The sequence below is a fragment of the Hyperoodon ampullatus genome (genome assembly GCF_949752795.1).
Source record: "Hyperoodon ampullatus genome assembly, chromosome: 9".
NCBI classification, from domain to species: Eukaryota; Metazoa; Chordata; class Mammalia; order Artiodactyla; family Ziphiidae; genus Hyperoodon; species Hyperoodon ampullatus.
In genome coordinates this window covers 75,761,151-75,833,239 of record NC_136922.1, presented here as the reverse complement: position 1 = coordinate 75,833,239, position 72,089 = coordinate 75,761,151, and the positions used below count along the sequence as shown (strand labels likewise).

The window sequence follows — 72,089 nt, the reverse complement described above, 5'->3', positions numbered from 1 at the left end:
GTTGAGAGCTTAAGAAGAGATCAAGGCAATTCTATGTCTGAGTATTTATCCAAAAGAATTGAAAGCAGGGTTTCGAAGAGATATTTGTATACCCATGTTCATAGTAGCATTATTCACAATAGCCAAAATGGAAGTGATTCAAATGTCCATTGACACATGAATGGATAAACAACATCTGGTATGTACGCACCGTAGACTATTATTCAGCCTTAAAAAGGAAGGAAATCCTGTCATATGCTACAACATGGATGAACCTTGAGGACGTTATACTAAGTGAAATAAGCCAGTCACAAAAAGACAAATACTGTATGATTCCACTTAAATGAAATATTTAGAGTAGTCAAACTCATAGAAACAGAAAGTAGCACGGTGGTTGACAGGGGCTGGGGGAGGGGGAAATGAGGAGTTGTTGCTTAATGGGTACATAATTCCAGTTTTCAAGATGAAAGTTTCTAGAGATTGGTAGCATGGCAATGTGAATATGCTTAACATTACTGAACTGTACACTTAAAACTGGTGAAGAAGGTAATTTTTATATTATGTGTATTTTACCATAATTTTAAGAATGTTAAAAAGAAAAAAAAAAAAGACGATGGTGCAAGGCAGAGTGCTTCAGCCAGCATCTGCATCTTTCTTTTCCTTGGGGTTGAGATAGTTCAGCCTTGTTGAAATCTTAGGGATTTAAGAATTTTAGCACAGTACTCATGCCACCCATTCTCTAGTTGGGTCTTGACCTTATAATATTGCCTTCTTGAATTCCAGTTTTGTTAACTGGGTTCTTGCTTTCCTTAAAAAGCACTGGCTTAACATCTCTAGGGCTGCAGTCTGCCTTGTTCTTACAGTCCCTTCTCTTCTCAAACTTCATCCTTGTCCAGAAGTGGGGCCTAACCTTGAGACCCTCACTTCCTGCTAATTGATTTCCTTAAAGATAACTCTTGCCTGCATTGATTTCCCAGATGCTCCAACTAGGCTGACCAACCATCCAGGGTAGCCCCGGACTGTCTCAGTTTTAGCAATGCAATTCCCATACCCTGGGAAACTCCTCAGTCCTGAGCAAGCTGGGACAGTTGATCATCCTACGTGTAACTGTCCTCAGTCTGTCGGTGTGTTCTTCACTGTTGGACCCTCCAATGCCTGTCCAATAGCCCTTAGTAAAGGCAGGGGTGAGCCTGGCCAGAGTGCCAGCTGCACAGCCTAGAGTTAGAGGCAGTGCCCAGAGCCATACCTAAAGCAACTTGATACAGAAGGACACAGAGGATGAGGAAAAGCTTAAGTATTTGGAAGGTACTGAAGTTCAAAACTGGGAAGCCAATAAGAAGATATTTGGTGCTAACAGCTAACATTTAAGAACTATGCTGAGGTTTAGACATGAATTAACTAATTTAATCCCGACAGCCTTATAATACACATACAGTATATATATAGACACTGTGATTATCACATTTTATAGATGAGAAAACTGAGACTTAGAGAGAAGAGGTAATTGGTTTTGCTGGACTTTTAACTCAGGGCATCTGATTTTTAACCAGTCTCCCAGGGAGCTTTAAAACAGACTGATACCCGGTTTCACACCTAGAAGTCCTCATTTAATTGGTCTGGGATGAGAACTCAGTATTGGGATTTTTACAAACTCCTCAGGTAGCTTTAATATGATTCCAGGGTTTAGAACCACTGCACTAAAGCCTGGTTTTTAAATAGCTACTTGATTCCACCTTCTTAAAGTCAATGTTCAGAAGGTGGGCAGAGCTGGGGAAGTTGGATTGAGAGCAAGGATGGAGTCATGAGAAAAGGTTCTCAGCTGATCACCATGAACACAGTCACATGCTATTGCTTCCTTCTGTTGGCTTCTGGTGATAGGTGAATCAGACAGGCTTAGACATCAGTGATCAGGACAAATGCCATTGGGGTATTTATTGCCTCTTGACCTCTTCCCCTGATGTCATATTTACTTATACACAGGCTGGATGCCCCTGACTCTGTACCTGACCTTCACAACTGGGCTGGATCAAAATCAGGCCCTGGTCTCTTTCATAATTCCTGTCTTATAAAAGTTAGACTGACTTAAAGAGAAAAAAGACCCTCCTCTTTTCTCATCCAACTCCATGCTTTTTGCCCTATGAAAAGAGACAGAACGGAGACCTAGATTTTGAAATTTTACTTGGGATGGTAAGAATTTACCATTTCCTTGGGAAAAATGTATTAGTTATACATGCCTAAATGAGTTATTTATAAGCCTGCATTCTGTTATCAGGTAGGTAATTCCTTTTGTTATTTTCCTAAAGAACTTCAACCAGGTACTATGAAAACAGAAATGGCCACACTTTGGGTAGACCACTCAACCATCTATTAATAATTTTTTAGGCAAGAACTAATTGAGTCTACCATGCTCCCCATTCCACAAATACTGCTCACACACCTCTGGGTGTGAGTGCTTCCTGGAAACCAAATCTTGTATAATGGCCCCAGAACATGGTCCATCTATAATCACAAAAGCTGGGTCTTACAAAGGCCCAACTTCATAGAAGTTGGCTAAGAGTCCAGTTCCTGTTGTGGATGCAAGAGTTGCCAGAAACTTCATTCTGTCTTCAGATTCAAACTTAAAAAATATGCGGTTATTTCAGATTTCCAGTAACTTTCTGTTTCCTACAAAGTTAAAGTTTGAAGTGATATACTGTGGTGCTGGTAGAGACACAGGGATAGGTTCACTTTCTCTTGCTTGGCTTTCTTGGACAGGACAGGGTTTTGGAAACAGCCTGCTGGAGTGCGGGTGGGGGGAACATCCTTGGCCAAAGGACAGGGTGAAGCCCTGGGTAGTATTTGTGAGTGTGGCCTCAACAACACTGGCTCTGACCACTAAGTCAGGGATCAGCAAACTGTGGCCACAGGCCAAATTCAGCCTGCCGCCTATTTTTTCCCCATTAAAATAGAGTTTTATTGGAACACAGCCAATGTGTGGAATGGCAAAGTTGACTAGTTGTGACAAAGACCATATGTCCTGCAAAGCCTAAAAATATTTACTATCTGGCCCAGAAAAGGTTTGCCAACCCCTGCAGTAAGTTATTCACAGATTTAGAAGAGATTGGGTTGAAAAATATTCAGTTTGTCTCTAACCTCTTTTGGGGGTTAAGACCAAACCAAAACAGGCCACCACTTGGCTTGAATGTGGCACTTCTGCAATTTGTAGTCAGGCTCTCAGAGCCTATTGGCAGTGAGACATAATGCTGGTCTGTGGTCAGTACTAACAGTTTTTTGTTTTGCAAATACTCATTATTAAAATAGGCTTATGTTTTTCAGAAATCATTGGAAATTATAAACTAGTGTTTGGTGCAATTTGGGTTTATGCTCTAGTGAAAAAAGAGCTTATTAGAGCCCTCCTGGAAAACTTCTAGGACTGTCATTTTTTTATTCAGCCTATAAGGAATGCTCAACTGTTTCTTTTATTATTTTTTTTTGAATTCTCTTGTCCCCTTGGGTCTTATTGTTCTCATATATTTTTTAAAACTAGTGAGTCAGAGCCTTGCTACAATGAGAAAAACGTTCGGTCTCACAGGCCTTTGCTAGCGTGAGAGATGGCGTTGAGGTGCAAAGATGTCACTGGACAAACTAAATATAGGCCAAGCAAAGCACTCCCAGGCCCATCGTTTCTCTGTAAACGGAGGCCTGCTAGTGTCACGAGCCTCCTCCCCCTTTCTTTGCTCTGTGTCTTTTGCACTGCTCTGAGGAATCTTCCTCCGCAGGGTAAGGCTGATGAAACGTTCCTAAATTCCCTGAGGACACACAAAACTGCGCGAGCTGCATGAATTCTTTTCTGGAGGAAACAAGCTGGTCCTGGTGACCAGGCACAGAGTCCGGAGCCTCAAGACACCCTGTTAGCACATGTTTTCTTTCCAGTTCTTAAACTAATTTGCTGTGCATCTGGATGGCAGCACTTAGCTGCTAAATGTGGTGACACCATAGGGTGGAACTTTTCAATTCGCTTCTTCGTATAAGTGAGTCCGGACTATGTAATTTACAGATTAAACAATGAGAATATGCATTTCTAAAAACATGCAGATACTAATGGGGTAAAGTCACTTGGGAGAGGGAGTGAACAGTGCTATATTTAGACCAAAAAGGGATTGTACAGCTGATTTTAAACTTCCTCACTTGTCTGAGGCTGGTGGGCTTAAAGTCTTCTCAGTGGTCTACGTTAGAAGGTAGAATCCTAATTTCATGACCCTTCCTGTGATTGATTCCCCACATCTCTCAGCACAGAGCCTAGACCCCATCCTGGAGGAAGGGAGATGCCCTGGCAGAGGGAGAATACAAATCCTTGCTTTGCCTCTGACTCACCGCATGACCATGGAAAATTCTGGTTACAAAACATGGAAAAGTGCAAGTTTTTTCCCTTGTGAAACAACTCCTTGACAGTGTCTCCCAGCCATCTTCCACACCCCATATGTCTAAAACTACCTCCTTGGGCAGTAAAGAAAGCTGGGACCTCCACAACTGCAAGGAAGAGGGGAGCAGGCTGCAGACAGCTGGGGTAACCAACTTGGCTGTGAGCCTAGCCTCTGTCATGGGGGGCTGTGTTGTTTAATGTAAGGGCAGCTGCTGTAACAGATAAACCCTGAAATTTTAGTAGCTCAGCTTTAATTCCTGTAAAAGTCCGTTAGTGCTGGAGAGTGGGGTAGGGTAGGGGATGGCGCTTTCCTCCCCACAGTCTTTGGAGGACCCAAGCTGAGAGATGCTCTGTCGTTTCAACACGTGGTTTTCATAGATGCCCTTAGTCTAGACATCCAGCCAAAAGATGGAGGAACATATGGGAGGTTTTTATGGCTCAGACCTGGAAAGAGAGCACATAATTTCTTCCCAGATTTCAGTGCCAGATCTGAGTCACATGGCCACTGCAAGAAAGGCTGGGAAATTTGGTCTAGCTGTGGGTCAAGGAGGAAAGGGAAAAAAGTTTCTTTTACAAACTAGCCAGTCTCATGCACAAACTACGCCACCTGATGGAGAGGGGTCTCTAATGCTTTATCAGAGTCCATGGAATTAACCCTGGAGCTTACTAGGGCAAAGGTGCTGAATTTCTTCAGTTGGTTGGAGATGAGGAATATAGAATTACATACTCCCTTTTTCTCTTTCTTTGAATCTAGTTGACATTGTGGTTGAGTCTCCAAGGTTTACTTCACTACAGATCTAAACCCAACTTGGTAATTACATTTATTTATCTGGCCAGACAACTTGACAGAGCCAGGAACTACCTTGTGAATCTGCAGCTGAATGAGTGATAAGAAAGTATGAGGGCTTCCCTGGTGGCACAGTGGTTGAGAGTCCGCCTGCTGATGCAGGGGACACGGGTTCGTGCCCCGGTCTGGGAGGATCCCACATGCCGCGGAGCGGCTGGGCCTGTGAGCTATGGCCTCTGGGCCTGCGTCCAGAGCCTGTGCTCCACAATGGGAGAGGCCACAACAGTGAGAGGCCCACATACTGCAAAAAAAAAAAAAAAAAGAAAGTATGGAATACCAGTCCCCTTGGTAGTCCTGTGGAATTGTTCCACGCCTATGAGTAACACCTCTCACAGGTGAGACATTCCCCTGCCTAGGATATGGAGATGCCTCGGATCTGTCCATCTTAGCTCAGTGAATCCAAGTGACCATGGAACTTCAGCAAATCCCCCTCCCTTCATGGTGGCAGGGTCCCAGTATCTGCATTTCAAGGTACAAGGGTTTTGTTTTGTTTTTTGTGGTTTTTTTTTTGGTGGGAGGAGTGGAAACTTCTCTGCCTCACTCTGCCCAGCAGCAGGGCAGGCTAGAAGTGCCAAGGAATTAACTAAACCTGCCACTTCCACCCCCTAGCCCCAGCAGCAGGCTTCAGCTGAATTGGAAATTGGATATAAATGCCTGCTGTCTTGCTCCTTGGGTGGGATAATTCTCTGGTGTGTACTGTACCATTTACCTGAGTTTCCCATGTACATAAGCTGACCGTGGTAACTGACTCTTATAGCTGTCTTCATTTTTCTGTATCACTTTCCTAGCTCCCAACTGATGTTCCCTGCTCTTCTCAAATAAACCATTTGCAAGTGAATTCTTTTTTTTTGCGGTACGCGGGCCTCTCACTGTTGTGGCCTCTCCCGTTGCGGAGCACAGGCTCCGGACGCGCAGGCTCAGCGGCCATGGCTCACAGGCCCAGCCGCTCCGCGGCATGTGGGATCTTCCCGGACCGGGGCACAAACCCGTGTCCCCTGCATCGGCAGGCGGACTCTCAACCACTGCGCCACCAGGGAAGCCCTGCAAGTGAATTCTTGTCTCAGTGTCTGCTTCTCGGAGAAAGCAAACTAAAACTCTACTATTCCAGAAAATAGCCTGGGCTGCATGAGGGGGTTATTCTGACACTTTAAAAATGTTTTCCCAGGCAGATATTTTGGGATCATGCTGGTATTTACTCCCAACCTTCCTCTCTAGCTAATTTTAGTAGGTACATGGCAGTTTCCCATTAGAACTATCTTTTATTTTATTTGGGACCAAAAGAAAATTTATCTCCACATAAATTATGATAGTGGCTTAAAAGATTTTTTTGGTGTTATCCTCAGTAAGAAATACGCTCTATATTGCAACTCACTACACACACACACACACACACGCATAAAAGTGAAACAAGTCTTACTGAAGTCATTCTATTACCCTTGCTATCTGTGATCTACTCTGTTATTTCTATTCTACCCTATCTTATCCCATCCCGTGCCATCCCATTCCATCCCATGCCTTCCTATGCCATCCCATCCTGTCCTATTCTATTCTGTTCTATTCTATTTTCATTTAAGAATGAAAGCCATTAACCATTAAATCAGTTTTACAATTCTGTGATAGATCAGCACTCACAGTTTGAGAAACACTAGCTGAAGGAGACACCTTTCAAAACAGATACTGGCATAACAGGATTCTTAAAGAAAGGAAGTTCAAGAAGAGGATTTGCAAAACTGTTATTCATTGTCCCTCAGGATAGCTGTGCAGTGACCTTTGTGGATAGAATCCACCATTTATTAACATCCTCTGTTCCTGGAAGAAAGAAAAAAATCAATATATTGCAGCTACCAGGATTCTCCATGTGGGGATTTTTGCAGGTATCCCCATTCCAGCGAGAACAAGCACTGTGAGGTTAAATGGAACAAATAGATAACTGGAAACTGGGAGGCTCTTGAAGGTTCGGAACAGCACTATGGGGCTTGCACTTGCTTTTCAGAATAGGTCCAGGGGGCTTCCCTGGTGGCGCAGTGGTTGAGAGTCCACCTGCCGATGCAGGGGACACGGGTTGGTGCCCCGGTCCGGGAAGATCCCACATGCCGCGGAGCGGCTGGGCCCGTGAGCCATGGCCGCTGAGCCTGCGCGTCCGGAGCCTGTGCTCCGCAACGGGAGAGGCCACAGCAGTGAAAGGCCTGCGTACCGCAAAAAAAAAAAAAAAAAAAAAAAAAAAAGAATGGGTCCAGTGTTTTGGCTGGGAAAACCAGGAACAGGGCGTACACAAGCTGTGTACTCATCATCATCTCACATATATGTGGTTATCAATAGCCAGCTCTGTGATTCACCAGAGACTTATTTGTATAGGAGACTTAGAGGAAAGACAGTGAAGGGAAACTCTGAACTCTAAGGTTAAGCCCTATGACTGGGAAGAAGCAAGAGTTCAAACCTCTTAGCCATCCAGGAGAGAACTCTTCAGAAGGGAGAGCAGTACTATTGTAGTCTCTGAGTTACTTTATAATTCTCTAGCACTAACAGAGGGATATGTGTGTATATGTTTAGAGTGGATAGTGGTGGATAGTTAACTTCTGAAATACTGGACTAAGGAATTTACATTCCAGGGGTAGTCAACTAGCATTGAAAAACCATAACCTGTAATCCTATTAAAACTTTTATCTCCAGTAAGTACAAGAAGGTTTGCTAGTTTGTGTAAGGGATACTAAAATCCCTTTTTTCATTGGTGAAAGAGTGGTGATCAAGTTATGTGGATTAGCTGGAAATGTTGTACATGCATTGCTGCCTTTGTATGAACATCAGGGAGTAAGAATCTAGAGAGAGCCTCATAGGGGCCTTCTTGGACAGGTCTTCATTCAGGTTTTGTTCAATAGCTTAACACAGGATCCTGTGGCTTGACTTTTTTTTTTTTTTTTTTTTTTTAGCGGTATGCGGGCCTCTCACTGTTGTGGCCTCTCCCGTTGCGGAGCACAGGCTCTGGATGCGCAGGCCCAGCGGCCATGGCTCACGGGCCCAGCCGCTCCGTGGCATGTGGGATCTTCCTGGACCGGGGCACGAACCTGTGTCCCCTGCATCGGCAGGCGGACTCTCAACCACTGTGCCACCAGGGAAGCCCTGGCTTGACTTCTGACCAGAAATTTAGCTGAATTCTTCACTAGGACACTGATACGTCTGCCTTGAGTGACCATTTTATACATACATAGTGTTTCCTGGGACTTCATTGCACATGTCAGGTTATCTAGTTGTTTTGGGGCCTTATTGTAATGAGTATTTGAACAGGTGGCTTCTTTGATCTGAAATGTGTTTTCAGTATAATATATCACTTGGTAATGGATTGTGGGGGAGGATAATTACAATTCTCACCCATAGCTACTGGAGGTGACCGATATCTGCCAGAATAACCTAAAACTCATGAACAACCAAATTTGCTTGTCAGTTCCTTAGGTACACTCTCTTGATCTAAGAAAATTGTTTGAGGGTTGAAGAGAAACAGTGGTTTTTGAACACAGCCTAGTGAGTGTAACTGGGCTTGTTTCCAGTTCAGCCCTCACAGTTCTGTGGAAATAGAGGCTTTGACAAAAGGTGGGTCAAAAAGTCACCTCACTATGGCCTGTATAAAAAATGTGGAGTAGAAGGAAGCCCTGCTTTGAGACACAGTAATAAAGTTGATAGCAGCATGATTTTTCTTCAAAACACAGGATGTGAGTAATACCACATTTCTTTCCTTTTTCTTTTTTTTTTTTTTTTTTTGTGGTACGCGGGCCTCTCACCATTGTGGCCTCTCCCATTGCGGAGCACAGGCTCCAGACGTGCAGGCTCAGCAGCCATGGCTCACGGGCCCAGCCACTCCGTGGCATGTGGGATCTTCCCGGACCACGGCACAAACCCTCGTCCCCTGCATTGGCAGGCGGACTCTCAACCACTGCGCCACCAGGGAAGCCCCTCTTTCCTTTTTCTAAATAAATATAAAATGCTCCAAGCTCCCGTTTAGCCTGACTGGTAGAAACGTCAAACCTTGTCATGATAAGGTCCTTTTTGGTGCCATGCGAATGCCCTGAGGGTCTCTTGTATTTGGCCTCCAAAGATCACAGCTGATGTAGTAGTCAGTGTTCAGATTTGTACCATTCCTTATGGCTGGGGGTTCTCCTGGGGGACTGGGGTCATTGCCAAGGCCAGGAGCTAGGTGCCCAGGGTCCTGCCTCTTTAGGAACTTTAAGATCCCTTCTGAGGTCCTGTCACATGTCGAGGCACTGTAAGGCATCGGGAGAGGGACTCCCAGTGCTTGTGGAGTCTACACATAGCTGCTGTCTCCCTAATCTTGAAGGATACTGTCCAAATTGCCTTCCAGTCTTGCTTTTTCCATTCCTTTCACTTCTGAGAGGAACCCATGTAATCATTCTTTAGGGGGGCCTTTAGAAACACAATGTGAAATCTCCTCCTTGGGGGAGTGGCTGAGAAAATAATATGCCAATACATTTTTTTTCTACAAACACAGATCCTATAACATAACCCTGTCGTGCCAACAGCCACATCCAATAATGTTGAGAGATGGGTGAGAGGAATAGCTGCAGAATTGTCACTTGAAGCCACCCAGTAAACAGGGTGTGACCTTATGAGATAGGAAATGGCGGAGAAAAAACGGAATTCAATTTAAAGTGGAAGAAAGTAATTTGACCTTTTTGGAGGGCACATATATGTTTTTCCTGTGCAAGAAAGTACATATCCAATCATTTGCTAATAGCACAAGCACCATTACTATGATAATCATTATTTTTAGATATTACTTAATTAAAAATAAGTAACTTTTAAAATAATAATATACCTTTGTTTAGCATTATATATTGTCACATTATAGCATTGTATATATAGCATTATGTATTGTCACACATGTGATCTTATTTGCTGTTCACCACATCCTGGGAAGTAGACAAGGCAGATAAGATTCCCTCATTTTGCAGATAAAAAAGTCAAGTGCTTTTTATGCTAACTGAGCTCCAAAGTATATCAGGCAGTAGGCAATTCAGTGGGATTAGAACCCAAGTAGATTGTTTTTCTACTTGACCACTCTGCCCTAAGCTATAAGACTGGGATTGAAAATATGGTTTGTAGATGACTTATTCTTAAGCAAATCAGTTACTTTTAAGTGTATCTTTCAAATTAGCCACAAAAGGCTTTCCTCACAATATCCAGAGAATGATCAAATTCACTCTTCCTTTAGATCAGATATTTAATCCCAACTCAGCCAAGTTAATGATTAGGTATTTAATGCTGCCAGTACTCTGCAGCTGACAGCTGTTTGGAGGGATGTGGTTTTAGGAAGGATTAGGTAGTCATTCATTCATTCAGAAACATTTGAATAGTAACTACTATGTTCCATGCATCACCTTAGACTCCATTGCTGCTCTGCCCAACATAGTAACCATGAACCACAAGTGGTGACTTACATTTAAATTAAATGAAATTAAATACAATTAAAAAATTCAGTTCCTAGTCACACTACCACATTTCAAATGCTCGATAGCTACATATGGCTGGTGGTTTCTATTGGACAGTGCAGATACAGATTTTTAGAGGAAGAAAGTTCCTTCAAGTGCTTTCCATTTATTATCCTGGAAATAGAGTATTTCTATACTTGAAGAAAGTTCTATTGTATAGCACTGCTCCACAGTGACAGAGATGTAAAGGGATCAGATTGGGCCCCTCCATTTTAAAAACATAATTATTGTGTGCCTATAGCACAACAGAATACATCATGGTAAGTTCTATAACAGAGGGTCAGTTCAGTTTAGCAGATATTTATTGTCAGTCCTTATGCTGACCTCTGGCCATACTGATGGCTAAAAATTGGTCTCTGCCCCCCAGTAGCTTACAGTTCAGTGGAGATATGAATAAAATGTCTCAAGGCCTCAAGGGCAGAGCAACTGTCTCTGCCTGGGAAAGTTACAAGAGGAAAACACAGTTATGCCCATTTTTTTTCATCTTCTCTATCCATGAACATGCCTTGTTTCCTGAACAACACAGAAAATACTTTAATAACTATATTATGTAATAAGCAATTATTATAATTTTGCATTGGCATTCTCAAAGCACTGGGCTCCCTTTGCTCTATTTTACAAATGAGCCTGGACCATAGGGTGGGAACCATGACAACTCCCAAATTCACTTGGCGACATTATTCATAGGGCAGGCTATTAGACCTCATCCCAATGATGCTTCTCTTTGCACTCTGCTGCTTAAAGCTGGGAGAACCTTCCTCCCATCTCCTCCCCTACCCACCGTGGGTCAGGTGCAGAAGACATTTATGTTTAACATGGCCCCAGGGTTCTAAGAGTGGCCAGCAGTGATCTTTTATTGACATTTCCGACAGTGGCTGTTTTGTGTCTCTTCTCCTTTTATCATGTGTCATTTAAATTTGTACAAATAAAGAAATAGTTGTCCTTTAGAGTAAGATAAATCCTCATTTAATTTGAGGGTAGTGGCTGAATATTAACTGTGTTTTCTGAGACTTTTATGAAAGAGACTCCTATTCACTGGCTGAATTATGGGGGGAAAAGTTCTCCATTGCCCTCTAGGGTTAGTGCCAAGGATTTAACCCTTAGGTTCTTTCCTGACTGGCATTAATATAACTCTACAGAAGGAAGTTGCCCAGGAGTGAAAGCACAGCATTGTCGAGACACAAATCCATTTCAAGCTGATTTATTCCCTTTAGTGAGCTGGGGTAGTTCCTTCTTCTAGTTGTGCCTGTGTTTCTGTCTTTACAATTGATACTGATTCAGCATTTGTTGCCCTTGCTGTATTTAGAAATCTTTGCAATCTTAATTGTTAAAGAGAGACCAGGCTGCCTAAGCTCTCAGAAAATCTGGATTTATTTCTTGCTCCACCAGTCACTCATTAAGTGACCCTAGGTAAGTCATTAGTCCATGTTGTTTTATTCTTTCCATATGTAAAATGAGGTTATGGGACACCTCCATTCCTCATGGGAATATGGAGGACACAGATGTGGAAGAGTTTGGAAGATTGGAGTTTTATGGAATTTAGATTGTAAGAGACATGTTTGCTGGTTTGCTGGCCATATCCCTATTTCTAATTAGCTTCCCTTCCTTCCATAACCTTTTGAATGGATAACCTTTCAAACCAGGTGACTCTGCTGCCATAGCTGTCACTGATAGGATTAGAATGGACAATAAATGTAGGAGAAGCCAGTCTATGATCTAGTCTGAGCCAGTCAGATGTCCCTCCTTTAGTATGAATATAGAGACAAGAAATGGAAGTCGGACAATGATAGGTCCTTGAAGTAAAACATCGGGTAGATTTTGGACATTTTGACACAGTCCATATTGATAGGCACAAGAAGAAATATGGTTTATGAAGACAGGCAAGAGAATGGCTAGGATGTGTGTTTATATATATATATATATATATATATATATATATATATATATATATATATATATATCTTTATTGGGATATAATTGATTTACAATGTTGTGTTAGTTTCTTCTGTACAACAAAGTGAATCAGCTATATGTATACATATATCCCCATATCTCCTCCCTCTTGAGCATCCCTCCCACCCTCCCTATCCCACCCCTCCAGGTCGTCACAAAGCATCGGGCTGATTTCCCTGTGCTACGCAGCAGCTTCCCACTAGCCATCCATTTTACATTTGGTAGCGTATATATGTCAATGCTACTCTCTTACTTCGTCCCAGCTTCCCCTTCCCCCACCACGTCCTCAAGTCTGTTCTCTACGTCTGCGTCTTTATTCCTGCCCTGCCACTAGGATCATCAGTAGCGTTTTTTTAGATTCCATATATGTGTGTTAGCATACGGTACTTGTTTTTCTCTTTCTAACTTACTTCACTCTATATGACAGACTCCAGGTCCATCCACCTCATTACAAATAACTCAATTTTGTTTCTTTTTATGGCTGAGTAATACTCCATTGTATATATGTGCCACATCTTCTTTATCCATTCATCTGTCGATGGACATTTAGGTTGCTTCTATGTCCTGGCTATTGTAAATAGTGCTGCAATGAACGTTGTCGTACATGTCTCTTTTTGAATTATGGTTTTTCTCAGGGTATATGCCCAGTAGTGGGATTGCTGGGTCATATGGTAGTTCTACTTTTAGTTTTTTAAGGAACCTCTGTACTGTTCTGCATAGTGGATATATCAATTTATATTCCCACCAGCAGTGCAAGAGGGTTCCCTTTTCTCCACATCCTCTCCAGCATTTATTGTTTCTAGATTTTTTGATGATGGCTAATTTGACCGGTGTGAGGTGAAACCTCATTATGGTTTAGATTTGCATTTCTCTGATGATTAGTGATGTTGAGCATCTTTTCATGTGTTTGTTGGCCATCTGTATGTCTACTTTGGAGAAATGTCTATTTAGGTCTTCTGCCCATCTTTGGATTGGGTTGTTTGTTTTTTTGATATTGAGCTGCATGAGCTGCATGTAAATTTTGGAGATTAATCCTTTGTCAGTTGCTTCATTTGCAAATATTTTCTCCCATTCTGAGGGTTGTCTTTTTGTCTTGTTTATGGTTTCCTTTGCTGTGTAAAAGCTTTTAAGTTTCATTAGGTCCCATTTGTTTATTTTTTATTGTATTTCCATTTCTCTAGGAGGTGGGTCCAAAAGGATCTTGCTGTGATTTATGTCATAGAGTGTTCTGCCTATGTTTTCCTCTAAGAGTTTGATAGTGTCTGGCCTTACATTTAGGTCTTTAATCCATTTTGAGTTTATTTTTGTGTATGGTGTTAAGAAGTGTTCTAATTTCATTCTTTTACATGTAACTGTCTGTTTTTCCCAACACCACTTATTGAAGAGGCTGTCTTTTCTCCATTGTATATTCTTGCCTCCTTTGTCAAAGATAAGGTGACCATATGTGTGTGGGTTTATCTCTAGGCTTTCTATCCTATTCCATTGATCTATATTTCTGTTTTTGTGCCAGTACCATACTGTCTTGATTACTGCAGCTTTGTAGTATAGTCTGAAGTCAGGGAGCCTGATTCCTCCAGCTCCATTTTTCTTTCTCAAGATTGCTTTGGCTATTCGGGGTCTTTTGCGTTTCCATACAAATTATAAAATTTTTGGTTCTAGTTCTGTGAAAAATGCCATTGGTAATTTGATAGGGATTGCATTGAAGCTGTAGATTGCTTTAGATAGTATAGTTGTTTTCACAATGTTGATTCTTCCAATTGGATGTGTTAAGAAAAGCAGGTAAGTGACCCTGAGACACTGGAAGGAATGAGATAGGGTGATGGAGTGAAGGGCTGTTTGAAACTTTCTATTTCCCATAAGGTCTGGCTCTGTTTTAGGCATTTTTACTTTTTAATTTGAACCACAGTCTCATGAGATAGGAGGCATTATGACTGCTGATTTAGGAGAACATAGTTATGTGACTTATCCAAGGTCACATAGTTGTTTTTGAAGTTGGTTGAGGATTTGATTACAGTTCCCTGCTTCTAACTTCAAAGTTTTTTCTGCTATGGTATTTCTTATTATTTACATTCATTGTTGTTTAAGATTGAAGGTGAAATAAGAAGAACTAAAAAAGTTGTTTTAGTCCAATGTAGATACTGAAGGCTGATATTTTATTTGTAAGTTGCCTGAGCAATATTTGATGTCATCCCAGATATTTGTCCTAATGCCAAAACCTCACTGTTAAATTTGTTTCCTCCTCAGGAATATAAATGACACTCCTAGTTTTTTCCTATTCATCCCACTCAAATTATTACTCATTTCTGTTAGATCTGGAGTATGAGAGTTTACAAGGCTATTGTATATTTTTTCATGGTTTTGATAAATATTTTCTGAGTTTGGTCATCTCAGTTTAGCTTGGATTTTCAAAAAAATATTATTAGGACATATTTGAGTGATAATCACAAAAGCAAGCACTAACCTTTCATTTAAGATCTAAGTTGCTGTAAAAGATGTATTTATTTCATCAAGGCAGTGGTTTTCAAATTTTCTTAGTGATGGAACTATTTAATCAAATAAAATATTATGCTGAAAATTAATATGAAAAGAAATTAAAATGGACATTGTTTGTTTGAGGGAAAGTGGTAGATACTGTTCCTCTCATCTCTACCCCTAGCCCACCTCTTTTCTCTTAGGGGAGCTATCAGTACTTCTGACTTCTATAGTTCTATATTCCACAGTTTTAAGGCCACTATACTAAACCATAAAATTTATTGTCAGTAATTTTTATTTTACAAAAAAGCTATTTTCTCAGAGAAAAATCACAAAATATTAATTCTAAGAGTCACCTTCATTGGTGCTTCACTGAGCTTCCTTGAAGACAAAGGCCTTTGTCCTACCCATCTTTGTCTTGCTTTTTTTTCTATTTTCTACTGTACCAAATAGTTGCTTCCTGCCAAAGGAAGAAAACGAACAACTATGTGAACAGAACCTTGGACTAGGGAATATATTATCTGCATGGCTTTTAACCATTTACTGTCTTTTTTCCCCTTGATGACACAAAATGCTATTTTAATACTGCCAAATAGTACTTCACTTTTGCAATTTCTCCCAAGAACATAGTGAGTTTCTCCATAAAGAAGAGCTTTGGAGCCAATAGTCATGGGTGTTAAACTTTCTGGGAAACCTTGAGTAATCTATTTAACCCCTCTGAGCTTCTGTTTTCTGATCTCGAAAACAGAGCAGTGGCATCCAGTTGACTTAGATAAGGTCACATAAGCTATATAGAAATATTTGTAAAATGCTTAGCATACTGCTTCTCCTAAGGTATGTGCTCAATAAATGAAACCTATTTTTATTTTGAGGGCAATAGGAAAGGCAATGAAGAAAAGGACAAAATCACAGTGAAAATGCAAAGTCAGTGTCAAGCCAAATTATATCCATCAATGTGAACATTGTGCTGTGTATTTCACAGAGCGCTTACTTGTGTTATACAGTTGACAGAAATTTGTTTTAGAGTTGGTGGGTAACTAAATCTCACCTTTTCCAAGAGTTCGTGCAATGTGATGAAGAGCTTAAAAAATATCCTCTCAAAAAGGACTTTGACTAATGCCTGGGATAGTTATTATCTCATTAACAGTTAGAATGATATTAATACAAATGAAGTAGAGGAGTAGGTTTCTTTGTTGCCCATTCATAGAGTGGCTCAGACTGGCAGCTGTTACCTTTTTTTAATGACTGCCTTCTTCCTGCTGCAAGTACCCGACCCTTTATGCCAGTTTCCACATGTTTTTCACTTGTTCTGTTAAAGTACTAGGTAGATTATAGTTTTTTCCCTTTGACGTATAAATTACTCAACTTTCTATAGCATCAAATCTGTCACTCCAGTTGATTTTATTCATTTCCCCTATCTAACTCTTCCCACTCCTCTCTCATTACAATAATAAAATTCCTCTTTCTTACTTGTAACTTTCTAACTCTGTAGAAGTTTGAGTGACTCATCACATAGTGGAGTTGATGAAGTCAACAGCTGCTGGAAAATCATCTTTTTCCTTAATAACTGTATCAACATGTGTTTGCCATTATTCAAGTAAGAAAAAATGTATATATCAAATATCCATGGTAGTCCTTGCTAAAATTTTCATAGGGGAAACTCATGTTTTAACATATCAGAGTGTTCAAATGGGTACAATAGAGAAAGTTTCAATGGGGGAACAAAATCATGGAGAAAAGAATGAAGTTAGGGAAGAAAAACAAATGGCAAGTATGTTGTTGATAGTGCTATAATTTATTTCACAACGGGTTAGGTGACCTTCTTAATGACACTATTAGCAGTAAGGAGAAACTTGGCACTTCTTGGCTTCATAGTCTCCATCCATCCATCCAGCAATCTATCCATCTAACAAATACTAATTGAATGTCTATTATGGTAAAAATCTCTGCTTCATGGAGTTTGTATCCTAAGGGAGGTAAAGACAAAAAATTATAAACCAACAAATAAAATAATTTCTCAATATTATGTGCAGTGAAGGAAATAGGCAAGAGGCTAAGATAGAGACTAACAAGGGAGGACTTGCTTCAGATAGGGAAGACATGGAAGACCCCTCTGAGGAGTGATATTGAGGCTGAGACTTAAAGGATGAGAAGGAGGTAGCAAAGTAGAGAGGAAGGTATAAGAGCAGTCCAGTCTGATTGAACAGCTGTGCAAAGTCCTGTGACCAGATGGGACTTAAAATGTTCTTGAGAATGAAAGATCAGTGTGTCTGGAGGACAGGTAGTAAGGTGGTGGTGGTTTGAGCTAAGATGGAAGAGACAGGTAGGGTCTGGGTCATGTAAGACTCTGTGGGCCTTGGTAAAGGGATTAGATTTTATAATGAATACAATAAGAAGCTACTGGAGAGTTTTAAGCTGTGTGTGTTTGTACATATGTATGACAGTTTGTGTTGCTGTATAGCAAAATGACCAAGTGAGTTAGATTAGGGGGCAAGAGTGGAAACAGAAAAACTAGCTAGGATAGTTCAGGATTTAAATGATGGTTGCTTACATGGAGGTAGTGACAGGGGAGATGAGGCAAGAGTTTAAAAGCACTGGAGGTGGAACTGACAGAATCCTATGAGTTAATGATAAAAGAGAAACCATCCTAAGAAAAAATTGCTCAATGACATGTAAGTGATATGATATGATATTTGTCTTTCTCTGTCTGACTTCACTTAGTATGATAATCTCTAGGTCCATCCATGTTGCTGCAAATGGCATTATTTCATTCTTTTGTTTTGGACACAGTGATGAATTTATTTATTTAAAAAAATTTTTATTTTATATTGCAATATAGTTGATTAATAATGTGTTAGTTTCAGGTGTACAGCAAAGTGATTCAGTTATACATAGACAAGTATCTATTCGTTTTCAAATTATTTTCCCATTTAAGTTGTTACAGAATATTGAGCAGAGTTCCCTGTGCCATACAGTAGGTCCTTGTTGGTTGTCTGTATATTTTAAGTAGAGCAATGTGTACATGTCAATATGGCAGACTAATATTCCATTGTATATATATATACCACATCTTCTTTATTCATTTATCTTTTGGTGGACATTTAGGTTGCTTCCATATCTTGGTAATTGGAAATAATGCTGCTATGAAGATTGGGATTTGTGTTTCTTTTCGAGTTAGTGTTTTGGGTTTTTTTGGATATATACCCAGGAGTGGAATTGCTGGATCATATGGTAGTTCTATTTTTAGTTTTTTGAGAAAGCTCCATACTGTTTTCTACAGTGGTTGTACCAATTTACATTCCTACCAACAGTGTAGGAGGGTTTCCTTTTCTCCATATCCTCTCCAACATTTGTTAGTTGTGTTCTTTTTGATGATAGCCATTCTGACAAATGTGATGTGATATCTCATTATGGTTTTGATTTGCATTTCCTAATGCTAATGATTGGTGATGTTGAGCACCTTTTCATGTGCCTGTTGGCATCGGCATTTCCTCTTTGGAAAAATGTCTGTTCAGATCTTCTGCCCATTTTTCAATCAAGCTGTTTATTTTTTTGATGTTGAGTTGTATGAGCTGTTTATATATTTTGGATATTAGCCCCTTATCAGTCATATCATTTGCAAATATTTTCTCCCATTCAGTATGCTGTCTTTTTGTTTTGTCAGTGGTTTCCTTTGCTGTATAAAAGCTTTTCTTTAAAGTCACTACACTGATTCTTCTTGAATAACTTTGGCCTAACTTTGGCCAAGATCTGACATGCTGCCACGGTCAAAAGCATGTCTCCACACTGCATACTAGAAATGGATTTACTGGGTAAACACAAATGCCAGCCTGGGTTACTAAATAATCAGCCTCAGTGCTTGCTTGAGAGCCCAGCAAAGGGAGGGACTCTGTTAACAACATGAAAGGAGTTTCAGGGGGAGAGAAATTAGGAGAAGATCCCTTTGCAAAAAGTTTTTTGGAAGCTGTGATGGTTAATTTTATGTGTCAGCTTGACTGGAGTACCCAGATATTTGGTCAAACATTATTCTGGGTGTTGCTATGAGGATGTTCTCGGATGAGATTAACATTTAAATTGGTAGACTGGGAGGGCAGACAGCAGAAGCAAGAAGAACTACAGTCCTGCAGCCTGTGGAACAAAAACCACATTCACAGAAAGACAAGACGGAAAGGCAGAGGGCTATGTACCAGACGAAGGAACAAGATAAAACCCCAGAAAAACAACTAAATGAAATGGAGATAGGCAATCTTCCAGAAAAAGAATTCAGAATAATGATAGTGAAGATGATCCAGGACCTCGGAAAAAGAATGGAGGCAAAGATCGATAAGATGCAAGAAACGTTTAACAAAGACCCAGAAGAATTAAAGAACAAACAAACAGAGATGAACAATACAATAACTAAAATGAAAACTACACTAGAAGGAATCAATAGCAGAATAACTGAGGCAGAAGAACGGGTAAGTGACCTGGAAGACATAATGGTGGAATTCACTGCTGTGGAACAGAATTAAAAAAAAAAGAATGAAAAGAAATGAAGACAGCCTTAGAAACCTCTGGGAAGACATTAAATGCAACAATATTCGCATTATAGGGGCCCCAGAAGGAGAAGAGAGAGAGAAAGGACCCGAGAAAATATTTGAAGAGATTATAGTCGAAAACTTCCCTAACATGGGAAAGGAAATAGCCACCCAAGTCCAGGAAGCACAGAGAGTCCCATACAGGATAAACCCAAGGAGAAACACTCTGAGACACATAGTAATCAACTTGGCAAAAATTAAAGATGAAGGAAAATTATTGAAAGCAGCAAGGGAAAAATGACAAGTAACATACAAGGGAACTCCCATAAGGCTAACAGCTGATTTCTCAGCAGAAACTCTACAAGCCATAAGGGAGTGGCATGATATACTTAAAGTGGTGAAAGGGAAGAACCTACAACCAAGATTACTCTACCCAGCAAGGATCTCATTCAGATTCAACGGATAAATCAAAAGCTTTACAGACAAGCAAAAGCTAAGAGAATTCAGCACCACCAAACCAGCTCTACAACAAATGCTAAAGGAACTACTCTAAGTGGGAAACACAAGAGAAGAAAATGACCTACAAAAACACACCCAAAACAATTAAGAAAATGGTTATAGGAACATACATATCGATAATTACCTTAAACATGAATGGATTAAATGCTCCAACCAAAAGACACAGGCCCGCTGAATGGATACAAAAACAAGACCCATATATATGCTGTCTACAAGAGACCCACTTCAGACCTAGGGACACATACAGACTGAAAATGAGGAGATGGAAAAAGATATACCATGCAAATGGAAATCAAAAGAAAGCTGGAGTAGCAATACTCATAACAGGTGAAATAGACTTTAAAATAATGTTACAAGAGACAAGGAAGGCCACTACATAATGATCAAGGGATCAATCCAAGAAGAAGATATAACAATGATAAATATATATGCACCCAACATAGGAGCACCTCAATACATAAGGCAACTGCTAACAGCTCTAAAAGAGGAAATCGACAGTAAAACAATAATAGTGGGGGACTTTAACACCTCAATTACACCAATGGACAGATCATCCAAACAGAAAATTAATAAGGAAACACAAGCTTTAAATGACACAATAGACCAGATAGATTTAATTGATATTTATAGGGCATTCCATCCAAAAACAGCAGATTACATTTTCTTCTCAAGTGAGCATGGAACATTCTCCAGGATAGATCACATCTTGGGTCACAAATCAAGCCTCAGTAAATTTAAGAAAATTGAAATCATATCAAGCATCTTTTCTGACCACAACACTATGAGATTAGAAATGAATTACAGGGAAAAAAATGTAAAAAACACAAACACATGGAGGCTAAACAATACGTTACTAAATAACCAAGAGATCACTGAAGAAATCAAAGAGGAAATCAAAAAATACCTAGAGGCAAATGACAATGAAAACACGACAATCCAAAACGTATGGGATGCAGCAAAAGCAGTTTTAAGAGGGAAGTTTATAGCTATACAAGCCTACCTCAAGAAACAAGAAAATTCTCAAAAAACAATCTAATGTTACACCTAAATGTACTAGAGAAAGAAGAACAAACAAAACCCAAAGTTAGCAGAAGGAAAGAAATCATAAAGATCAGAGCAGAAACAAATGAAATAGAAACAAAGAAAACAATAGCAAAGATCAATAAAACTAAAAGCTGGTTCTTTGAGAAGATAAACAAAATTGATAAACCATTAGCCAGAATCATCAAGAAAATGAGGGAGAGGACTCAGATAACGAAATTGGTTCATTTGTAGATATGTGGATGGATCTAGAGACTGTCATACAGAGTGAAGTAAGTCAGAAAGAGAAAAACAAATATCGTATATTAACACATATATGTGGAACCTAGAAAATGGTACAGATGAACTGGTTTGCTGAGCAGAAATTGAGACACAGAAGTAGAGAAAAAACATATGGACACCAAGAGGGGAAAGCGGCAAGAGGTGGGGGTTGTGGTGTGATGAATTGGGAGATTGGGATTGACATGTATACACTGATGTGTATAAAATGGCTGACTAATAAGGAAATAAAAACATTAAAAAAAATAAATTGGTAGACTGAGTAAAGCAGATTGCCCTCTCTAATGTGGGTGGGCCTCATCCAATCAGTTGAAGGACTGAATAGAACAAAAAGACTGATCCTTTCCTGAGGAAGAGAGAATTCCTACTGCCTGACTTCTTTTGTACTGGAACATTGGTTTTGTCCTGCCTTTGAACTCAAAGTGAAACATCAGCTTTTCCTGGGTCTCAGCCTGCCAGCTTTTGGACTAGAACTACACCATCAGTTCTCCTGGGTCTCCAGCTTGTTGACTTACCCTGCAGACCTTGAGACTTTTTAGCTTCCTTAACTTGTATGGACCAGTTTCTTACTCCTTAATCTCTCTCTCTCTTTCTCTATATGTAGTTTCCTAATATATTCATATATGTATATTTCATATATATATTTCCTATTGGTTCTGTTTCTGTGGAGCACCCTGACTAATACAGAAGCTCTTAATGTAAACTTAGCCAAGGCCAAAATAATTTCTGAAATGTGCGTCTTAAAAAATTCCAGTTAAGAAATGGCAAAAATTCAAAGCAAAGCCCCCTCCCTGAATGTATCATTTATCAGTGGAGAAAGTTAATATTTATCACATAAAGTTGTTGGGAGCTCAAATTAGATGACATAAAAAAAAACATTGAGTAAACTGCTAAACAAATATTTCTTATTAATTATAACTTTCACCTGAAGTAACTCATGAATGTTGATGGTCTTAGAAGAGCCCAACTAAATGTGGAAAATGTGGTCTTGAAAAGTGGAAGACCACCCCCCCCCAAAAACATACTACAAATATGTACACACACCATGAATATGCTTATTACACACACACACACACACACACACACACACCACAGAAATCAACACATACAGACCTGTTTTGAGGAAAAATAATAAAGCTGACAAACTGTTAAACATTTTTATTGTGCAGACTTATAACTTTACAGGACATGCAGGATAAAAAAGTGTAAAATATCAGTAAGCATATAAAATTTCAGCAATCTTTTGGACCAGCACTTGATTTGTACAAGGGACTAAGCATCTATATAGAACAGACATGTCTTGGGATACACAGTTTACAGATTGAATCACAAAGAAATTTCCCAAGTGATTTTCCTCATATAAAGATAAAAATATCTTTGCACTTAAAAATTATTCAGTATAGTACATTTTCAGTTATGTACACAGTTTAAAAGTAAAACTATGTCCATGCCAGTGTCTGTTTTAAATGCAAAAAACCTAAGTAGGTAACAGGTTGGCAATTAAAGTGTCAGGAAAACTGGAAGAGACCAAAAAACAAACAAAAAATAAGCAGAATTCCAACAGGTGTATGGAAATAAAAATAAAAGCATAACTGAAGGTTAAAAATAAAGTCCCCCTTGGAAGAATCTTAATATGAGCAGGAGGAATAAAAAGCTTTTCGATGTACCAGGCAGCTTTCTGTATGACTCAGGTTTACAGGTAAAATTCCTCAGTTTGAGTTCAGAAGAATTTGAATTTATTCCAGCAAAATTACCTCAATCTTTTATTACTGCCTCCCCCCCCCCCCATCTTCTCTCTGAGCAAAGTGATGCTTGGATTAGGTCCAAAGCTCCTGGCAGGGGGAGGGGCCATGTGTCACAGCATTACAGACAGTTGCAAGTGCTTTACTTTGAAGGGGTCACATTTGCAACAACTCTGACAGTCTCACACAATGGCCTCCATTTTATGAGCCCTTCCCCGGAGGCCCACTGATCAGCTGAAAAGGGAACACAATGTTCAGCCACTAAACCACCCCAGTGATGGATTAGTTTGGAGTCAGGAAAGCCTGATTATTCTTGAAAATAAGCGAAGCTGAATAGACATGCTGACCTCATTCAGCTGGTGAGAGACAGGGAAAGTTGGCTTCTACTCCTGCCAGCCCAGAGAGGGCTTGGCCCCATTTATCCACCTTAATTCGTTTAATGGGGCTGATGTGGGCCATACTCGATATGGGTAAAGATGTTGTGTCATCAGTTGGAGACATGAACTTCATCTGATTCTGTATCTCAGAGTCAGAAACAAGTGTGAAGAACTAGGTAATGGATTTTTCTAATTTTGGCCTTCAGGGAGGCTGCTGACCTAATGAAAGTTGATGAGGTGGACCCTATTTGAAAAGGAAAACCTGAAGAACAGGAAGGCACTTAGGTGTCACCATCTATATAACAAATATTCAGGCATAGAAAGTATCACAGGTTAAAATTTCAGGAGAGTAAGGCATTAGTCGGATCATGTGCAGGTTATATTTTCTAACTTGATAAAGATCACTAGATTCCACTGGATCATTAAAGTGAATGGCAGCAATTCACTAACAGTTCAGAGGGAAGAGTTGGTTGAAAACTGCCCACATACCTGTACACTCAATGGCAGTAGCCTGGAATTCTTCCCTTACCATAAAATGATCAACATTTTAGAATAGGCAGTTGAGGTTGTTAGTTCTTTTTTTTTTTTTCCTCCTCAGTTCTTCATATTTCTCTCAAATTATCTTTCAACAATAGGTTCATATCTCAGCCAATAAAACAATGATCCAAATGTAAGGAAAATATTTTAAATGGGTTTTAAAAATTCATACCACCCCAAAAATAGAAGACATAGCTCAGAAGAGACAAATAATAGTTATGAAAACTGAGTGATTTCTTTGCTCTGAACCAAGAAAATTCATTCATATATTGTTGCTAACAACTTGAAACTTGAAATTGGCACCAAGAAAATTAAAAGGGACAAAAAGAATCGGATATACTTCTATCCTTGAAATGTCATTTAAATTTCTTTCTGCGTGTTGATGTGGATATTGCTGAATATTTTGCCAATAGACTCGAATAGCGGGTCACAGAAGGTGTGGACGTAGATGGAATAGACACGGCTGATGCACTGAATCTCAATCAAGAAACTCTTAATGCACGGTACAACTGCCCAGATGTGCAGAAAAGAGAGAATGGCAAAGTAAATGCCCCAGATGAGTGCCATTGGGATGCCAAAGAGGGCAGACAGCAAACGGTAAAACCAGTACTTCGTCACAGTGAAGGTGGTGAAGCTGGCCTTCCAGATGCCATCGAAACTGTGTGTCCCTTCTGGTTCTGCAATCACATCTTCAAAATCAATCTAAAAGGAAGAAGTGACAGAACATGAGCATGAAATAGAAGAAAAAAAGAAAAAAAAACCCATTTCTGAGTATGCATAAATACATATTAGCTTTTAAGTACAGGTTCTGTGTAAGGTGCTAAAAGGCACCCAGCAGCATAAGCCTTGCTTGGAATTTGTAGGAAATTCAGAGATTTGGGCCCCACAAAATTCCCTAGGAGTGGCATCAAGGAGATTTTCTAACACGTCCTCCAGGTGCTTCTTTGCTGTGTGAAAGGTTGAAAACTGCTGCTCTGAGGGAAACTAAAAGGATATGATAAAATTCCTGCCTTCAAGTAAAACCCAGCAACATGGATAAGTATACATGGCACTCAATAAAATGTAAATGACATGACCTAAGTTAATTGACTCCAAGACAACTACACACACAATGTTAAGGGGTAGTTAGTTCATAACTGATTATCAACTCTTCAAACACTCAACTGGTAGAATATCTTCAGGAAATTAGATCATTGTGAGCTCTGAGGATTCAAGAAGTCTTCATGGGGTGGTGGGACTTGAGCAGGGATTGGAAAATGGGGTATGATTTGGAAAGGAAGGAAGAAGGGATCTTGAAAATGCAGTGAGAAAGGCCCCAGGAACAAGGAAGGATGATACAGAGAGTGTCAGTCACAGGCAGATAGACCTGTGTGGCCACGGCTGGAAAGATGGGTTGAGGCCAGATTCAATTTTATTTTATATACAGTGGGGGTCTATTGAAGATGTTGGAGCAGAGGTGTGCAGCCACAATCAATGCAGTCATTTATCAACATGAATTTGATATCAGTGTCCAGCCCCAGAATAAAGGAAGAGACTCAAGGCAGAGAGATTCTTGCTGTATCCCAAGTTTGAGATGGTAGGGCCAAAACTGGAATAGGCCATGAAAAAGAAAAAAGAAAAGAATAAATAATGAATTTCAGGATGTTAAAGGAAGAATCCACAGGACTTAATTACTTCAAGGATAGGGAGAGAGGGCTTCCCTGGTGGTGCAGTGGTTGAGAGTCCGCCTGCCGATGCAGGGGACACGGGTTCGTGCCCCGGTCTGGGAGGATCCCACGTGCCGCGGAGCGGCTTGGCCCATGAGCCATGGCCATTGAGCCTGCGTGTCCGGAGCCTGTGCTCCGCAACGGGAGAGGCCACAACAGTGAGAGGCCCACATACCGCAAAAAAAAAAAAAAAAAAAAAAAAAAGCCTAAGATGAGCTTTGAGCTTCAGGTTTTCCTGCTAGAGAGAGCAGACGTGACATTAAAAGCAAGAAGAAAATTAGGAAGGCAGTTAAGAAAATGTTAAGAGAGAACTTAATTTTTGAATTGAGCAAACAGTAAGGTTTTGGATAAGGACAGATGCAAACATCAGTGGTCCACACCTGTACTAGTCCCTTTTGGTGGCCACTAGGAAGTAATCAAATGAGTTTGCAGTCACATAGCACTTAACAGTTACCAAGTGCTTCTACATGCATTGTCTCCATGTGATCTGGGGTTTCAAACCAATCTGGGAAGGTAGGTTGTCATTTTACAAAAGAAGATACTTAGGTTTAGAGAGGTGAAGGTGACTTGCTAAAGTCAAACACAAAGCAATGGTGGGGACAGAATGCAAACTTGGCCCCTTTCCCAAATAGCATTCTCTCCCACAGTACGTGTTCACTTAAGCAATTAATTCCCAGGAGCTTTTATCCCTCTGGAAGGATTATATAGACTAAACTGAAGCATAGGGTAAAAAAATTACCACCAAAAGAATAGGACAGAGCCAGCTTAACTGCTTGGTGGTCGCAGCTATATGAAGGGATCTAATGTAGTTTGAAATCCAAACAAGTTGATGACTGCTAGCAGCAAGCCAGCTAATCTCAGGATTAGGGAATTAGGACTTGGGTGACTCCATGGAGCCTCTCAGTGCCAAGGAGCCACTTTTGATTCAACACAATAAAACCTCTTTCGTAAAAAGTACATAATACTTACCAATAGTTAAGGTTTATTTTCTAGAACATTCTGTTTCTTGATCTGTTGTCCAATGTCCTAAGAATATGTAATATATAAAAATGGTATGTCCACAATTATCTAAATGAAGTAAATTTATTGTTGTTCTAATGTTTTCTTTCTTCATTTAGATCTAGACTCAGAAGTAAACATTTACTTGTGTGTTTTCAAAGGCTGTTCTAAATTATGCGGCAAGTCAGATCAGTCCTTTAATGAAGTTTCTGTGCAGTTTACTTGTCTACTGTGGGGTTTTGCTCAGATAATGCATTTTCCTAGAGCTATTAAAAATAAAGCCCTGCTGTTTTCCTTCATTCAACTGAAAGGTACCCAAAGAATTTTATTTTTTAAAGATCACCTTATTTTGTAAGAGGATTTGGTGAAGACAGAATGAATGCACTAGAGCAGGTGTTCTTAATCTGAGTCAAAGGAATGGGCAGTGTTGGTCCATGAATGCCCTGAAGTGGGTGCATACATTTTGAGTATACAGTAGAAAAGGGTCCATTGCTTTTTATTAGAAAATAGGCTATTACCAAAGAAGGCTGGTAAGCACTTTATGGGAACAGAGGGTTCCTATCTCTTTACAGAACAGAATTTAAGCATGTCTGCCTAGAGATTCTTTTCCAAGGGAATGGATAGTTACTAACATTTGTTGATCGGCTATCATGATCAAACACTGTTCTCATTTAACTTACAGCAACTCTGTAATTTATTATTCCCATTTCACAGAAAAATGTAAGGTTTAATAAGTTGTCCAGGTAAATAAGAGGTGGATTTGAATTTCTAATCTGGTTTGAAAGATACCGACTCTTCTTTCAATACCACATTGCTTAAAAAAATATTTTTCAAATTTTCTCTAAGACAATTATAGTAGTTCATAATTAAAAGGAACATTAACAAAAAAGAGTTAACTGAATTTAACCCTCTGGTAACTGTAAGAATTCCCACAGTGTGGTCTCTGAGGACCGTGTTATGATGAGGTCATACACATATTATACACAATTGGTCCTCAGTGAAGATCTATGAACATATGCATGTGTGTAAGATTTCTCAATGATAAGTTAATTTTTCTAAACATAAATATAAATGCTTTTTTCAATGAACATTTTGGAAATTCTTAAGCTTTATTTTAACTTGCTTTATTTCAAAGCAAGTTTAGTGCTTTTTTAGTGCTTTCCAGAAACTGCAGTGAGCATGATTTATTTATCCTCAAATATCCAAGTAAATTTAGAGCAGGTCTCCAGGGGTGGACAGCAACATGACAAAACTAACATGTTATATAAATATATTCAGTTAATTGCGGCTTTAGTCTTAAAAACTTTAAGTGGCTTAAAATAATATTAAAAGTAGAGCCAATTAGATGCAGCTGAGAAAAAAAAAGGCAGGTTAAGGAAACACAATGAAGCCAGAAATAATGTTTAATTTCTCTCCACCTCCATTTCTGCAGCAGTAATAGTAATAGGTTTTTGTGAGGAGAACATGAGAAAATTTATGCAAAGTGCTTAGCATGGGGATAGAGCATTGCAATACAGTAAATGCTTAATAGACGGCATTAAAAAATTACTTGCTCTGGGTGACTAAGCTTTTTAATTGCAATAAGAGAAACTATCAGCTGCAAAGTATATGGTGGCTGTGAATTCAAACCTCATCAATGCTTCAAAAGAACTAACTTCCATCTGTAATCATCTTTACCACAACCCTCTGAGATGCGTGCTCTTATTCTCATTTTACATATGGGGTTACTGTGGGAGGTTAAGAAATTACCCAAGGTCACAAGGATGATAAGTGGCAAAACTGGAACTTGTCCTACTCCAAGTTTGACCTTTTTTTGCTTATGTATCCCTAGGACTATAAGCTCTTCCAGTAGCCTTATTTGCTTAATTTTCACCCATATAGATATGCTTTCTAAAACATTCACATTTTGATTATTAAAGGAATTACTCTTGTTAATGTTTCCATTTTAAGTTAGGACATCTAGTAACTAGGATGTTTTGCATTTTTGGTACTGATTGAATTTCCATGGCCCTGAACATTATGTTCTCACAATCCTGGGCACCTAGCCAAGGACTCTCTCTTGGCAGATAAGGAAACTGAGGCACGATTTAAATGGGCCAGACATTCTCAAGGTCCCAAGTGAATCAGTGGAAAGGCTGAAATTAGAACTGTAACTTCCTGATTCCCAGGCCTAGGACCAGCCCTGCCCTCCACACAATTTCCCTAGGAACTTACATCTCTCCCCCCAGGTCCCTTCTCTGCCTACCCCATTTGTATCTCTAGGTCTCCTGTAAGTCTCTCACTGTCTTCTAAGACATAGACTTGAAATGTATCTCTGTGTGAGGTTAGGAGAAATGTCCTTTTCTCAACACTAATACAGACATTTCTGTACATTTATCTAGGGTGAAGAAAACTGGAGGGAATATTTTGAAAAATATCCTCATTGTGCATTTTGATATGTATTCATAATGCACTGAACCCAACAAAGTTCTGTTAGTAATCAGTCATTCCATCTAAAGGTAGTTCACAATTCCATCAATCAAAGCATAGTTGCTTTAGCAGATTCATAGGTATTTAAAGCTGAAGGGATCCTTAAAGAAAAGGAGTCCCATTTGAGATAGAGAAATCGATGGGCAAAGCTGTCAGATGACTGGATCAAGAATACTTTCCCACTTAATGGCAGGCACAGGATTGGAATTCAGACTTAGAAACTCTCCTAGGCTCTTCCACAGCTGTCTGCTGTCACCACACACCCTCAATCATCTGGATGCTACATTCCGTAGTCAATGTAAAAAGCAGCTAGGCTTGTATGTGAATTTGAACATCATTGAATGAATGATGATGCCTGTTTCTGACAATCCCCAGTGTACTCATCGTTCACATGCATCATCGGTGTGATTTATCCCTTATCAAAGCTGTCACTCTGGCGTCCCATTCCCTCAGGGACATGCTCCTCTTATCCCTCTATAGGAGGGCAGGTCTTGCTCAGAGCAGAACTTTATCTGCTCACCTAGATTTGGAGCAGAACAGCAGTTAGAGATTTGCTTTTAAACAAACACAAAAACCAAGACATGCAGGTGCCATTTAGTTTCTTAGAATGGGATGCCTCAGATGAGGCTGAGCAGCTTCTCCAAGAACTGATTTTCTGTTCTGTAGTCTATGGAACAAGTTGCGCCTCTGGCCCGAATCATTATGCAGACCGCAAGATCAAAGGCATAAATATGCTTCAGTGATATTTCTGTGTCTTAATAGATGTTTTATAAGGAGTCAACAGTTTATATAACTAGATTTTATAAATGACATTAAATACTTTTGTGCAACATTGACTTATGATGCTATAATTTTGGAAACATAAGAACAAAAATCTATCAGCAGATGTTCAAGAAAAGCAATCTGTCTCATTGTGTTTTAATAATAGCTGGCTAATACAATAAGTCTCAGAATATTTCATCTTGTTAAATGTACGCAATGGAAATATTTAAAAAACATTTTATATGTACACAGGATTAAAAAACCATGGGGTCATTTTTTGTCTCAAAATTTGGACATTTTATTTATGAATAAGGAATTTTCAAGAAGGAAACTTTAAGTATATTTGAGATTTAATAAGCAATGATGCTTGCCTTTTCTGTTTCTGTGGGAAAATATATTTTTAGACTTTTGTGAAAATTGTGAAAAAATCCCAAAATTGTGATTGTATTGGATATATGGAGCACATAAATAATAATAAACAAGATGTTTACAGAAGACGTGTGTTGCCTGCTCTAAATCCACAGTCCCACTTCTCTGCCAAGTGAATCTTCGTTTATTCAGGTCTTGGAAGTAATTCTTTTATCTCAGAGTTAAGTTATAGTTGGTTTAGACTTGCCAGGGTAATCCTAGTCTCCTTGGTGAGTGGTCAGTTTAGAGCAGACATGTGACCCAATTCTGGCCAATGAGATCTAAGTAGAAGTCTGCTGGGCAAGACTTCCAGGAAAGCTTTATCTTCCTTATGAAAAGAAACAGAGGCATATGGTGTGGCCCTTTGCCCCTTTCATCCTACTTAGAAAATGATGTGTTGCCTTAGTGTAAAGAAGTCATCCTGTGACCATGAGGTGACATGTATAATTAAAAGACCAAGAGAATAGAAGATGCTGCTTTTGCTATTACCAAACTACTGAAACAATGCCAGTAGCTGTCTGCCTCTAGACTTCTCCTTATGCTCTTATTTTTAAGCCACAGCTCTTCAGATTTTCTATTACCTATAGCAGAGAGCATTCTTAAGTGATATAGTAACTAACACTCTTTCCTGTTGGTTGGCATAGTAGGTGTACAGCTCCTCATCTAGAAACCTGGCTTCAATTAATAACCTCAAAATATCTTTTCAACACTACTAGACTCAACCCCCAGAATGTACTCCTTAACCTGTATCAGAAGAGTTTGTTTTACATTAACATTTAGTTTTAGCAAAGTGTAAGTAGGATGATAAATTGACTGTGAAAAAGCAAATTCATGTATTCTGTGATAGCATCTAAGATGACTCCCAGTGATACCCCCTCCCCCACTTCTTGGTATTCATGCTTTGTGTAACATGTGTAACATGTGTAAAAAAAAAGCATGTGTAATTCATGCTTTGATTTGCTTCTAAATAGTAAAATGTGGCAAAAGTGATGGGGTGGTCACTTCCAAGATTAGGTTACAAAAGACCATGGCATCATCTTGCTTCCTTTCTTGCTCTCTTGCTTGCTTGCTCTGCTGGAAGCCACCTGCCATGTTGTGAGCGGCCCTATGGAGAGGTCTGTGTGGAAGTTAACTGAGGGAGAACTCTAGCCAACAGCCACTGAAAAACTGAGTCCTCAATCCAGCAGCCTGGGAGGAACTGAATCCTACCATTGGCCATGCGAGTGAGCTTGGAAATGGGTCTTCTCCTAGTCGGGCTTTGAGATGACTCCAGCCCTGACACCTGGACTGCAGCCTGTGAGAGGCCCTGAACCAGAACTACTCAGCTAAGTCACACTTGGATTTCTGACACACTGTTAGATGGTAAATATTTGTTGTTCTAAGCTACTAAATTTGGGGGTCATTGGTTATGCAGCTAGAGATGACTAAAACAAACCATCTTTATTTTGATGATCATGTTTTATTTTCTATTACATTGCTCTTTTTCTGTTAGATAATTTAATTTTTAAGCTTATAGAAAAATGTATATAATGAATGTACATAAATATCCTGGAATTTGGTCCTGGAGCAAAGTCTAGAAATATATGAGAAGGAAATGCAGCATTTTCAACTTTCTACAATTCATATGAAACTGAATATTAGAAAAGTTTTAGGCAATTGATAGTGTTATCAACGCATATCCATAAAGTGCTTGGCTTTCTACCCAGATATGCACCAAAGACTAAGAGCCAGCTCCACCTAGAAGACGCATCACTGAATCTTGACTTCTGAATATAATGTCTTGAATGCACCAGCACAGGGGTAGTGTTGCAAAAGAATCAACTGGAGGGAGGATGCTTGTTAAAATGCAGATGCTCAGGCCCATTTCAGACTCAGATCACACTCTCTGGGTTGGGGCCTGGGGAATCTTATGAAAAAGACAACTAGCGATTGACACATCCATTTGGATTTAGTGACAACTTCTTTTTGTTGCTGATACTCTTTCCCCTCCATGCCTGGAAGCCCTAGTCTGCTTCCTGCTTCTTTCTGGAAACTCCTCATGTGCTGGCTGGCATCTGGAAGTTGATGGATAATGAATGAATGGAAATTCTCTTGAAAAGCTTTTCCTAATTTAAACCTATAAATATTTATTATTGGACAAGGATGAATGACTACTATTTATTATGAAAAACACAAAAACTGGCAATAGAAATCCTGATTTATTTTTCATGACTCTAAACCCAGTATAAACAAATGCATGTTTTAAAAATCAAATACGTACTTCTAAAATCCTAACACATGAACCAAACCCACACATACAGAAGGAGGGTTGAGACTAATTTCAAACTCCCCTCAGTGTTCTCTCACATATTTCCAACATGTTGAACAGCCTTTGAAGTCAGTGGAATAAATGTTGTCCATGAGTGTGTGGGTGTAGAGAGGGCTGAGAACTAACACAATTAAATGTTACCAGAACACAGGAACTTTGCTCTAATGCCTATGTGTTTTCTCAGGGGCAAGGGCAAAATACCCATTTGTTTACTGGGCTGAACTAGCACCACTGCAGGGAAAAAGCTGCAGTGTTCTTGCAGCCCCGACTGAAAAGAGGAGGCCTGGACTGTATCCTTAATGCTCGTGATTGCTTGGATTTCCAGAGGATCCACACACAGTCCTAGGAAAAATGTAAACCTGGGGTGGGAACATTGAAGTGTTCTTGGGCTGCTTTGGGCTGGCAGGTGCTAGGCAACTTCACCTTGTGGGAGAGCACAGGATTGCCTGAAGGGAGAGGGCTGCATTACTAACCAGGGTTTCAAGCTGGAAGAGGACAGAAAGGTGGGTGTATACCTACCTCTGAGTGACAGAAGAGGGCTGCGTGTAGAAAGAGGGGTGCAGAGGGGACCTGCAGTCCCTGGCCTGGGCCTCTAGCTGGGACCCTTGAGTGTCTCTCTTTGGATTGACCTCCCTGTTGTTGCTTCTCAGACATTACAGAGACCACAGAATAATGATATTTTATACATATGGTGTCCTATTTCACTCATCTGCTTCTCTTCACAAACTTGTGAAGTTCTAGGTTATCTTCATAACAAGAATGGAAAATAGTCTTTTATTTCCCCAATAAGGAAAGGTCACTTAACTAATAAATGAATGGACCAAACCAGGACCTAGGGCAGGTCTGTATCTGTTGTACCCATCTTGGTATCCTCCACAATTCCTAGTAGTACTATGCACACATTAATTAGCAAATATTCCTTCAATATGTATAGTATTTTAAAGGAGCTATAAATGTCCATTGAAAGAATGTAGGCATACATTAACTATCATATTAACTACTATGAATTCTTTTCCGATTTCACAAGTGCACTTTTATTTATCGATATTTTTGGTATCCCATTTTATTAAAAGAGATGTTCTTTTCACCATAACTCTATAGTACCACGACCTGATCAAAATGAAGTGTAGGGTTGGTTATCATTTAAATTACTTGAACGGCATGGAAAGCCTACAGAGGAGGGGGCCATTCAAACTCAGAAGTCTTCAGCTTTAAGGAAGAATGATTTAGAAAATATTGATTAAAGCATGTTGTTGCTTGGTTGGGTTTTGCCTCAATGATCTGAATAACTACAATTGTGTGGACCTGGCCCCAAAGCAGGGGGCACGCACTGGAGTATGTTGAGGAGGGGAAGCAGGGGTAGAAGCAGAAGCAGCAGCCCAGCTCTTCGGGGGATCAGTAGAGCACACCAGTGGGGAAGAGATAGAGTGAGGAGAGTGGATTTGTTCTTTGGTGTCTCTAGTCTCCACTTTTCCTCGTTTTCCTCTGTGTGTGTGTGTGTGTGTGTGTGTGTGTGTGTGTGTGTGTGTTTCCCCAGTGCAGGAGGCCTACATTGTAATTTGTACTTTAGAATGAATTTAGGTGACTATGTTCTTTTTCCTGGCAGGGGTTATAGGGGGATGCACAGAGCAAGGCAGAGCATCATCTCCAACTGTCCTTTATTGTGTCATTAATGGACTTAGGGCGTGAGTGTGGCAGATATATTCTGAGGCAGGAGAGTTGTACAGAGGTTTTGGAAAAGCAGTGACATACATTTTAGAGTACTATATGCCTCAATTGGTTCATCACATCCTGTATGTGAGGACCTTCAAAGCAGGTGTTATTTCCCCCATTTTACAGACCAGGAACCTGAGTCTCAGGGAGGTTGTAATCAGTGACTGAACCAAACGCAGGACTTAGGTCTCTTGGATCCTCCATCACACAACTCTCTTTAACCCCACACCAGTCCTTATTCTGTTTATGAAGCCCTACTCAATCAGAGTCACGTAGGAATTTCTGAATCCACATGCTCTGGTTGCTCTCCCTTGCCTGCAACCATGCTTCCCATCCAAACTAACAGAAAATGCTGCCCTGACTCAGCATAACCATTTCTACCAGGACAGGGCATGTGAATCCAAGCCAGAGGATGTGGCTGGCCTCCTTCTGCTGTCAAACCTCCATGCTCAGCATTACCCTCACTCTCCAGCAACCAAGCTCTTCTCTGGTCAGGACCCCGTGAGTCATTGACCATTGGTTACGAGGGTCCCCATTGCCTTGTCATCTCTCTGTGGCTTTTTCTGGTTTACCATAACATTGTACCTTTCCCTATTCCATTCCTGTAGGGCCAGTGGTTCTCAAACATTAGTCCACTCATTTCTTTGTTAAAATGCAGATTTCTGGGCACTGAGATGCTGAATCGGTTGTGTCTGAGAGTAGGTCCTGGTGTCTGTACCTCCTCCCTCATTTTGATGCAAGTGGTTATAGGTAAGACACTTTGAGAAAAAAAAAACAAAACTGTCTTAGGCTGTCTTAGCTCTCTGCTAGGTGAGAGGATCTGAAAAACCTAACACTCAGATCTGAGTGGGCATGATATTAAGTTAGTTGCTGTGTTGCTCTCTACTGTTGAAAGGCAATATGGTACCCTGCTTGATAGCATGAGGGCTGCTTTGAATCTCAGCTTTGCTAAGCTACTAAACCTCCCTGTGCTTTAGTTTCTTATCTGTAAATTGTGGGTATAATGGTACATACTTCATAAGATTATTCTGTGTATTAAATGACTTAACTTATGCAAAATATTTGGGACAGTGCCAGGGGCAATGGTCAGTACTACATCAGGAGCTTCTGGCCCAGGCACCCAAACCAGGAGAAGTGGGGAAATGTCAGGGATTTCAGTAGCAGTGTTGGGAGGATGGAGGAGCTATCTTGGAACAGGAGAACCTCTTGGCATTCCTGAAATCATTTTGTGCAGGTGGGTGCTTATTTTGCATTCTGCCATTAAGCAAATAAGAAGGATTAGCTCATCTCTTGCATGTGCGTTAGCCTTCTGGAGTTTATTGTAAACATGAGGCATACATGCCCCGGGGGAGAAGATGCTCCAGCTGACTGAGTGACTGGATGTGTCTGAAAGTGGCAGCAACACCAAGCAGACAAGACTCTCTTTGCTTTAGATTAATTCCTTTTTGCCTTATTCTTCCTTTCCTTTTGCCTTTCACCTGAAGGCAACCACCAGGTTTCTCCATCTTTTGCTCTTCTTAGGAGGGAGAATAAATGATCCTTAAGTTTGTATTACACTTTGAAAATTTAAGTTAAATTTCCCTGCTCTGATAACAAAAATATACACTCCTAGTTTACATCCTGTTAATGTAAACTGTGTTCCTCTCAAAATTGTGTTCCTCTCAAAAAGATACAATGAAGTCCTAATCCCCAGTACCTCAGAATGTGACCTTATTTGGAGACAGGGTCTTGTAGATATAATTAGGATGAGGTCACCCTGGTGTAGAAGGGGGCTCCCCATCTGAGATGGCTGGCATCCTTATAAGTAGATGGTAATGTGAAGACACAAGGAGAAGGCCATATGATTGATTTGAGTTATGCAGCTGTAAGCCAAGGAATGCCAAAGATTGCCAGAAAACCAGAAGCTAGGGAGAGACAAGGATGGATTCCCCTTCAGGTTTCAGAGGGAGCATGGCCCTGCTGACGTTTTGATTTTGGACATCCAGACTCCAGAACCATGAGACTGTAAATTTCTATTGCTTTAAGCCACCTAGTTTGTGATACTTTTTAAGGCATCCCTTGGAAACGAATATACATCCTTTTGAAATTGCTAAAAACTGTCCTTGATGATGAGATGATTTGGGGGTTCCAGAGCATTTTCATACCTCCTTGAGTATGCTGTGCACTCTTTCTTCTGGGTATCCCAGTCATGAACCTAAAACCACATTTGGTGTACCTGAGACCAATTGGCCATGAGCCTTCTTCAGGAATCTGGAACTATCTCTCCTGTCCACATGGCCTCACATTTTCATTATTACAAAAAGCACCTAGTTTCAGGTGGCTTGGTACAAAGCAGGCTACATATCGTTTGATTCCTTTTTTTTAAATCTTCAGCCTTCTGGTATTGATTTGGTGGCACTTGTTGATGTTGAGTGTTACCAAACAAATGACATGGAACAGTGCACATTGTAAAAATAAGCCAAGCAAGGGCCAGTGATAGGAGCACTGAGACTAGAGCATTGAACTTGAACAGGGAGGAGCCATACCTTGGGGGCACTTATGTTTGTCATCCTTGAGGAGAAATAACTGCAGCCCTTCAAAGTATTGGAAGCTTACTTCTCAAATAGAAAGTCCTGTATTGTTTAATGCATGGAAGTCTTATTTTATCCAAACATACAGTGATAAGGATTCATCCAGAGGGCTCACTTTCTCACAAAATTCTGTGTTTACACTTGGGAGTTTGTTATTCTTTAAACTTCTGGGCATGTCATGGGAAAAATATGAATGATCACTGCACTAAAGAAAATAAAAGCTCTTTCCATTCTATCAAAGACATAAGAGACGGAAATGTCTTCACTGTTTTCAAGCTACCCATTGGTTCACATAGACATTTGTTTGAACCAGAGCTTTTTAAACACTCTTAACTTTTTTTCAGTTTCTACAACTCACTTCCTGATGGCAGAGGTTGTTTCCTACCATTCACTTAAGTCAAACTAGTGTTACTAATAGTTTTCGTCTTACCTCACTGCTTGAATATTTTTCCCTCCAGTGCTTTAAGTCTGTTTATTAAACAAATGGAAAATTAATGAAATAAATCTCTGTAGGTTTGAACATTGCTTGGCTAGTGAGGAAAAGGATTTACACTAGGGTCCTTGTAAGGTCTAAGCAAGGATAATCACAGCCCATTATGTGGCTCCCAAGACGCAGCTCCCAAGCTCTACCACAGGGTTACTCCATCTGGGCAGTGTTGGCATTTTGGGCCAGATAATTCCTTGTTGTTAGGGTGAGGGTGCTGTCCTGGGAACTGTAGGGTGATTCTCAACATCTCTGTCCTCTACCCACCAGATGCCTGTAGCACCTCCTAAATTGTGACAACTAAAAATGTCTCCAGACATTGCCAAGTGTCCCCTGGGAGGGGGAGCAAAAAATTATCCCTGGTTGCAAACTGGTGCTCTAGAAAATCAGAATACAATTTGATGAGACTGTACCTGAACTTTAGAAACATTTATAGCCTAGAATGCATGCATATTTATTGCAGGCACTTTTGGTTTACAGTACTGTGGCCTTGTGAGTTCATTCCTTTATTCAGTAGTTATGAAATACCTACTTCTTGAGGATGGAATAAATGAACCAAGCAAACAGAGCCAGGATAGGGTCTATGAGCTGGCTACGGTTGTCACTGAAAAGGGGACAGTGCAAATAAAATAGACATGGCGTCTGGCTGCTCAAGCTTACTTTTAGGGTAATAGAGGAAGTCACTTTCTTGCCCCTCCCCAAATCACTAACCTCTTGAATTTAGACCAGACCATTTTTTTCATCCAGCCTACCCCACAGCCCACACTTATTTAATGGTTTGATTTTGTATGTGTGTGAGATTATTTCTGCTACTAGACTGTAAGGTCCCTGGAATGTAGTAGATACTAAATTAATATTTGTTGAATATATAAATGAATAAATTAGTGAATGCTTCCATTTATTAAGTTATATTTCTCTCTTTCTCCTATTTACAAGAGCACAAACACGATAAAATCTCCTTTAGGAAAGAAAGTTCTGAATGTGTTATTATCTGGCCAGGGGCTAGTGATTGCATTTATTGATTGCATTCTATTATTCTAACCCAGTCATAGTAATTTTGGTAAAAGAATGATCAAAAGGTGAGTAATGTCAGGGAAGACAGATCTATTCAGTTTTTGTTTATCATGAAATTTGGGTTCATACCTACAGATTTAGGTTTAGATTTAAACCTATAGCTTAGCTTAGGGAGCTGATGAGCTCCCTGAGAATGTTCAGGGGGTCTGGAATTCAAACAACTTCATTTTTACTTTCAGATTCATACAGCTGGGGTGCTAAATGATGGGATTAAAATCACATAGGGTCCTAAATTCTGAACTTTATATAGGTCAGAGAGAAACACTCTTTATAGCTGGGTAATGAGAAAATACGATTCAAAGTAATAGTGCTTCTGTCCTGTAGTTCTTAGTCATCTGATCCTATTGCTCACAGATGGGCTGTTAAAAGAACTTCAGAAATGTGGCCATATGAACTAGGTGAATTTGATAACTGTCAGCACTCAGAAAGTCTGAGCATTTTCTATTTAGCTAGACCTTTTTAAGACCATTGCTCTAACTAAAGTTGCAAATAATTATGCACTTCTTTGTTATATGAACTAAGAGAAATTGGCTGGTTACAAAAAAAAAACAACAAAAATTACTGAAAGTTTGTAACCAACTTTGGAACTGATTTTCTGATCCATCTTTGAACACAAACAGCCAGTTTGGAGGCAAGGGCAGTAAAAGGAAAGACCGCAGAGCTCTGAGTCCAAATGAGAAGGGGAAATGAACTCCAGCTCTTGATCTTCTTCAGGACCAAATATTTATTTGCAGTATATTTGCATTCAGCATGCCATCTGTTGATAGCTCAGTATTTCAAAGGTGATTTAGTTAAGTCCCACAGCCTTAATATTAAGAGTAAGAATGGCAATTGGTAAAATCTAGGAAGAAGGTAATAAAAATAGTATTGATGAGGGGGTCCTCCACCGTTATCTCTGCATGGACTTTTACACACGTTTACAGCATTCCACACTTTTATGAATACTGGTTAACTGGAATCACAGAATTTTAGAAATAAAAGTGACTTAGCGATCTTCTAGTTCAACTTATTGATTGTTAGATGAATAAACTGCTGTCCAAAGGGACCAAGTGACTTTTCCAAGGCCCAAGGTAACACTTGAGGTCAGTGTCCAAGAGAGATCTGGAATTCAGGTTTCATCTGAGGCTCAGTTTCCTCATCTGCTCTGAGGAGTGATTGGCATCAGTAAAGCACTTCTCAGTGACTTCTCTCTTCTCTGTGCCAGGCCCTGGAGAAGTGTGGGACACCTGCCATCCCTAGGTCCAGTGAAGCTTCCTGTGGCCTCCGCACCATTAGGAGAAAAACCAGTGCATATTGTCAGCTCCATTACTAGTATGCCTGAACCATGAACCCAAGCGAAAAAGAGGCATAGGGATGACGTTCTGACACTCTAACCTGCTGATCTTCCTCTTGGGGAGAATCGAAAGAATGAGCAAAGGAAAGGGAAAAACACCAGGACTGAATTACATAAGTGACATGAGATTTATCCCACATACAAAGTCTATCTTACGTAGTTGCTATAGCAGAGTTCCAGAAAGCATTTTTTTTGTGATAGGAATTTGAGTGATAAATATCATATTCTAATAAAAATTCTAAGGACTCTGCACGATGAGGACCTAGAGAAGTAATAATTTCCCCACTGTAGCCCTTACACTCCTGAAAGTTTTGTCATGATACACAGTTGTATTATTAAGAAATTCTGTGAGTTGAAACCAGACTCAATTCCAGCTGTACATTAGCATCACCTGGGGAGCTTTCCAAAGGAAAAAGAATACATAGGCCTGGGCCCCATCCTAGACCAATTCAATCAGAATTTCTAGGGATGGAGCGTGTACAACAGTATTTTTAAATGTTCCCCAGATGATTTGCAGCTAGGGTAGAGGACCACTGGTCTAAAGTCACAAAACAGCCACCCTTTGCAGAAGCCACACTCTCTCATGAGTTTAAATCACAATAGGGATTTATACAAGCTGCAAAATTGTGTGACTATGCAATGTGTAGGAGGGATTGGATGGGCAGGCTTGCCATAAAGATAATGTTTCATACTGACCTTTTGGTACATACAATGCATGCATTTTGCAGTATTCTACTTTCAGATGTTTACCACTTGCATTCTCAACCACTGTTAACACAATGCCACATCAACTCCTCTTTGCCCCCAAACAAACCAGGTATCCTGCAGGAATAGAGGAAAGTGTTCATACATATGCTTGTGCTTAATTATGAGACTGTGTCAGTATTCTTATACACCAAATTGTAACTGTAGAGGTAGAAGGATTTGAGAAGCTACATAAACAAGTAAGTAATTTAACACACTACTCTTACAAAACAACCTCTTGTGACACATTCCTGGGATTAACCGCTCTCATTACTTGGAATTTCTTCTCCCATGTAACCTAACTTTTCTTTTTTTTTAAACTAACCCCTTCCTCCTTTTTCCTTGTCCTGAATGGTGATTGTGTCTGAGCAGTATTTTCCTTGTTAAGTCTCATAAGAACCTAGCAGTAACTAAAGGCAGTTGTCATTTTATGTTCACTTTCAACTCTTCTAACAAACTGCCAGACAAAACAGTCCCTCCCCAGCCCTACCTGGGTGTTTCTCTTCATCTCTTATCTCCTTCCTTTTGCTCTTTCCTAGGATCTTTCCAGCATCTCTACCTCCCTCATAAGATCAAAACAGATCCTATATTTAATAAGTCTGACCAATAGCAAATAAAGTAGAGAATCTTGTCTGTGACAATTTTTTTTTGGATTACATTCTCCTTTTGATTCCATTCATTGTGCTTCCTTTAAAATATCATTAAATTATTGAGATGTTTAATGTTCAGAAACAATTGATAGACTTAGTTTTGGTCCCCTATTGCTCAAGGGGTATGGAGCATGATGGATTCATTTAAGGGTGTGTTTACAATAGTGATTCTCACCCAGGAGATCTTGGTCCCTTAGGGGCTGTGGAATTATTACAAGGGGTTTCTATATCCGTTGTGTTTACCAATTGTGTTTACCAAGCATCTTGATTTTCCACATCACAAGCTCCCACAGAAATGACAACCCTCTCCTGATATTTTCTTATTTTTCATATATTTACCTATTTCTTTCCCACTTAATAGCTATATGTTTTATTCCTAGTCTTTTAACATTATCTTACTTTGTATTGGTTTTTATCTTATTTTTATGGACTATTTGTAATTTGCCAAAAATCACTTTGATGTTATTTTTTTATATATGTTAATAAGGTCATTGTAATTGGTGTCATTTGTAAGTTGAGAGTCCTCTTTAACTTGTTCATTCCAGTCACTGATAAAGTATTAAATGTGCTAGGACTGTGATCTTGGCTGTATATTAGATATCAGTCACACCTAAAATTCACATTACACATCATCACCCTTTTTTAATGGCAACTTTCTAGTCCTACCTATGCTTAACTGAATAATGACCCTGATTTCCTATACTTAGCTTATTGATGAGAAAACTATTTGGGGTCAAATTGACACATCTTACTCTTATCCTTATTAGAGTAAATCAACCTCCTATCACAGGAAATGATAGAAAGAAGCATATCTGGAAAAGGAGCTAACATTCATTTCACTTGGCCCAGACATCAATAATGAAACAAATGATGTCTGACCCCTTCTAGAAACATTTAAGTGTTTTGCTTGTTTTTTGTTTTTTTTTCTTCTGAGAAGAGATCTGAGATCTCTGACAGACCACCTATGAGGTACAAAGAAACTTCTATGCTGTTGAAATAGTGAATACCACATCCCCGCTAGTAAAATCTCATATCTCTGTGTACTTAATATCTAGAAGTAATAAAGCGAAAGAGAAGGAAGAAGAGGCTTGGGTTTCTCAAAGCTGTTGTCTCCTTTAGGCTTTGAGAAAGGTTTTAGATTTTTCGTCAGGACTGTCTCCAGACCTAGTCATTCCTCTGATGTTTGCATTTGTGCAAAGATGTATGGGGAGTCTGACAGGGAGTCCTTCTACCCCTCTCTTGGCAGGGGAGCTCTCATGTGGCCTGAGACCCAACTCTCAGCCTTCATACTTCTGGCCCCAGGGGGCAGTGCCAAGCAGCAGCAATGGCATCTCTTGGTATTCTAGGAATCTGCCTGCCCTGCCTGCCAGATACTTAGGAGATTAGCCTTATTCTGCAGGCCCTGGGAAGTCATCCAGGTGCCTCAGCCTGCTTATTGGAAGGCTCAGGAGAGATGTATCTGTGTCCTCTTCAAACTGGAGATTAAAAAATTGTAAATAATAAATTTATATACATATTAGAGCAAGTTGTCTCTTTACCTTAGTAAATAGAGTGAATGTTTTTGGATTTCTTTCTTAATTATTTGGATATGTTTTTCCTTATAAGGCTTTAAATTTGGCCGCTGCAGAGAAAAGGAGCAAAGGAATACACTCAATGACATAATCCTACTGTCTTTTAGCTCACTGAAGACATTCAATTACTTAAAAAAGAAATTTCAGATTCTTTTCAGCAGATTCAGTTTGGCATCCATTTTCTTTCTTTCTTCTTCTTCTTTTTTTTTTTTTACTAAAGTACATGCATATTTTTATTTAATTGGTCTTTTTGCATGTCCACTTTTCCTCTAGACACGAAGTTGTTTTTTTTTTAACATTTTTATGGGAGTATAATTGCTTTACAATGGTGTGTTAGTTTCTGCTTTATAACAAAGTGAATCAGTTATACATATACATATATCCCCATATCTCCTCCCTCTTGCGTCTCCCTCCCTCCCACCCTCCCTATCCCACCCTTCTAGCTGGTCACAAAGCACCGAGCTGATCTCCCTGTGCTATGCGACTGCTTCCCACTAGCTATCTATTTTATATTTTGTAGTGTATATATGTCCATATATACACTACCACTCTCTCACTTTGTCCCAGCTTACCCTTCTCCCTCCCTGTGTCCTCAAGTCCATTCTCTAGTAGGTCTGCGTCTTTATTCCTGTCTTGCCCCTAGGTTCTTCATGGCCTTTTTTTTTTTTTTTGGATTCCATATATATGTGTTAGCATATGGTATTTGTTTTTCTCTTTCTGACTGACTTTGCTCTGTATGACAGACTCTAGGTCCATCCACCTCACTACAAATAACTCAATTTTGTTTCTTTTTATGGCTGAGCAATACTCCATTGTATATATGTGCCACATCTTCTTTATCAATTCATCTGTCGATGGGCACTTAGGTTGCTTCCATGTCCTGGCTATTGTAAATAGAGCTGCAATGAACATTGTGGTACATGACTCTTTTTGAATTATGGTTTTCTCTGGGCATATGCCCAGTAGTGGGATTGCTGGGTTGTATGGTAGTTCTATTTTTATTTTTTTAAGGAACCTCCATAATACTGTTCTCCATAGTGGCTGTATCAATTTACATTCCCACCAACAGTGCAGGAGGGTTCCCTTTTCTCCACACCCTCTCCAGAATGTATTGTTTGTAGATTTTTTGATGATGTTGGTATCCATTTTCTGACAGCAGACTCGGTGTGGGGCCCTGGGTGGGCACTGGGCAGCCACAGTCCTGGGGCCACCAGGGGCCACCGTTCTGTCCTGAAGGACTTACACATGATGTGGGAAGAGAAGAGAGGGGAGAGAGGCATGGGGATAGAGAAGCAGAATGCTTAGAGGGCTTTGATACATGCTAAAATAGAAACAAAAACAGAATGTGGTGGGAGCCAAGAAAAGAGATAACCAGTTCTGATGAGGGCAGTCAGGGAAGGCTGACAGAGGCCCAGATATCTGAGGTGAGCCTTGGTGGATGGCTGTGGTTCTGTCAGGCAGGCTCTGGTGCACAAGGATGCATGGCAGGCTCCATGCATGGTGCAGAGTAAGTGCTTCCTAAATATTTGCTGAATGGCCTTTCTAGGGAGCACCCATCTGAGAATGACTCTCATTCCTACCTTTATAACTAGAATAATAGGCTTACCCAAAATATCTTGGTGAACTGGTGGTTATTAACCATTTTAGACAAACAATTTCTCTCCCTACTAAAAAGCCTGACACTTAAGAACAAGTGAGAAAGAGGGCTCTGTTGACCTAACCAAAATAACTGGCAATGAAATCCAATGAATGCAGTTGCATTTCCTTGACACGTTTTGGTATGCCCACTTCCAGCTATATATTATTATTACTAATATAGAAAAAAAACAGTGAGCCATGATTGATGGAACATTTTAATTGTTCTTCTGAGAGATTAATGGTACGTTGTAAAAATGCACTGTTACTTACTTCTGGTATTTGTTTTTGAGAACAAATGTGTAGTTATTAGGGAGGAAGTCTCATAGAAACTACTTTCAGGATTAAATAGGCATTTCTCACACTAGCATAAAACTAGGATTTTTCTCAGTTGTTTCCTATTTTTACAATGTATTTCTGTAATGGCACGAATATCTGTAGAAACTGAACAGGCAAATTGAGAATCTTAAATGAAGCTATTAGATGCAAAGTGCCTGTCAGAACCTGCTTCATTTTCTCCCACCTAGCCCTCCCTGCACATCCAGGCAGGATCGGCTGCAGCCCAGGAGCTGTGGCCAACCTGGGCAGTCAGCGTGCTTTAAAGACTCAGGTAATTCAGCACAAGCCAGCGTTGCAGCTTGTCTGGTCCTGAGTGTGTGTTCCACTTCTAATCACTGGGACACATCCCCACTTTGTACCCCACTTTTGTCTTTGGGATTTGACCCTTCCTGCCTTGTTGCGAGGTCACCCAGCTTGCATATTTCTTGAGGTGTGTGGGGTTTTATCTTGGTCTTTACGTTGGTCCTTCCTCCTCCTTTCCCAACTCACCTACCAGGATCTAAAGTCTGACCTTAGAACTGTAGGCCTGTCACTCCCAAAGCAGACCATGTCTGGAATCCCCCTGCCAAATGCTGCTCAGCCACTCTGAGAACACAGTCATGTCTTTCCTCACTATGGAGATACCACTGTCTGCTTGGATCATGACCTATTACAGAGAGGCACTGGAGCACAGTGGTTAAGAACCCTGGTCCTGGGGTCTAATTGTCTGGGTTCAAATTCTGAGTGTACCATTTCCTACCTATGAAATCCTGAGCAAATGGTCAGGTCTGAATTTCCTTATCTGCCAGATGAATATAACTGAAAATGATAGCACCTCCTCAAAGGGCTGTTGGAGGAATAAGTAAAATAATCTGTGCCAGCAAGCTAGCCTGTAGAAAGTGCTGGAGGAAGCCTTCCATGTCCTGTTTCACTCCCACCTGCACATTTGGCATCCCTTGGTTTGCCCTGTGCACTGAAGTTAGCCCTTTCTGTTAGCAGAGGTCATATCTCATCAGGTCACTTCCTGGCCTAAAAACACCTCTGTGGGTTGCTGTGGCCTACAAAGGGATGGGTGCTTTGGCTGGGCACAGAAGGTCATGCTGATCTGGCTCCTGCTTGTGTCCCTTGCTCTGGCTACACTGACCTGCCACTGGTGCCCAGAACGTGTTAGGTGCCCTCAGGTCTCTGTACCTTTGCTCCTGCTGCTCCCTCTGCTGGCATCCCTTTCCGGCCACACATGCCTGGTGCTCAGCCTTGGAGATTGTTGAGAACTCTCTGCTTTGTGTCCAACTATAGCGCATCCCTAAGTTACAGTGAACTCACTCAGATTTGTTTATATATTTGCTTTCCTGATAAACTCTTCGGGGCAGGAGCTGAGAGTTAATACTCAGTCAATGCCTGAACCTGATCGTGTCATCAGACATGACAGCACCGTGCAAAGCAATGGATGTGGGGGGCTCCTGGAGTTGGCACGTGCAAAGCCCAGTCCAGCACAGGGCGGGTGGCAGGGCAGGGAGAAGGGGCCTTGTTGTCCTTTCTTTGTCTTTGCTTCTTTTCCTCCCAGTTTCCTACTTTCTCACTACTTGGGTTCAGAAATCAGAATCTTTTTCAGTTCTTCATTATAAATGAGAAACCATAATTGCATTTGATGCCTACATCAGTGAGATGACCCGGTGTAATCTCTAGATGCAATTTATCTTTTTACATAGAATCTATCAATGTCCATTTATATTATAATGTCCTTGCTGGGCTCAAGAAAGGTTTAAATACTGAATGCATCTTTAAAATTTTTCACTTTTAAATTGCTATGAAATAATATATTAAGCACATACATACACCATCAAAACTTATTTAAGCCTTCTCAAAATTAAAAATGCCTGCTTCTTAATTACCTAAATAACTAACAGTGGCTAAAGGGAAGCTCAGTTGTGTCTTTAGGAATATGTACTTCCCCTGCTATGAAATGATGACCAACAAGAGACATCTTCTCAAGGTTTAATAAAGAAAACAAAATATATTTTATATCTAAAACATCAGCATAGGAGAGTCAGGAAATATGTATTCTGTGAAGGTGTAAATCTGTTCTACCAATTAAATTCCCTTGGTAGGTGCTCAGTACATGGATCATGCAGATTTCCTTTAAGACAAAATTAAAAGCACTTCCCCACTCTAAACAATGGCTCATGTGAAAGCATGCCATTTTATGTTTCCTGGACTAACTGAAAAAAATTAAAACTATTTTAAACATTTTAATCTTTGATTGAGTAGTTGACAAAATATGTGATGGAAGGATGTCAGTTTCATTAACCCTGTGTTGCAGGGAAAGAAACTAAGGTCTGAGGGTAGAGTAGATTGGCCCTTAAGAGCAACTCCTCCAAGTTATAGTACAGCTTGGTGGCCAATGAAGGGTAGGAGAGAGGTGACACTGGAGACTGGAGAGGAAAGAAAAGCATGACATTCTTAAATGGAAATTTTGCCCATTTTGCTAAAAAAATAGTGCAAGTAGGGACTTCCAATGTATTTCAGGTACAGGAATCAGTGACAGGTCATTGCCAATTCATTCATGACCATATAATTTTTCTTCCAAACTGGGACAATTCTGAGAATGAAAGGGGCATTATTAGTAATTAATTATAATTAATAATTAAAATAATTAATAGTTATTCAGGATAGCTATTGACCATTATTAACTTGTCTGCATGGGACAACCTAGAACATATGGCCACCCTGCCCCTAGGTCACTCTGAGGCTCTAAGCTTGCAGTTGGCTGTAAGCCCAAGTGGCCTCAAGGGATGGAGGACCACTGAGCAAGGCTGATTTGGGAACCCTCTACGGTGTTTCAGAACTCCTTGGCAGAGTTTAAACTGGCCTAACTTTCAAGTGTTCTTCTGGCAGGAACAGCATCTAGAATTACAGTGTGCCTGAACTGTTCTCTTAGGGTAGAACCATTCAAGTGTATATCTTTAAGCCAGCCTTGGGTACAATAATTTCTAAGCCTGACTTCACAATCTAGGGAGCTTAGAGGCCCTAGATTAAGCTCCATCCCTAGATACTCTAGTTTAGTAACTATGTAGTGGGCCCAGGCATCTGTATTTTAAAAAATTCCTGTGATGATTCTGATGCCCAGGTGAATATGAGAGCCCTCTTGGGTTTGTAAAGAGGATATGAGGTTTTAAAAAGGTTGAAAATTTTAAATTTTCAATAGGAAGATTAAAAGTCAAGCAACAATATGGGAAGGGAGAATATTAGAGAAGAACTAAAATCTTTTCTATAAGTTAATTATAATTTTTATAGGACCCAAACAGGGGCAAATTGTTTAAAAAATATATGTTCCTTTGGTGTTTTCCTAAATAAAAGTGGTACATTGGACTCTAAAAATATATATATATATATATATATATATATATTACATATTTTATATGTGTGTTTTAAATATATGTTCCTTATTTTCCCCTAGCCTTACTTACTGGCTCAGGAACAATTCGAGGCATTATAGATGAGGCATGTTTTAAACTATGCCCTAAAGATTTTAAGATTTTACCATACAGTAGAATTTGGTAAAGGAATTTCAGCAAAAGTTTTCAAAGGAAACTGCAATGAAGAGAGACAAGGAAGATAGTCATAAACTCTTTGTGGGCAGTGCTCATATCTATCTTTGTTCCATATTGTAGTGCACGGCACATAATAGATATATAGTAATCATTTATTGAAAGGTGAATGGGTTTGGGAGGGGAATGCTATTATATGAGAATGACTCTCATTCTTTTCTTTATAGTTAGAGAAATTGAAGCATAGAAATATAAAATAGCTTGCTCAAAATATTTTATGGCTGGTGTTTATTAGCTTTGATTAGTTAAACAAGTTTGCTCTTTGTTTATGTGCTCCACTCTCAGGGACTGCTGAGAAAGAGAAATCTGTTGCCCTGAAATCCTTCCCCCTCCTTCTTTGGTGTCCCACACTAATGGGACTAGACACTTTCTAGTTTGGCCCTTAGGTTGAAACCAAAACTGATCTGATTACTATGTGCATGCCTTTTCTTGATTTTTAAAGAATCAGAATTTTGTGTCTATATATTTAAGAATCGTTAACATTCAAGTTTTAAAAAAGAAAGTTAACAAAAGTCACAAAAATTTCTTTTCTTGGCACAGTACTCTTTCTACTCTGTCCAGGTGCCTCTGAGCACCTGTGGTTAAGCATATTTCTAGAGGCTAAGGGCTACCTTTTTAGAAAACTTCTTTTAACAGAAGTATAGCATGCAAATCTTTTTCTCCAGGGCTTTAGTGTATAGTAACTTAGATAATATATATAGGGTCCAGCGAGTGGAAGAAGAGTGTGTGTTTCTTGGCCTAAACCATCTTTGTATGAAAATAGCAGCCCTACCCTTTTCCCACTGCAAATCTGGCCAGGAGGATCATGAAAGGGCCCAGGAGCCCATAGCCCAGTGCACACAGCCCTATTCTTCTAGGGATCAGCTCACTCTGGATATTTCATCATAGAGAACAATAACTTACGGTTAAAAGTAGGGCAAACTAAAAAGCAGTTTAATTTAGAATATGAAAGTGTCTGTTATTTTATGAACTTGAGTGGGCAGGATGCATAAGCAGGTGGTTTTTGAAATTATTGGACTTTCCAGATGCAATAGTTTGCAGCTGTTCTTACTTCAAACCCCTTTAAAAGGTAGCCAGCACTGCTGTCGATTGGAAGAATAACCCACATCATGAACTTTTTCATAATTCAAGAATATTTGGTGTATCTTATCTTAAATTTTAATAAATAATATGAAATTTTATTCAGTTAGAACCAAAGTTGAGCTAATTCTTCAATTTTTTTTGACCACAATTTGGAGGTAGAGAAAGAAAAAATACTTTCTTTTAATAAGCATTTAAAATGTATGTCACTGTTGACTGAATTTGAAAGTGTTTCAGATGGTTATGAATGAATAATGTCCCCCATTTTAATATTGTTATTTGCTCAGTGATGTGAGAATAATTTCCCACCACACATGACCATAGTGCTCTTTTACAAGCTGGGGATTCTGAACTCCATGCATAATCTCATGTGTGGCAGAGTATCAGTCACCATCTTGTGAGGCTATCTCCTAAACAAACAAATAAGCCAAACCAATACCAATTCCAATAGAAGAGACTATTAACATGGTGCTGAGTGCTTTGGGGCAGTCTGACCTTTTAAATCTTATGCTTTGATTATATCAAGCAAACATGAAATTTAAAATCTCTGTTATATTGATATTAATTACTAATTGCCCTAGAATGCTTTATAGTTGAAAGGGATCATGGCGGCATTAGGCCATTATTTTGAAACCCAAACTGATTACCATGTGCATCCCTTTTCTTGACTGCTAAAGAAAATTTTGTATCTGTGTATATTTAAGAATCATTATATTCAAATTTTAGAAAAGAAGGTTACAAATGCATATTTTTATTTTCAACAAAGATCTCCTCTCAGATGTACTGATTTGTCTCAGAGCTAGGCTCAGAATCATCTCAGCTCATTTCTCCTCTCATGACAATAATCCATGAAAATCACATAATCTTATCTATTCATGCCTTATGATATATTTCAAAATATCTGTTTTGGACACTAACCATGTGAAAATGTGGATAGAAATTTAAACTTTTTTAACTCTTAAGTTTCTCTTAATGTTAAAAAAAGGAATTGGAGGTTAACCCAGTAACCATTACATTCTCTTCCAATTCTAAAATTCTGTCATTTTGTGCCTATATGGTTTTATTCCCAGTGCCACTGCATACTGTTCTTCTCATTTCAAGTCCAGACCATGATGCAATTACATCATAACTGTTTGCTCCTCATCCAGACTGGCTACCTTTTATTACATCCTGTACCTTAACCAGTCATCTTCCAAAGAGCCCACCTTCATCATGTCATTCCAAGCTTGAAATCTTCTTGGCTTTCCACTGCTGACACGATAAAGTTCAAACTTATCAGGAGTACTGGATTCAGGATTCTATCATCTGGCCACGATCAGTCGTTTCATCTCTATGACCTACCACTATGCCACATGAACTCTAATTTCAGTCAAAATGGGCTGCTAAACCTTCCAGACTTATGCCCTGTGTGTGACATTCCCATCTCCATGCCTTGTCATTTAGAATGTCCTTCTGTACTTTTCTCAGCTATTTGCATTCCATCTGTCTATTATGACCCAACTCACATTGCACCTCCTTCATGCCCTTCTCCATTAAACTATCTATAATGCATCCTTCTCTCACCCTAATGCCCTATCCAAGTGGGGTCTCCCTAACACTTAATATCAGTACCATTCACTTTCAAAAAAACTTTATTGAGGAATAATTGACAAATATAATATTTAAAGTGTACAACATGATGACTTGATATACATCCATATTGTAAATGATTACCAAGATCAAGATAATTAATGATTCACTTTTAAATAAACTTTTTATTATGCAATATTCAATACTACTTACTTTTGATTTATTATAGTATATATTTGGTATATTTCCAAAATTATAATGAGAAACCTTACAATAGAGACTGCATAAAAAAGCATGCCAGTTGAAAAAGAAAGTGAAAAATCAAACCCATATGTGAGAGAGAATAAGTAACATGGATTAATGAAACTTAAAAATCTAGTTATATGTTTCTTGGCAAATAAAAAAAGGACCAATTAGATAGCATTTGGAAGTGACTTACTGTTGTGATATTGTGTGTGTGTGTGTGTGTGTATGTATGTGTGTGTGTGTATTTTTAATCTGTATGCATCTTGTCTTCACTAACTCTAATCTTTGTGATTTCTAGGACTTATTTTAGGAATTACACTTTGTAGTATGTAGCACAGTGTCTAGTCTAGCATATGATGAGTTTAACAAATTGATTGATGGCTAATGTGATATCAGAATCATAAATTTGAAGCCATTTTCTTTATTAGAAAATCAAAATAGTACATAATAAACATATGAATGAAATGTGAGCATAAGAAAACATAGAAATCTCAGAGGGAGAATGGACAGTCTGAAGGTATGACCATTTTATTAGAAGAAATTTTAAAAAGCGTTCATAACTTACTCTTTTTTTCAATAAATGTCTATTACAGACATCTCATAATATGGTGTAGCAAACCTTTAGTGAAATAAGAAACCAACTTTATTGGAACTAAATTGTTCAGTCTAATTTATGTCACTATCACTAGTGGAATAGGTGATAATACTCTACCTTCTTGAAGTATAAATTCACAGCACATCCATCTTCTGAGTTTTCTTCCCTACCCTAAATAGCTGTTTTATGGGACTAAAAGGATACTGTGCAGATACACTATGCTGCTCCTCACACTGTACATCAGTGTTTCATTTCTTCTCCATTTATAAGTTTCTGAACTTGGTATGGGGACATTTTTAATATATAGAGAATGAGCACTCTAGCCCAATGCTGTCCAATAGTAATTTCCATGAAGGTGGAAGTGTTCTAAATCTGTGCTGTCCAATATGGTAGCTACTAGCCTTAAGTGTTGAGAACTCAAAATGTAGCTAGTGTGACCGAAGACTGTATTTTAAATTGTATTTAATGTTAATTACTTGGAATTTAAATTGAAATAGCCAAAAGTGGCTAGTGACTATAGAATCGGACAGAATTGGCAGCTTTTACAGAGCTGCTTGCTTTTAGAACAGACCTTTTCTTACCTGATTTGGTAACTAACAGTAGATTCAGTTGGCCACCATTTCTTTATTATCATGTGAAGTTTTAAGCTACCATGCATTAAGAGTGAAGCTTTGGGTGTCTTTATTATTTTAAGAAGTCTATGTAATCAAAAGTAAAATTTAGAGAAATTTATTATTTACTGTCTCGGTAACATGGAGAGGATCATCACTGTTTCTATCATTAGATTTGTGCTTGGATTCAAAGAAAAAAAATTATAAAATAGGAGTCTCCACTGGGTGTAGGCCCCCTTTCCTGGCCCTACTGGCAGATATACTCTTTGCATCTCTCTTTGCAGGGCATTCTCTGAAGGTCTCTTTAAGCAAGACATCTGAGTGAGCGGGCCTACCAAATTCTTCTCGAGGTAGATTTTTTCTGTCTGATTGTCTTGTTTTGCTCACAGTTCTTTGAGCAAGTGGGTGGGGTTTGCTTTCTCTAGGCCAGCAGAAGCTTTTTCTAACTCTTCCTTTTAATTTCTTTAATATGAGGATCTCCACACTTGCTCTTTGAAATGCTATTTTGTGAACTATTTCCACTAAGTCTTTTATGCCTTTTTTCCATTTGTGTTGAATTCTCTTTTCCCAGTGGGGCCTTTCTTTCTCAACTTAGTCATGCTATGTGTGGAGACCCACATCTACACTGCTGGCTTCTCTGACTCATCCTGGGAGGTTCACTTGCTTCAGGAATCCCACTCAACACTGCAGTGGAACAACAGGGAGGCTCTAATGAAGCTAGGCCCTTCTGAAATCTGCGTCTTTTCCTGGCACTTTTCCTTCTTGTCCAAAGCTACATGAGAAGGGAAACAAGCAAAAATGCCCTTTCCTCCTTTAAGGCAATGTTTTTAGTAAACAGTTTTTAGCAATTCTAATTTCCAGTTTATAAGCTATTTTTGTTATTGCTGCTGCTTTTAAATATTCCATAATCTGGCTAGTAGAAAAGCCTGCTAAGGCTCCAATTTTCCTTTTTCCTCCACCAGCAAGCCAAGAGAGTCAATTTTGACAGTTACATTTTCCTTCTAGTTGCAGATTAAATTGTTCCCCTTTTTGAAATATATTATTTATAAATGTGAACAGTCTCTGAACTATGGCCCCTCCCATCCTGGATAGGAGGCTGGGTGGGTGGAAACTGCTCATCCACCCCATTGGCTGCTCTGGGGGTCTTCACACTTTAATCTTCCAGGCCAGGAATTTCCTTGGTCATCCCCCTTCCTGAAAGAAAACCCTCTGCCAAGGATGGCTCAGGCCTATGATTTCCCAATCAAGATGGGTTTAAGCAACAAATTCCTCTGATGAGATTTGTTCAGAGGGTCAAAGTTGAGTAACATAATCATAATCAAAAAGTGACCACCCAGTGAGATCTAAGTTTAGCCAATACCCATTCAGTTAACCTATTTTTAATCTTACCAAGCACATCCTTAAAGTATGAAAAGGAACTCCAACCTGAACATCCCATTAGCTCAGGGAAGGCTTACCCAAGCAGTCACTAAAGAAGCAACTTTCCACACCTAACTAGAGGTCTATAGGAGAAATCAAAAGGCACATATTATTTTGGTTGTGTAAATATGCATAGCTGTGTACAACAAGCGCCATGTTTCTCCAGTTAAATACCCTTCATATAAATATTAAATATTTGATTCTATTCTGTATATATATGTGTGTGTGTATATATATACATATATATACACACACACATATATATATTTCATCTTTAGTCAGAAGCATTTCTACCTACTTTGTTATTTTTAAGAAAATCACTTCAGGTTATCTTAATTTTAGCTGAGGGAACCTGCTCACTTAGTATTCCGGTTGTCACCTTTGGCACAAGACCTTACCAAACGATCTCACTGCTTAATTCTATATACAGTGGTGCGCCACCCTTCACTTAGACTTTCAACCTGAAAACGGAAAAAGGGTGACCTGCAGCGCAAACATCTCATCCTCTCAAGGAGTGCGGGGCTGTTTCTTGCTGAGATCCAGAGGTTCATTTGCCAGGAGAAGGGTGCAGTTAAATGAACTCCTACAAAACTCAAGTTAGCTAAATTCCAGATGAACTAACCGGCAGGAGTGGGGAGGGAGATGTGACATTTCTGACGACCGCGGGAGTTCCCTTACATCAAGCCCAGAAAATGGTGAGTGTGTGGCAAAGACAGGGAAAGATACACAGGCTGCTGGCCAGAGGAGAGCTGTCCCGGCCCTCTCAGCGTCTTCTCGGGGCACATCCCTTCCTTGCTGGCCACCTCACCTTACCTTGACCACGTCGTCGTTGAGATGCTTGGGGTCGCGGTTGACCAGGTCGATCTCCTTGGTGTGCGCGTCGTACACTTGCTTCTCGTTCATCTCTTCTGCCATGGCCTTGTTGTTGGGCTTGTAGATGTTGCCCTGTTCCCGGATGGGAACAGTGTAGAGATGTCCCTGCGGAGGGCGGACGGCCAGGAGGGGGAGGGTGGCACCGGCGGTGGGAAGAAAATTTCCAAAAGAAAAACCGGCGATCAGAAAAGTCAGCCTAGTAGCGCGGCAAACCTCGAGGCTCAAAATCGAACTAACCGCTTCGGAAGCGGTGGCTCCGCGCACAGTAAACTCCTTGGAGCCGCAAGCTTTTTAAGAGGATCGAGGAGAGGACACCACACCCCTCGGTACCAGGCAGGGAGCTCCTGCCTCCCCCGCCCGCCACCGCCAGGGGTCAGGGCAGACCCCGCCGTAAGATCCGCCCCAGCCTCAGCCCTGCGCACGCCCTGCCCGCGGCACCCCGCGGAGACCCCCGCAGGGGAGAGGACCAGACTTCCGACTTTTCTCCAGCCCCTCTCTCCGCCACGCCACCCTCTACCCGAGCTCTTCACCTGTTCCCGTCCCTGGCCTCCATTTCCCTTCCCTCCATAATCCCTTCTAGCTTCATCCTTAAGACCCAGCTGGAACCCCCCCGACCCATGGAGTGTCCCCGTTTTCGTTCCTTCCTAGCCGAGTATCCTTCGCACCTGTCCGCGTCCCCCACCCTCCCTTTGGAGTCTCTGTTCCTGCGCAGCTCCCACCACTCCCCTGGTGCTCACAATCCCGCATCCCCCATCTTTGGATCGAGCCAAGTGTTAGACCCTCCTAAACTCTCTAGAACGGTATCTAATCTGCACAACACCCCGACCCACCCTCAGGTCACTCCCAGGCTGCCGGCCTGTCGCTGAACGGCGGCTGAGTTTGGGAAAACGAGGTCTCCACACCCAGGTGGAGACCGAGCGCCGGGAGGTGGTTGGAAGGGCCGGGGGTGGGGAGTGGTAGTTAGGGGGAGGGGAGGGCCGCTCCTCTACAAACACCCCTGCCAGGCGCCGAGATGCAGGAAGAGTTCTTGAGGTGGCCCAAGAGCTTTGGAAAGTGCAAACAAGACGCGCGCTGTCGCCCCGGCCAGCCGGTTCAGGCGCCTGGCGGGGAGTCGGGGGGACTGTCCCCAAGACTGCGAGTGAATGAGCTCCCACCCTCTGCTCTGGCTCTCTGCCTCCCAGCAGACTGGGGCCGGACCGTGGGGGTCCCGCAATAAGGCAGTGCCCCTGAGCCATTCAGAAACGCATCCTCGGTCTGGCAGACCCAACTTGAGGACCCCGACGACCCCCTTTTCCGCGATCCTCTAGCTTAGGGGCTCCCTTGGCCCCCTTCCTAACAGGAAAACATAAAACATTCCTGCCTCCTCTTCACCTCCCCGCCCAGACCCATTCCTCAGCAATGCCAGGGAGAGGAGTGCTCCGACGTCGAGAGAGGGCTGAGGCAAGCAAAGCAGTCGGAATATTTGGAGTGGGAGATAGCAGAAGAAGCACTTCTTGCGCGCCGCGATCCCGGAGCACACCCACCCGAGCCTACCTCTGAGTCTACGTATTTGCCCCCCGACATTCTGGCCCGTGGCTGGATGAAGGCTCTGAGGTTTCCCTGGGCTGTGATTTAAGGGAACTGAGGAAGGAAGATCTTGTATTGTATGGGGGGGGGGGGAGGTTCTGGTGGGGGGTGGGCGGTGGCTGGGAGGGAGCCTCCTGGCTCTCCGCCAAGGGTTTGTTCTGCTCGCGGTTGGCCGGGATGTGTGCTGCGCCGGGTCTAGGCACATCCCCAAGGTTTTGGCAGCAGAGGGCGGGGAGCGCTCGCAGGGAATAAAGAGCAGTGAGAAAGCGTTTTCACCGGCTGGGCTGCTTGGGCAGATATTTTAAACCTGGGGCAACATTTTTCCAACTCTAAGCCACTGAGAGGCGTCCGGGCGGGGGAGCTAATGTTTTCGCAGTGCATCATCCTAGCAGGGGTGGGGAGTGGAGGAAGTCGAGTGCCTGCAGAGATGCCCAGTATGGGCAACCGAACTTCAGAAAGAATTCTGCCCTGTTCTAAGCCTTTTCTTCTCATCGCCCACGTTCCTTCGCTGCTTAAGACACAACTATCTCCCTGTTTCACAGAGGAAGGGATGAAAAATGACCCGGAACCTTTAGGTGCATTTCACATCTAAACACAGAGAAGGAATCTGTGTGGGTGCGTGTGTGATGTGCTTTTGGTGACACTGGTTTACATCTAGTCTGTGTGGATGGAAACTTGGAGAAACAGGCATGCAGAATTTAACGTTTACCAACCGCTTCTGAAATGTCTCTCAAATGCTTTGAAATAAGAAATAAAAATGTTTAACTCTTCTATTAATTTATTACTGTTTTCCCCCAGAACAAAGGAAACAGGTGATGCCATATTTACAAAATACATAAAATATTTACAATTGTACAAATATTTAATTGGAGTTTCAAGTTTACCAGAGAAGATTCTTTTTTTTTTTTTTTAAGTGCTTGGCTGTGAGTTAGAGGAGGCTTAGTTTTTCTAGTAATTGGTTAGAATTTTAAAAAAAGTTGTTAGCAATGAAAATATTTTATCTGTTCCTAAATCGGGGTTTTCTTTACCTTATTATAAAGTGGCACAAGATGAATTGAGCAATAATCAGTCATTTTACTTTGGGGCAATAATAAGGAAATTCACTATCCAGAAACGGAAAGGACATTTTGCATTACATTCCACATGCGATCGAAAGTCAAATTATGATTTGAAATGAAAAAGCTGGGACTTTACCTGAAAGGGCACAGGATACATTAAAAATACTGGCAGTCTAGAAGAGGGAAAATGGGGATGGACACAAAAGGAGGAGGAGAAAGGGAAATAGAGGATGGAACTCCTAGAGTTGATTATCAAGGTGGAGAGAAGACATAAACATAAAAGAGAATGACAAAGCACAGGTTTTTGTTGTTGTTGATAGCAGAAAGGCCATACAGTTTTTGGAGAAAAGATCAATTTCAACTAGATGGCAGAGAAAATGTCACAAATGTTGGCATGACTTTAATTATGCTGACTAGTCATCATTAGAATACTAAAGATCTTCCCAAAGTTGGGTCTTCTTAATTTTACTTCTGCCAAATTGCATTTCTAAATGCTTTGAACAGATTACATGTTAACAAACATGATATTCTAGAAAAGGGAGGTGTCAGGGTCAGTGTGTTGTGTAGTGCCTAGTCTACCTCTAATGATTGCGAAAAGATTGCTATTCCTCTAACTCCTCCTTCATAAAAATGTTGGCTGCAAAGCAGTTGAGTTTTGTTCTATGGAAAAATGTGGAAGCTGTTTCCCATCTTTTGTTATTCAGTCTTCAGCTGCAATGAGTAATCTTGACTGTGAAAAAAGTCAACAGGAACAGGGAGAGAGCATGTCCTGCATTCCAGCAAGGAATGGACTTTGTGGGGAGGCCCGTGAGTGAATGCTTAACTAGCACTCAAAGGAGGGAAAGCAGCCTCCCTGGGGAAGTCCACCCCAAAGTCAGCACAGCACATGGAATCATAATGATCAGTGAAGCGTTGTCAATGCCAAAATGAATTCCTAATGAGAAGAAAAACCACAAACTCTTCATTAACCTGCCCCAACAAGAAGCTGACACCAAAGAGAAACAGATCATATTCTGGTTATAATAGCTGATTGGGATAATTGGCTCCATCCAACTTTATGAGATACAAAGAAAAGATGAAGTAGAACACTGTTAGCAGAGATTTGAAATGAATAGATGATGTAAAAAGATATATATTTTTTCTTTGATACCCACAGAGATAACTTTAGGCTTAGAGGCAAGTTAATAACTTCTCCAAATCATTTACTAAAAAAAAAAAAAAAAATGGGTAAATGGCAACTCATTTGCCCTCTACTTTTTTTTTTTTTTAGGAAGCAGCCTTAAAGGTCAGCTCATGCATTATATGTTACTATATAGAGAGCTGAAAGGACACAGATCATCAAACCAGCCATCTTCGAAATAAGGAAACTGAAGTTTAAATACATGAAAATGATATGTTCTTAAGGAGTTTTGTGGGGCAATGAAACATTTTAAAATTCATAAATAACTATAGCACCTGTTAACAACTTACGAGGCATGGGATTCTTAAGTAGTGTAATGAGGACGGCTGTGGCAATACTGTGAAGTTTGTTGCCTTTTGTGTTCTCTCATCTCTTTCTCTAGGCCCCCTAACCCCTGAGCACAGCTTCCTCTTCCCATCCCTTCCACTCTAGGTCCTCTTCATACTCTCAGCTGGCTTCATTTCATTCCCACTCCAGGATTAGGAATCTAAGGTTTGACCATATATGAAGGTTTAAAAAAGCAGTCATCTTTCCAAGCTTTCTCAACACTCAGAAGCTTGATACTGCCCAAATGTGCCTTTGTTGATGAGTTCAAAAAAGTGACTGTAGCTTGGATTATAATAAGAATTATCACTAGGTGTGATATAAAAACAATTTAATAACTAGTATGGCAGAGCCACCAAGCAGTCATTCTAGTCTTGAGTCACAGCTCTGGAGTTGTGCCTTAGTGACCTGCCGGCTAGCTGCTGGCTTATTGGGAGTTGGGGGCCCTTGGGAGAAGGACAAGAGGGGAGGGAGTACATTTTAGAGCAGTGACTATTTATACGCAAGTACATAAATGGCAATATTTTTACAGTCTGTGTTTCAGCTGAGTATTTACCCTGTTTTCACCATCACCACCTCTCATACCTTCCCCTATTCACCCCCATACCCCAGATCCCATTCAGACCTTCTTCCCATTCCTGCCATACCTTCTTGCATACCTTCCATTTTATACATGGAAAGAAACGGCTTTCTAGAAGAAGACTTTGCCTCATCACCCAGTCCCTTCCTATCCCTGTTCTGGTTTGAAGGCCTCACTGGAATCTTCCTCAGTTTGAGGAATTCATTGGTCTTTCCATTTTGACTCTCTTCAATGATTTTTTTTCTATTTATTTTCTTAAAAAAAAAAAGGACAACTATTTCTACATCTTAAAAATCTGATCAAGATGGCTGAAAAAGTATTCTTTTTATACTGTTTCTTTAAATTAGCTTTACTTTCTTTATTTGTAAAATGAAAAATATAATTGACGTCTACCCAAGAGGGGTGCTGTGAACATTCAATGAGGTGATGCATTTAAACCACTGAGAATACTGCCTAAATCAAAACAGATGCTAGGGTTAAGGAGATAAATTTCAGTCCACAGATTCAGGATTGGAATAAATGTATTTTCTTTTATAGTATTTTTATTGTAAAATAGTTCAACCATCTAAGATATACCAAATAGTGTAATGAACACTCACCATAAGCCTGATCAAATAATTTTGTTTTGCCTGGTTCACTTCAGATTTTTAAAGTGGAAAACATAGATATTATTCTGGTCTCCTGTGAGGTATAACTTTCTCTTTTATTAATAACTGGACTTAATTTCTTTTACAAACCCCATTCCTTCAGGTGGCAGAAACTTCACCTCAATCAAGTCCTAGTTTCTTCCATTTTGTTAAGGTTGTATTGCATCTAAGTTCCAGGGGCTTATTGCCAAGGAGTCTCAGGGTGGGTCTGTGGAGGAGAGTCCCTTCCTTAGTTGTACATCTTGGATCTGCTGATAGGTACATATCCTGTCTGTCATTTGTCCCTTCAGGATGCTGCTATAATGTCCTCATGCTGATTCAATATGACCCTTAGGGCTAGAGACACCTTTTGCTACTTCTGTCCTTTTCTTGGGGCTCTGTGCAAGTCTGATGAATCTGGGTGGGCAGGCCTGATGGAGCATCACAGAGCCTCCTATGGTAAATGTGGTGTAGAGAACAGAATAAATGCCCTGCCACCGTGCAGAGGAACTCTAGAGGGTTGCTATCTCTACAGGCCCTACTCAGAAGCAAGAGGCACAAGTACCTCTGCTCTCAGTTCCTCTTTTATCTGCGTTCATGCTAGGGATGCACGTGTGTCAAAAATTACTTTGCTTATTTTCCTAATTTCGTCTCCCTTGAACAGGAAGCCTTGCTCATATATCACTCAATTTCTTTAATGCCCTGAATTACCCCAGGACCAAGGCTTTTGGAATCAAGAGAAGCTTTATCTCTGCTTTTTCGTCGTAATAATCCTTCCCTAGGTATGGTGGGAGGTGAGGTAGGGGAAGGCTCCATGGGCATCCAGAAAAGAACATCAGTAAACATTTCAAAAGTGTCATCATTCATTAGTTTTCCTCTTTCCCTTGGAGAGGGAATTAGATGAAGCTAGTCAAAAGGTACAAACTTCCAGTTATAAGAGTAATAGAGATGTAATGTGTGAATGATACACATAATTAACGCTGCTGTATGTTATATATGAAAATTGTTAAAAGAGTAAATCTTGAGTTCTCATCACAAGGAAAAACCTTTTTTTCCTATTTCTTTAATTTTATATATATAGTAAATGATGAATGTTCACTGAATTTATTGGGATAATCATTTCATGATGTATGTATCATCATGCTATATACCTTAAACTTATGTAGTGCTGTATATCAATTATATCTCAATAAACTGGAAGAAAATATAATCCTGGTAAGATTTTGCTGGTGACATATAAGATCTATCTGGTCTTTCTGAATTATAACAAACCCTCAAATTCAAATTCCAAATATATAACTTTAGAACTTCTGCCAACATTTATATTTCATTGATAGCTTTATATTAAGGCTTCTATCCTTCTAATTAGCTCAAAATATTAATGGTGGAATAATATCTTTAGCCTTTAGCTTTTACTGTATCAGTTTACTATATAATTTTCCTGTCAAATCTTTGTTATTCAAGACCAAATCAATCTGACTGGTTATTCAGTATTATTGAAATAAGTTTAATTCTTGGGAAAAGTTTTGAGTAGGAAATCTTGTGTAGAAAAGTACAATTCTTGTCTGTGTCCTAACTAAAATTGGTAAAAATATAGTTGTAAGTGCTAAATCAGTACAGATGACTATGTCTGAATTCACAACAGCTAATTAAAAGCAAAAGATGCAGTGAACTGGTTCTTTCTTTGTCATCATATATCTAACACATATTTTAAAATTGAATTTTAGGGTGTATCAATTATTGCTACAATAATTCAGCACAAATAAAGTACTACAAAGCTCAGTGGTTCTAAAGAACAACCATTTATTTTCACAGATTTATGGGTTGGCTTAGCTGGGGCTCAGCTGGTCTAGTCTGGGGTGGCTGGGGCAGCTCTGCTTCCCACGGCAGGCCTGTGCTGGCTCTGCTCCATGTGTCTCTCACCCTCCTTGGACCAGCAAGCTAGTTAGGGCAGGTTCTTCTCATGCTCCAAGGAGTAGCAGAGGCACAAGAGACAAGATAAAATATGCAGGACTTCTAGAAGCCTACACTTGGAAATGACATACTGACACATCTGTCCTGTTCTCTTGGCCAAGGCAAGTCATATGACTCAGCCCAAAGTCAAGGGACTGACAAGTAAATCCCACCAAGATGAGGCCAAGGTGAGGGTGTGAATGCAGCAAGATGTGAGAAGCCCAAATCTACGTCACCTGTGTGTGGTCGTTAGCGACTGGCTTTCAGTTTTTCAAGTTTTAATCTAATTCCTGCGATATACCCTTTGCTATCTTTTATTTCATTCTCAGAAAGCTTTACATATGTTTTAAAAATCTTTCTATTAAACAGTTGGTAACAACAATAACTAAATCTTTTAATCTTACATTAAATGCAAATTTTCTATATGAGGATTCTCAAATACGATGCTTGACAGAGGGCCTCAGATCAAGGGGCCCAGCAGGTTACAAAATACATTCTCTTGGCTTTAAGCAGAATATGATTTTCAAAGCAGCTGACAGTCTACCTTACTTTCAAAGATTAGGCCATCTTATTGTCATCGTCATTATTATTGTTCCAGATTTAGAACTCAATATGATGAAACTTGTGATTTTTCTTTGAAAATGCGTGAAATTTTGTCTCTAGGTATTCAAAATTTACAGACTTCCTTTTTCTTTTATATGTAAATTTTTCCTTGAGTTTTTTCCCCATAAATTACATTAAAAACAAAATCATTATACAATCTGATTTGTCAGCATATAAGTAAATCTAAATATTGAGAAAATGCTAGATGTAAGCAAACATAAACCACATTGAGTTCTTTCTTATTTGTGCTGAAATTCCAGGTTCAGTTCCTCGTTTCACCATGATACCATATAAGAAATCAAACTAACTGCTGTGAAATTGGGGGATCTACCTACCTTGACTATTTTAATAACTGGATAATAGCCCTACCAAAATAATTGTTCCAACATTTATTAAAGAGAGGAAGTCTCAATCCAAACACTGATATAATCAAGGAATAATATGTTCAGAAAGTGTGAAAAGAGAGGTAAAAATATCAATATTTGGCTCATTTTGTTTTTACCTAGGTAGATTTATATAAATAATAAAAGTAATGCTAATTACAGTCCTAACTAATCCAAGATTGAAAATGTTTAATATGAGGCTCAGGCATATAGCAATTTTTCAGAAAAATTGGTGTCAAGTGGTGAGCCAGATTGCTACATTACATCTAGTTGAGAGAATTCGAATTTTAGATATGTGGACAATGACTACATTTCCTCCTATTCAAGTGAAACAAAATTCTGATCACCCTTTATAAATATGGAAACTCCATAAATCTTATTCAAAGTGTGACTAACTCTCAGAAAACCTAATAGGACAACAAAATGTAATATAATATATAATGTAATATAATCTGTATCTGAGATAAATGGCATTTTATAGTATACTAGTAGAGTGTTTGAACAGCCTACAAGTAAATCTAAATTTAGAACATCACATATTTTATTTTAACAAATAATTAATTAAAAAATTCTATTTTAATGAAGTAATAAAGAATAAAAATGGTAGTAGTCCCTGAATACTACTGTGAAATTATAAGGAGATATACACTGTAAAACTTTCATATTTTTCTTAAGTTAGTGTAAATATTTGGGAGGAGTCCTTTACAAAAGCCCTTTGTTTTGTAACTAACCCATCTGGCTTTGTCAGAGCTCTATTATTTAACAAAGGAAACTCTCTTTCCTTTTGGCCCTTTCCCTAGTAAATAAACTATTTACCAGGAGTTGCTTTTACCTGGGGGAAATTTATGTCTACAACCACTCCCTTTGAGGCAACAATGCTTAATTATAAAATATTTCACTCTTCAAAAAGTATATATCAGTTCATATTGACCATTTATTAACTGGTCTGGTCTTTATAGAGAACTTTACTTTCGTATAATTATATATTGAGTATATTGAAGGTTTTTTTTTTTTTTTTTTAACCAATTCCAGGGAAAATTTTGGTCTGTAACATCAGCTTTTGTACATACTGGAGGATGGGTTTAATTCGGCACTGCTGGCTTTGCTGTCAATCAGTTCAACTTACTTCAGGGGGAATGTAAATGTGTTTTAAAGCTAGTATGGGGGATTATAGTTATGGGACAGACTGTAGAATCTTTTTTTTTCTTTTTTCTTTTTTGATTGTGTTGGGTCTTCGTTACCGTGCACGGGCTTCTCATTGCGGTGGCTTCTCTTGCTGAGGAGCACGGGCTCTAGGCCCGGGGGCTTCAGTAGTTGTGGCTCTGGGGCATGTGGGATCTTCCCGGACGAGGGCTCGAACCAGCGTCCCCTGAATTGGCAGGCAGATTCTTAACCACTGCGCCACCAGGTAAGCCCTAGAATCTTTTCAGAGGGTCAAATAATCTCTCTTTCAGTTTCTTCTTTTCTCTGTCTTTAGCTACTTCATCTTCACCTCTCTCCATGTCTTACTCAAGCTAATTACTAGGGCCTTGCTACCCAAAGGCCCCTGCAGCATCACCAGCATCATCAGCTGGGAGCTTGTTATAAACCAGAATCTCAGGTCCAATTCCAGATTTATTGAATCAGAATCTGCATTTTAACAAGATCGCCAGGTTATTCGTATGCATATTAAACTTTGAAAAGCAGCATTCTAGGGGAAACTTGAAAATGCTTATTCTCTGAAGGTGTTAGGGAGGTGTTAGGCAGAAGCTGGGCAGGGAGTGAGTGTGCGCGCACGAGGGTGGGCCAGTGAACCCCGTGGCCCTGGCACATGATCCCGGACCGGCTCTGTTGCTTGGTGGCTCAGTCTGTATGTCCCTCAGTGGGTGCCATCATGGCGGACGTGGCCAGTCAGGTGCTCCTGGGCTCTCATCTCACCATCCTGTCCCAGCCACTCTTGTATGTGAAGGTGGGATATGAGCCTCTTCCTCCAACAGTTGGACGATATATTTTGGGGTGGCAAGTATGTCAGCTTCCTGGTCTTTTTTGTTAGGCTCAGCACATTGCAAACATCCATGGGAAGCGTGGGTTGTTCACAGGCTTAACTCCAAGACTGTATTCAGGGGTCCTTGGAACTGTGGTCCATGGTAAAGTTTTACAACATTACCAGTAGTGTGACAAGGTTAAGGAGTCATGATTTGGAAATGTATAGAAAGAACTTTCATCTCTGACCGAGTTATCAAGGAGACAACTGGAGGGATGATGGCTTCTTCTGCTGCTGCTCTCATCACTCATCCCTTTCACGTGAGCACCCTGAGATCTATGGTACTGTTCATTGGCGGAGAATCCAAGTACCATGGGCTTCGTGACTCCATAGTAACTATCTATCAGGAAGAGGGCATACTAGGATTTTTGTGGGTGTTATTCCTCATCTCCTAGGTGACATCATTTCTTTGTGGCTCTGTAACTCAGTGGCCTACCTCATCAATGTCCTTGCACCAAACGGTGGGGTTTCCCCCATGAATGAAATGAGTTATTCCCTAGCTGTCACAGGATTTTTTGCCAGTATGTTGACCTATCCCTTTGTGCTTGTCTCTGATCTTATGGCTGTCAACAGCTGTGGGCTTGCTGATGGATGCCCTCCTTACTCCCCAATATATACTTCTTGGATAGATGGCTGGTGCCTGCTACAAAAAGAGGGAAGTATGAGCCGAGGAAATAGTTTGTTTTTCCAGAAGGTCCCCTTTAGGAAGACTTATTGTTGTGACCTGAGGATGTCAATTTGAAGATGTGGGACAGGGACAGTGACATTTCTGTAGTCCCATATACACAGAATTATGGGAGAGAGTGTTGGTTTCTATACAGTGTGGAATGCTTTTTATTAAATAATCATTCAGTCTTGGGAAAATGAAAAAAAGGCAGAAGTTATGTCAGCAAATAAACTAAAAAAAAAAGCAAAACAAAAAATCCTCATATATAAGAACCACGAATGGAGAAAAACCTCCACAAATACATGCATAACAGAGCTTGTACATCATCATAGGAAGAGCAGTAGTAAGGCAGCCTGGTTGACTTACAGGGAATCCCAACTCCGAAAAAGAAGTAACATACTATTAAAGAAATATTTGAAGGAAATTGAAGGAAGCATCATTTAAGGGGAAACCCTACAGGCTAAGTTGGCCAAGTTGTTTGCAGGGAACTGGCAGTTCTTCCCATTTCTGTAAACTGAAATCTTCTTGGAATGTGAAATCAAGAATTACAAACTGGGCAGCAGCCAGGATGGGTTTTTGTTGTTGTTGGGTTTTTTTTTTTTTTTTTGCTTTGTTTGTTTGTTTGTTTGCTATGAAAGGAGTTGAGCCGTATTAAATTCTCCCATTAGCCACACCCAAAACGTGTTGGCTGTGGCAAGAGCTGAGGCAGCACTGGCCTTAGGGAGGGCTTCAAAGTAGCCCAAACCCACCCTGCACTAGAAGCGTGTCATGCTGGGCCAACTTCATTGAAGATTTTAAGACTGGGAGGATTTTCCTTTCCAATTCTGAATATTTCTTCAACTCTAAGAATCATGAAATCATGGAAATCTTTACATGAATCCCTAGTTCATCATGCAGCATAGAGACTGCCTGCATCTGATCTGTCTCATCATTCCAAAAGTTCTAACATGAAAAATAGTTTATGATCTTTTTTGCCATTTCCTCTTGTTCAATATATTTAGGATCACAATTCTTTTTGCGTGTGCCTACTCTAATAAAATTATCACTTAAGATGACCCCACTTAGTCTTTCTCTCTCTCAGAAAAAAAATAGTTTTAATAAAATCGTTCTTTGTACAATATTTTTCATCTTTTATGTGGCCCTTTACTCACCTTTAGAATAAATAATAACAACTCTGGCTCTTTTTCAGGGGTCTATTTTCAAATTTATAATCATCATAAGATCTTCCTCTTGTCTAAATAAAATGTACATGAATAATTCAGTTGATTACTCACTTGTTTTTTCTATATGATAAAAAAGTTTTTTTGATGTTTTATTTCCAATGCTTTGATCATGACCCTCCCCCACCCCTTCTGCCCTCTTCATGGCCCCTGCACACGGAGGCTACCAGGAAATTGATAGAATATGCTAGATACTCTGTGATTTCATTTAGTTTATATTACCTAACCCTAAATAATGTGTGCTATTTCTGTGACTGCCTCAACACAGTCATATCTAAACTGGGAAGGAAGGCTTGCTTGTATCTTATGCTTTCTATATATGCCAGTGTCATGACTTCTCATTTTCCATATGGCTCCCTATTTTGATATTGACTAGTTTACCACAAGTGCTTTGTGAGAAAATATGTATGTAAAAAATGTTTGTTTTTGCAGACATGTTCATTTGGTGATTTCTTTATTTTGGTGCACTATTTGCAAAGTTTCAATCAGAAAGAATATTAAACTTTGTTAGATCATTTAAGACAGAGTTCTAAAGAAATCAAGATCATATTGTGTGATCCACTGAGTTTTTCTTTGTCTCACAGCAAAACATTGTAAGCCTTCACCCTTCAAAACCATATAAAATATTCAGTTCACTGGACTGGATGAGAGCAGAGAGGAGGAGAAAGAGGGAAGGAAGAGCAGAAGAGTGGGTGGATCTCTGCTAGCCATTGCCAATAGTGGCAAATATAAACACCATGCCCTATGATAGGTGTTCAGCATAACCATTATTGCAAAGCACAGACAGCATTACTATATTAAAGGTAAATGAAAAATTAGGGGGAAATGAGTGTGGGGATCACAATACTAGTTAGCACTGTAGAAAAATGTTTGTTAAAATTTTATGTGTGCAAAACGGAATACTATAATGTTGTTCTATAATACCACCTAATACCTTAGTAACTTTTACTGATATACATATATACACATGAATGCTGATAATGTGTGGAGACACATACACTGCTATTGCAATTGTAAATTGTACAAGCCTATTGAAAAGCAGTATGACAATATACAACCAAGCCATTAATATGATTGTATACGCCAATCTGGTTTTTCTGTTTTTAAAATTTCTCGTGAGCAAATTATCCTATTGGAGGAAAATAAAATTATATATGGTTTTTCCTAGAATTTTCAAGGTAAAATAACTGACAGTAGGATTGGATAACATACTAAAAGCTGTACAAACTGATAAGAAATTTCCAACCAAATGAAGATATGAAATATGGCCCCTATCTTGAAAGGTATATGCTTAGCCTAACTAGAAATTATTACTGTAATTATTAAGATTTTACATGTCTAGGTGTCTAGTATTGAGAAGAAAGATCATCATTGTGTTTCTGATACATAATAAGAAAGTCTTTGTTGAAGGTAGTACAATTTTATGAAATTTACAAAACATGGGAATAATAACATGTGAAAGATAGTTTTCTTTTTAAAAAAAATTTTTTTAAAGATTTTTTTGATGTGGACCATTTTTAAAGTCTTTATGTGAATTTGTTACAATATTGCTTCTGTTTTATGTCTTGTTTTTTTGGCCCTGGGGCATGTGAGATCTTAGCTCCCTGACCAGGGATAGAACCCGTACCCCCTGCATTGGAAGGCAAAGTCTTAACCACTGGACTGCCAGGGAAGTCCCTGAAAGATATTTTTCTGGCATTAGCTGGAGTGTTAGGGCCTAGGGCACAGATCATACAGGGAAGGAAATGGTGTGCTCAGGAAAGTAGAGAATAGGGCTAGGGGAGGGCTCAGGGATTAGAAGGGGGCAGAGTGAGGAAGGTACAGGGAGCCCAGATACCAGGTTGTAGGGAGCTCCCACCACTGAGGACTTTGTACTGACTCCATTTATGGGAGAAAGGAAAGAAAAAAGGTGCTTGTCATAGCAGGAAAGGTGACATGACTGAACAATGAATGAAAAAGAAGATTTTGGTCGGAAGGCAGAATTAGTCATTAGAACAGCCATACGCACATCCTAGAAATAGCCGATAATCTCTGTAGTGATTAAGAGCCTGAACTCTGGTGTCAGACTCTCTTGGCTCAGATCTTGACTCCCATGTGATCTTGGGAAAATTCTTCAACTTAAGGACATCAGTTTTCTCATCTGAAAAACAATAATAGAACCCACATCATAGAGTTATTGTGCAGATTAAATAAACGCCCAGCAAGTAATAAATGCTTAACAAATGGAAATGTTATTATTTGTACCAGAGATCAGGATTCTCCCACTGTTGTAATGCATGAAGGATTCCAACCGGTGTCCTCCTCAGTAAAAGAAACATGTTATCTTTGCCACCTGCCTCCCTGGGAAATGCTGTGTTTATCCCTGCAACTTTCCAAATGACTCCTTGTTTCACTGTCCCAGTTAGCTGAGCCAGCACTTGGCTGGAACTGTTGTGCCATTCAGTTAGAGAGGCAGGTCCTGCCTCCTGCCCTTCTCTCCCCTTTTGTTACTGGCAGGTGCTCGATGACAAGCTACTCAGAGGCAGGGAGAGAAAAGAATGCTCCAAAGATGACCTGTAGCTCCTATCTCTTCCTGATCCATTTATGTCTGGGAGAAATATTTGCCCTTGGTTACGTGCTCTTTCCCTCTCTGAATCATGTCTCTTCCTTTCTTTCATCATTCTCCACCCCTACCTTTTCCTATAATGGCAAAACAACTTCTCCAGCTGTGCAGCCAAGCTGAATGACCTGACACGTCCAAGTGCAGGCAGATAGGTGTCTGTCCTATTTTTGGATAATTGTTGAAGTGGTGTCCTCTGATTTCTCTGACTGCTGCATGGTCTTCTTTCTTTGCCACAGATACATGGCAACAGTCAACAGCACAGAGAGGTGAGGTGGAAGAGAGACAGATGGTCACAAGTTGTAGTACAGTTTTCATTTTAACTTTTGCTCTTCTGCCATTGTCTTTAGGGCACAGGGTTCTAGGAGAGCCCTCATGCCCCTTCCCAGGGCCCTTTTCATTTAACAAGACATAAGGAACTTTCCTTTATGGTCTTAGCTGACTTCAACTCCTTCCACCCTGTTCAGTTTCTATTGACCCCTTCACTAGGGGTTTGAACAGAGGTGTCCAAAAGCAAAACTGTGAAGGGTAAAGATTGTGTCATTGGAGCCTCCTGTTCTCCCTTTTCTGTCTTGACTTTAACTTAGGTGGCGTGTCTTTTAATGTGTAAGATGCTCTCAGGTGGCGCTCCACTCAAGGCCCTCATGCTAGGGCCCCTTACATAGTTTTCAGCATCCCCTTCTCAGATCATCCATTCACAGTGAAGTAATGGATGTCTACTAATAGACTGAAATGTTACCTCACCCAAAGGTATCATTCATTTAAATAAGCATCAAGGTGTATGGCTCCAGTGGTGGCAGTTCAGATATAGTCCGAAGAAAGAAGCTGAAGAGTGGGTGCAAAAATGGTTTTAAAATACAACAGCGTGCCTTCTTTTGCTCATTTGGCTATTTGGGGGTAAACAGGGAGAAGAAATTGGGAAGATTAGGTATGGAAGCCGAAATTATTTTTATTCCTAAAAAATATAACCTAGATATCTAGTATATCCTTATCTTCTGCTCCCTCCTCCTTCAATTCCTTCTCTTGTCCTCCTTACATACACATATACCATGAAGGAAGGAAATATACCAAATCCTGATTTATGATAAGTTGCATTAGTGGCACAACATTTTCATTGCAACACTACCTACTTTTTTTAATCTGAAAGTAATATGTAATCTTGTAAAAATTCTTTAAGCTCTTGTTATCTTAAGTAAACATTCAAAAATGATGAAATTGCAAACTAAAGAAACTGAGCCATTATTTATGTGATTTATCCACTATGCTATTTAATTTGTCCTGGACTCAAATGAGACAGTGTATGGGACTGTGTTTTCTAAAATGTAAAACTCAATAAAGACAATGTTTTGGTATAAATTTCAAAATGGGAAATAGGATAGTAAAAGAAATAGCAACATTCTAAAATGCCAGAGAGGATGTTTCCAAACCAGTTTTAAGTACTAGCATTTCCTACCCCTGAAGCCGTGAAAATAAATTTCAGGCAAGAAAATTGAGAGTAAAGATAGGCATTACCCCAAAAGATGAAATATACTTGATATGCTTTACATACATTTTCATTTTCCCAACTTAATGATTCATGAGTGAGAAAATGATGAGAAGGAAAATCTTATTAGGATCAGTACTTTAAAAACCCCTCATGCAAATGAAGAAAATTATGATGTCAAAATGTGATTCCCACTCCAGCTCTGCAATCATCCCAAATTTTCTTCAATTATTTATTCATGTAGTTCATTCAGAAAATACTGATTGACCTCACTAAGTGCTTGGCACCATTTTAGAACCCCAGGAAACAAAGATGAAGTCATATTTTTGGTTCTCAAAGACCTAACCAGCAGTCTAGTGGGGTTATTTAACAGGGTTAGTTTTACCATGTGGTAAGTGATAATAGGGGTTTGTACAAGATTTTATATGAAGACATAGAAGAAGCACTTAATGTGGCGGAGTTCTGGAAACAGGAAGGGTTAGACAGGCCATGAGGGGAAGAGTGATGCTGCCATGGACAGGAGAGGGCTGGGCGCTTCAGTGAGGGCTGCAGAAGAGAATTGCTGAAGACAACAGTGGGTTGATAGTGAAGGCCTTGTGAACACTGCTCAAGAGTTTGGATTTTATTCTGAGGGCAATGGCATATAATTGATAGTTTAAGCAGGGGAATGACATGGAGTCTTCATGAAATCACTTCTTTATTGAAGGGGAAGATGGATTGGAAAAGATCATATTGAAGCTGGGAGTGAGACCAGTTAAGAGGCTGTGGCAACTAGGCAGGCAAAAGATGAAGATGGCCGTGATTATGGTGGTATAGCAGTGATTTGGGTAGAAAAAATCTATAAATAAAATAAATTGTAATTCATTTAAAATACAGAGTAACATATTATTGGGGGGAAACTGTCACAATAATAAAG

General features: G+C 39.9%; 1 protein-coding gene and 1 pseudogene across 2 annotated transcripts; one reads left to right on the top strand and one right to left on the bottom strand.

Moving 5' to 3' along the window:
• Positions 1-23,942: 23,942 nt before the first annotated feature.
• Positions 23,943-56,500, bottom strand: CAV1 (caveolin 1). Its single transcript, XM_079711781.1, has 3 exons — positions 56,442-56,500; positions 54,849-55,013; positions 23,943-24,865 (listed from the first exon to the last, which is right to left on the bottom strand). Exons 1-3 carry the CDS (start codon positions 56,469-56,471, stop codon positions 24,524-24,526), a joined length of 537 nt encoding a protein of 178 aa, XP_079567907.1. The 5' UTR covers positions 56,472-56,500; the 3' UTR covers positions 23,943-24,523.
• Positions 56,501-65,054: 8,554 nt separating this feature from the next.
• On the top strand, positions 65,055-65,946 carry LOC307058166 (mitochondrial carrier homolog 2-like; annotated as a pseudogene). The gene has a single exon. The product of its transcript is annotated as a mitochondrial carrier homolog 2-like (transcript).
• The last annotated feature ends 6,143 nt before the right edge of the window (positions 65,947-72,089 follow it).

Bases quoted from the DNA above. Each gene is read 5' to 3' on its own strand.
- CAV1 (XM_079711781.1), bottom strand. From the start codon at position 56,471: ATGTCGGGGGGCAAATACGTAGACTCAGAG. The intron at 55,014-56,441 runs GTAGGCTCGGGT...CGCCCTCCGCAG, and splicing joins GCAAATACGTAGACTCAGAG to GGACATCTCTACACTGTTCC. The intron at 24,866-54,848 runs GTAAGGTGAGGT...TCTTCCTTTTAG, and splicing joins TCAACGACGACGTGGTCAAG to ATTGATTTTGAAGATGTGAT.